Source organism: Apteryx mantelli, chromosome 3 (assembly GCF_036417845.1).
Source record: "Apteryx mantelli isolate bAptMan1 chromosome 3, bAptMan1.hap1, whole genome shotgun sequence".
Lineage (NCBI taxonomy): Eukaryota > Metazoa > Chordata > Aves > Apterygiformes > Apterygidae > Apteryx > Apteryx mantelli.
In genome coordinates, this window is record NC_089980.1 from 14,769,043 (window position 1) to 14,841,131 (window position 72,089).

Below are 72,089 nucleotides of genomic sequence, written 5' to 3' on the forward strand. Positions count from 1 at the left end.
TAAAACACAGTTTTAAAATGATAAATGTTTCTTCAGGTTCTGAAATACTAGGATAAAGTGGTCGTGTGTTTTATTTTGTTTTTCATTCCCTTCCCAGTTCAGGTTTCCGGATAGGATTAGAACTGAATGTGCCAAAAATCCCAGGATAGAAGCTGTTCTCATGGGTGTTTCCATCTGGAATCTAATGTAGAAATGCCAGAAATCCTGTAGGAAAACCTGTTCTCATGTGGTTTCCTGCCCGGTTCAACGTTTTTGATGTGTTGGGAGAGTTTGGATTAGCAGCAGATAAGCAGAGAAACTGGATCTCAATGCCAAACTTTTTTGAAGTTTTTCCATACCCACTGGAAGCATTATGAGGCCCATAGGCATAAGGTATATAGTCTCTCCCCTGCTGGGTAGGTTTTAAAGCTGGCTGAATAGCAATAAACAAATGCATGAATATATTCATGAATGAAAAAGACTTTGCTCTTCAGTTCTTTGCAAGGCTATTTTATCTAGCTCTGCTATTGAGATAACCTTCGGTTATTTGTGCAAATATTTGTATGTCCAAAAAGTTTTATGAATCTTAGCAAGAATGTGCATCTGGAAAGTTATTTTCAAGTGTTGACTTTTCATCATTTCCTATTTATTATTCCCCATTTAAATTTCGTGGTGTGTGTGTGGGTCTGATTAGCTTGCAGAAACAAATGTCAGGTGTCTTAGGTCAGGGCTCGGCACCCTTTCCAAAGAGATATGGCAGATTGTGTTTTCCTTTCCCAATTTCTTGTCCAAGTGTACCAGCAGGTAGTATTTGGAGATACTGATTCTCTCAGAGGCAGGAGGATCTTGGACAACTGGATGGTCGTACCTTGCCTCTGTGTGAGATGGGGCTCCCGGCTCCTGCTGAGGATGAAACCCAGTGGGAACTGGGAACATTTCCTCTGGCTCTCACAGAGCCCCTTTTTTTTTGGTCTGTTATTTCCAATTCTTTTCCAGTCTTCTCCTGGGTGCTACCACTGTGGGTGATTCAAAATCCACTTGTCTGTCCTCCTTGACACTGCTGCCATACCTGGCTGGTCCTATCCGTCCGTGAGCAGGTACACACCACCAATAACTTCACAGCCTGATGGGCATGAAATTATTCATCTCACTTATTTGGAGAGCTTTTGGTTTGGTCTGTGAGTGTTTTGCAGCCAGGAAAAGGCCAGATTTTAGGACAAGTATTGTTTCCTGCAAACGCACTAACCGCCTCTCCTTCTTGTCTTCTTCGGGAGTTCCTGCTCTGCTCCTTGCTGCTGGTGCCTTGCCACCTCTATGCGCCAGAAAATGATGAAATACAGGTGGTAAAGTGAAGTTGCTTCTTCAAGTAGCACCTTCTAGAGAAGTTATATATGAGAATACTCCTGTGAACCAGGTGCCAAGACTTTGCTTTCCTCTACTAGGGGATTATAACTTTAACCAATGAAAATGTCCTCTTTTTCTAGTAATTCAGTTCACTGGTGCTTAAAATACCCGTAAGTGTCTTTAGGTGCCAGACAAACTTCTTTGTCCCAAACTATTCATCGAAAAGACTTCCTGCAACGCTTGCTCCTATTCCTCTGCCAGGAGCCCAACGCCCCGACACCCCAGAGCCAGGCGATGGCCCATGCCGGTCTTGGTTTGTCAGCGGGCCCGTGCCGCCAGCGTTTGCGGCTGCTCGTGGCTCTAAGCTCATGTCGAGGCATGTGTTGAGGTGCTCCTGACCCACCTGGTTGGGAACAGGGCCCGGAAATGTCTGTGCTGGAAGCCCGGTGGGACATGGCCCGACAAGCTCCGTGCCCTGCCCGTGCTGGCTCTTGGCTGCAGTTGCGCTGTCAGTCGGTCTGTGGTCATCCTCCCTTCTGCTCTGCGTGGGATTGAAAAATCCAATTTTTTGTTGCTGCCATTCTCACAAAAAATGATCAATTCAGCTCTTACAATGCCATCTGGGTGAGAACGACTTCTTCTACATAATAGCAGGGGGAGGTGTGTCTTCATTTTCTGTGGCAGCCTAGTGAGTATGTGGCTGAGACCACGTGCGTGAGATCTCTGGTAGCAAAGGAAGAGAGGGATTGTTTTTTTTATTTTATCTTGTGAATCAGGTTTAGCCTCTTTTGTTGCCAGACTGTGGAATCCCATGGATTCTCTGCTTCTGGCGCCTTCGGAAATCGCATTTCTCCTGAACAGAACCCTGCTGCATTCAGTCCCTTGTACAGAGTTCCTTTTATCAGGATAGTCATAAGCGAATACATGCTGGGGGCTTTCTTCTGTTTAATGCATCTCCATGCAGTAGCTAAGTATAAAAGTGGAAATCTTCCCCTCCCTTCCCTTCGCGTGTGTGATATGAAGGCACGCAAGCACTCACGCGCATGCACACCGGAGAGCATAGGTATTATATTTGCATAGGCCAATTTCTCACTTACCTGTGAGCAAGCTGCTTATTTTTGCAGCTTTCTCTCTTCGAGTTGGGTCTGGACTGCTGTCTTCCCCTGCCATGGACATGCATTTAACTCACTGTGTCAGCTGTCGGTAGTGATCTGTGCAGCCGTAACATCTGTATTAAGTTTGCAGAGCTAGTCAAAATGTTTACCAGAACTATTTAATAGGGAGATCAATAGTAAGTGCCTCTCTGTTTGTTTTAACAAAACAAAATTGGTTTCAGAGCAAAACCTTTTTAGGAAAAAGAAAAAAAAAGAAACCCTGGCATTACTCCAGCTCAGTGTAACAATGCTGAGAAAAAGGGCATCCTTAGTACTTGCTCAGATTTATTTTCATTATGTAGTTATTAGGGTAAGGGAGTATTAGATAGCTGTTGTCACCGCGAGACCCTCTCCCTATAAAGCAAGCGTGTTCAGTGGTTCATTTGTTGGTATACTGGGCCTGATTTATGGCTGTCAGCTTCTGCGTGACAGTGTCCTGACAAGTTCTGCAGCGAGCGGTATAAACTTGTTCAAGCTTGAAGTGACACTTCTGTGCTGCAGTTTTTCCTTCCCAAGGGAGGAAACTGTTCTAGATCATCCTCGTCTCAGTGTCACGAAGAATTCCACTTACGTGTGTTTCTTTTCCGGGAGTTCTGACTTGTTACCAAAATCCAATATATTAAATCGCTTCCCTAAAATTCCATATCGGCTCCTCACCAAGGGGCTGAATGCAGGAGGTTTCAGACCACTCGCTGGCCCACGTAATGTCTAATTTGGAAGCGGGTAGCGTCTCCAGTTGGTAGCTGACAAATTCTGTCGGTTTGAGTCTGGCACAAAACATCAATGGAACATGGGGGAAAGGGGAAAATGGATAATTTTCCATTTTCTGGAAGATAGCTGCAAAAGGCTGTTTCATTACATATACATGGGATAGATATTGGCTGCTTCTTTTTTAGCTGAATTGAGAAATTCTGGATTATTGCAATTATGAGTAGCAAAAACCAATAGTTTTACAGAATTACAATTCTGTAATTCCTGATCTTGCTAAAATATATGCACATGCTTAAATTTCAGCACCAAGGTACTTCCTCCCCATGTGTTTAAACACGCCCCTTAATAATTAGAGGACTGGATTTATATCCTAACTTTCCAGACAGCTGGTGGTTTTTTTTCAGTCATCTTCACCTTCTAAAATGTTGTGATGTAGCAAATTAGCCATTTCTCACCATTTATTCTGAAGAACAGAAATAAGTGAAATCTGTCTCTGAAAATTAATGCTGCAGGCATGTGAAATAAATGGTAGTCTACATGGCAGCAACCAAATAAATATGTTTTGCAGCTTTTAGGTGAGAAGAAGGTGGTAAGTAAAATAGAGGGAGGAGCTAAACAGCATGGCAAATCTTATGTGTGAAACACGGGGAAGACTCCAGAAAAAGTTAGACCAAAGGATATAAGGATGGAAAAATAGCAAGCAAGAGAAATAAGTACAGGGCACCCTAGTCCGAAATCTTACCTAATCCCCAGCATAAAGTCTGCATTGAGGACTGCTTCCTCTGTCTTTAGATCTGATTCCAAATGTGGTAGCATGTTAAAACAGAATTACCCAAGTTAGAAATACAGCAGCTAAGACCTATAAAGACATGACATCTACCCTATAAAAAGAGACATCATAAGAAAGGTGCAGCCTTTTAAAAATGGTGAGACTAAATCAGATGCAATTAGTGAGAACGTTGACCTCAGGCTTGCAATCCCGGGTCTGGGCGCTCTGAATCACAACAGGGGTGCTCTGAACTCCGGGAATGGAGGAACTGGGAAGCCCCTGCCGCTGCCGGCTGTCTCCAGCAACCACCCTGCCGGCCCAGTCTGGGGCTCTGGCTTATGAGGGATGGCACCCTGGAGCAAGGACTTCCATGCAGGAGTTAGGAAATATGGATCATAGACTGGAGGAAGAGATGGGGACGTTTTGATAGTCTTTTCTGGCTTCCAACCCTCCCCACTGCTACCCAGAAGCCACAAAGGATTTGGGTGGATTTATCCCATTTCAAGTGCCTCATCTCTTTTAGAAATACAAACCAGGCATAGTTTTGGGATTTCCCATGCTGGATAACGCACGACAGCCCCTTTGGCAAATAGCTGTAACAATGAATTACCTTCTCTGCTAAATTTGCGCTTTCTCTGACTTCAACTTTCAGCATTGAATCTTCTGACAACTTTGTCTCCTAGAGGGAAGTGCCCTGCTATACTTATATTTTTGTGGCCAGTGTCACTGTAAACTGTGTTCGAGACCCTCCTTGATCTTTCCTTTGATAAACTAAACGGACAGAGCTCTGTGAATTGTTCATGCTAAGGCACATTTCCTAATGCTTTCACCATTCATGTGCCAATTCTATGAACCTTTACCAGTTCCCAATTTCCTGCTTAACTGTTGCCACTGGGACTGTCTGCATATCCCAAAAGCCTGTTTTCCAAAGGCACAGGCAGGACAACCTCCCTCTTCCTCCTTGAAACTCTTATTCGTTTTTCCGAGATTGGCACTAGGCTTTGTGGCTATCCTGTTGCACCAAGAGTTTATGATCAGCTGGTAATAACCATCATTTTAGCGTTTCCCAGGGTGGAGGTAGTCTTCTTACGGTGTTGCTTGTGCTCTTCATTCCTGGGTGCATGACCACGCTTAGCTGAAATGCATCTTGTTTGTTTTACAGTTTGCCAAGCAGTTCACAACGCTTTGTATGCTCTTTGATGTAGCCCTCCTGCAGACTCCCTGTCACCTGCAGACTTTATTAATAATGATTTTATTCTATTTTTTTAAACATTGGTTTAAAACGTTAAATAGTATGGGACTAAGAATTGATGCTGCTGGCCCAGTTAAAACCATTTCTACTCAATTTTTGGATTTCTATTCACAATTATGTTTTTAAACCTAAGGCACCAGTTTTAATCTATTTTAATTTGCGCCTTGTTTATTTTATATCATTCTACCTACCTAGTCAAAACAGTATGTAGAACCTAATCACACACCTTGCAAAGATGTAAGTGCAATATACCAACATTATCACCCTCATCGACCTGATCTGCGACATCAGTAAAAAAAACTTTGATGAAATCTATTTCCTGTAAACCCACATTGCTGGAAGCAATTTGTATTTGCTCCTTTTATATTATAATACATAATTCCTGGATTAACTGTTCCATTATCTTACTCAAGATCAGACTGACAGTCTTCTCAGTACCTGGAGGACCTCATCTGCTTGTTTTAAGTTTTGGAGAAATGTTTCTTTCCTTTAGTCCTCTGCAATTTCCCCAATAGTCTAAGTCTCATCAAGCACCAGTGGGGTGGGGAGCTTCCCAGCAAATTCTTTTAAAACTCGTGATACACATTTTCCAACTGGCTGACTTGAAAATGTCTGTCTTTCTAGCTGCTGTTTAAAACCCCTTTGAGTCATTGCTGAGACTGAAAGTGATTCATTATTTTTAGACAATACGTATATACGTATTCCCAAATATGGAAGAAAGGTATTCATTGAAGCCTTATGTGTTTTCCTTAGTATTATTAAATTTCTACTGTTTTCATCCAGTAACAGATGACAACATTTTTGTTCTCAGTATGCTTTTAAAAATCCCAGATATCCTTTCCTCATTGATTTCTCTTTTTTCCTTTCTGTATTCCTTTGTCAGTTTTATACAGTTGTTAGCTTTTGGTTTATAACTGCTATTTTCAGTTTTCCTTTATATTGTTTGTTCTTTGTGTTAAGATAAATGTGTTTTCCTTCTATGTCCACTTTTACCCTAAAAATAATTTTAAAATAATGTCAGTTTATTTCTTGGTTGTGGAATTGTGGCCTTTGAAATCTAGGAATGTATTTTTGAGGATTTCCTCATTATCATGAAAAGGTTTCTCCTTCCATTTCTCTGTAGCTGATATTGCTCATAATTATTTCAGCATTGTGAAAATGAATTTTTTAAACAGCAGTTATATTTGTGAATGTACATACTGGAACTCGCAGAAACACACACATTACTTTGGACTTGATTCTATATGTTGACAACAAATATAATCAAGTCATGATCACTGGCATCTGAGTAACCATTAATTTTTACATCTGGGAGCAGTTTATCTGTCAATAGGCAGTCTACCTCAAGCTGGGCTGAGTTGGGAAATTGGCTGCCTGTAATTTTTGAAATTCTGAGGACTTTTTAGTACTGGTAGCCTGAGAACACCAGCATATGCCATTCAGATTGAAGTCCCATATGTTAACACAGCTTTTTTTACCAACACATGATAAATAAGTCTTTAAAGAAGCTGGTCATCCTGTTTTTTTATGGCATTTTTGGTGGTGTGTCGCAGGCACCAAATAGCTCACTGCCTTCTATTTTATTTGTAAGAACATTGATCTACCAGTAGTCGAAATCTTTTGCTTCTGACGTGTACTGACCTGCAGAGGTCATGCAATTTTGACAAAGTGTACCACTCGCTTTCTTTTTTGCCCACTTGAGCCCTCTTAGTTGGGTTGTAACCATTCATTTTTACATTCTGATCATGTGAGTTTCCCAGTAATATCAACCAAGTCAAATTTATGCTCATAAATCAGCAATTCTAATTCCTCTCATTTATTATCCGACTTCCAGCAGAAGTGTATAGGCAATTAAATCATTTCATCCCTTTGTGTATGTGGATGCTTTTGTAGTTTTGTTCTCAACAACATGATCTTGAACTACAACCAAAACCCTCACACCATTTACCTAGTCAGTGATTACATATGCAGAATTTTCTGACTTTTTCTGTTCGTAGGACAGGAAGAGTTCCATAAGATCATTTGGCTATTCTTCTCTTTAAACTCTCTTCCGAGTCCCCTCAAGTATACTGCAGTTTGTGATGTACCTTTTAAAGCCATGTTGCAAGATCTACTGCCACCAGAGCTTCCTATGTAGACTTGAAGGACTTCTTGTTGCACCTGTGGCTACTTGCCTGTCTCTTTCCATTTTACTTTGTCTTCATTGGAAATTTCTTTGTAGGCATGCTTGATTTCCATAGCTGGTGGGCTGAGCAGCTGTGACACAGGAATATTATGCACCCTTTTCTGCTCTGTTTGACTGGCTACTTCTGCAGAGAGATTTTCCATGACTTCCCTGACGAGGACGCAGAGACAGTGTGGAATTTCTCTGGACCTCTCCTCTTGAATGGCTGCAGCCTGACCCTCTGCTGGGGATCGCTGTCTGTCCGTACGCCCTTCTCTTGGCCCTTCGCATAAACTTCCAAATCAATCTGTCATGAACTGTTAAGTATCTTTCCTATTTTCTGCCCTCTCTAGTTCTGGCATGACCATTTTCTTTTTTTCTCAGTGGGAGGAGCTATGCTTTCTGATGAAGATTGTTCAAAAACGTTATAGTTTTTTCCATGTTTGCACCTGTGACTGTACGTCCAAACCACAGTTTTGTTTCTTTTAGCTTCGTTACCACTTGCACAGTATTCTGAAGAAATCTCTTCAGAAGAAAAGAAAATAGAGCACACCCATTGCAGCTCTCAGCCACACTTGTGCTGCCAGCCAGCCACGGTATTGATGTCCTGTGAAAAAGGAAGTTTTTCAGATGCCTTCTTCAAACTTCCTCTGAAATTCTTCCGTTTGCTGTTTCTCTTTGCCTGCTCTGGAGTTTTCCTGGCAACCAACTAATACGTTAAGGAGAGCTGCTTAGTGCCAGCCTGTCACCGACAAGGATGGGTAAATCACTTCAGACACTGGCTCTGATCAAAAAGATCCAAGGTTTTGAGCCATGAGCCCTTCACATGAGAAATCAACAAATGGGCATTTCTTACCTGGTCTGTGTGAGCGTCCCCAAACCTTGTCACATGGCCAAACCGGGGACAAAGATAATCATGCAGGATCAAGCATATGACTCTCCAAGATTTTTCATCTAGAAGTGCTGGAGCCTGCACTGTATCCTCTGAAATACAGTTCCTGAGGCGGCAGGAGACATTGAGCTTGTAATGTCAGGCTGAAGTGGTCCTTACAAAGTTGTTCACTGAATGAATATTGAGAAAAAATGATTTTGAATCTGTCCCTGTGAAATATCATTCTCCCACAGTTAGCCCAGCAAGATGACTTCCCAAGAGCTCTCTTCAAGTGGTAAATAGAGCTGTCGTCAGCTACAACAACATAAAGAGGGATGAGACTAGTGACAAATATATTACAAAGGGCCAAGTTAGCTCTAATTGTGTTTTGTTTAATGTGATCATTAAAGCAGCTAACTCTCTGCTAAGTGGCTGTTTGTGTGGATACCACTGGTCAAAAATGACCCCGGTGTTATCTGAGGGACTATAGCAGCCCCTTTACACCAGAGATGGGCTCAGCCTTGCATCTTTCTAAAGCTGAACTCTTCCTTTTCTAACAGGCTTGTTACAAGCTGTGAAATGGTATGAATCAGACAAGCCTTAGCAATGCTCTTCTCCTAACCTGGCTTCAAGGTGTTTACACGCTTTTTGGGCTGACGTTGTCTGACAGGCACATGGGAGCTGCAGAGTTTGGGGTTTACATGCTGGCATGGTATGCAGTCTCCTTTAAATGCTAGCATAATAATAAGGACATATTATAAAAGAGATAAAAAGAGAGCTGCCTGGCATCATCTTATTCCCTAAGATGATTCCTTTCTGCGTTTCCTGCCTTTCCAGAGGGCGCTTGCCAGCGTGACATGAAAACAGCTGACCTTCAGCTGGGTAGTCAGGTGCCCCCACCGGCCTCCTGAGTGTAGCTGGCCCTGGGGAAGCATGGCCACTCACCAGGTGTCCTACCTTTGAACTACTTCTCTTTCTTCTGTGTATTCACTTCTCTCTCTCTCTTTTTTTTTCTTTTTGTCTCTCCCACACTTTTTTTTGGTCCCTACCTATCTATTTTTTCATGCTTGTCTGCCTCAGTGATGCCTGCAGGCAAAGCCTCCAGGGTTAGACTCAGCAGAAACAGGTGTGACCAATAATCCCTTTGCTAAGGGAGCCTTCTACGGTGGGGGGGGAGCACACCGGGAGTGAAGGAGTCCTGTGGCTGTGGTTTTATTTGGAGTGCTGCCTATGGATGCTGTGAAGCCAGGTACACACCTCTCTTCCTTTTGCAGACGGGCTGTTTTCTCTTTCAAAATGTTGCTTGTGTTTGGGCACGTGTTGCTGCGGCTGAGAGCGGTATTTCAGTATAAAAATATCCAGCCCTTTGAAATGCCAGACAGGATCGTGTTTCTTTCAAACCATACCTAAGTGAACTTGTGAAAATCTGAAATACTTGGGCAAATTGGATTTAAGTGAAGCAAGGAAAAATATAATCATTTGGGGAATATTAATGTGAAGGTTCAGTGTAGTTATTCTTGGGCTAAATGGAGTTTGGAGAATGGGGTCTAGCTCATGTTCAGAGGTCCCCCTTTCCCCACAGACAGTCAGAGAAAAGGGGCAGGAGGATATTGCTTGAGTTTGTTCACAAGGCAAACCGCCGTTGATAGGGCCAACTTGAGACCGATCTGTCTTGGCAAGTTTCCCTTCAATTCTTTCTTCTGTGTAGTTTTAGAAATCTTTGAGCAGCCAGAAGCAGTAAAGGTAGAAAGTTAACCAGATTCCATGTGGCTGTGAAGTGGTCCCTGACGAGGGAGGAGAGGAGCTCCTGCCGCTAGGGTGCGGTGGCACAGGAGGCTTAGCACTAGTCTGAAAAATTGGGAATCTTGTTATGGGCTAGGAAGATCTGGTTGATGGAGGCATGCAATGTTTATAGCAAGTCTTTGGTTTGATTAGCTGAATGTCTTTATGAGGTTTGTTATCATTTTCAGATGTGTAATTTTTAAGTGAGTTTATTCCAAGAAGTTGCTTTACAACTCTTGCTGGGAACTGGGGAAATGTTTTGCCTCTATTTGGGCTTATGAAACTATTGCTGGGGGTGGAGGGGGGGGAGAAAAATCCTCTCTTTAGCACACCAAAGAAAATATGTCTTTTTCCACTACCCTGCTCCCTTAAAAGAAGGTGAGGTTCTGTTTTTGCTCTCCAGACCTGTACAGATAATTAGCAGCAATGATTTGTCCTTAAGAAGCAGCTTTGGCCCTGCATTCAGAGAGAAATGTGGTTATTTTAGACTTAGCAAGTGTGCTTTAGGTTTTGATCCGTAGCTTTGGTTTTCTTGTTATTCATATTGATTGTTCCAATTTGTATGCTCTTTTGCTCTGTGAGTTGTTGATCTGTTTTGTTTCTGTTCTGTTTTTCAGTGGCTATAGGTTTCTAATTTTCTGTTTTCTTCTCAGGCTTTCACGTTTTAATTCAGTGTGTGTTTTCCGGGATATTTCTCACTTGCTTTGGCACCACTGTCATTTGGTTGTGTTGCTTGCCTCTTCCTTCCTAGCACAAGGTTAAGGGGTGCTCCAGGAGGGGAAAGGAGGCGATGCCCTGGGTGCCCCCGGGCATTGCTCCTGCAAGCCAAGGGGCCAGTGATTCTGCTCTGTTTTCCAAAACAGACTGTGTATGGTGGGGGGAGGCAAGAAACCCAGTTCCCTGAAGTTTATATGAAACACTGCACTTGAAAAACCACTATCTACTGCTTGTTCCCTTGTCTGAGGAATTTTCTTTGTTAGAAGGGCCAAATCCTACTGCTGATGGAAGTTGCAAGCTTAATGCTTCTTGGGAATATATTCCAAAATATATTCTTTACTAAGGGTTTGCAATTTGCAGGGCTACAATGTAGCAAAAAACATTGGGATTTGAAAGAGGGTTTGAAAGAAGAGGAAAATGTCTCTGAGCAAGGGGCTGTGGGCTCATGCTCTGCACGATCCCATTCCTGCTGACTGTTCTCAACTGCTTTGAGAGTCTACAAACCCCTGGAGACTCATTCACCAGTGCAAAGCAGATGATATTGTCCCTGGTGTCTGTACAGTTTGGAGCCCAGTTAAACCAGTCTTTGGTCAAAGATGACTGCCACTAAGTTTGGTTCTTTTAAAGCCTGTATGCCGAACGCCGTCAGAAAAGTAGGATCTGTGCAACCTGCCTACTCCATCAGCATTTGCACTCTCTGGTCATGAATTTAAGAAAGAGTTGCCAATATTGACATTATTCTACTCTAATGAAACCAAGGGGGCTTGATAATACTTTCTTGAAAAACTAATTGATGAAAATCTGCAGGCTTTAGTTTTTTAAGCTAATGCCTGTTGGCCAGAGGCACTGCGTGCGTGTGTGTGTATGTGTGCGCGTGCATGGATGGGCTCTCTTCTTTTTTAAAACCTTTGGAGTGAGTTTTTTGGATACTTCAAACGTCCCTTTTTCTCACCCTCAGATTGTTCACCGCCTCCCCAGCAGAGTGACATATTGTTTGCAGAGGAATTTGACAGGCTCAGATGGCACTAGCTGCTGCAAGATTTTTTAGTTCTTGTTGGTGCTACGACAGGTCTCAACAAATTCCCTCGCCCACTCGCCCGTGGTGCATAAGAAACTTTCTCTAGTGAGAGGGGAGCTTGCCCATCAGTTTTGTCAAAATCTCAACTTTCTTTTAAGCATAATCCAGAAATTCGAGCTTCCTGAATGTGACACAGATCTGTTCTAAGGCAGTGTTGTTTGCAGATTCAGGCAGACAGACAAAGGCAACTGAAGCGTGAGGTCCCCAATAACCATATTTTGGCTTCATTATGGAACTGAACTACCTGGGATATGTGCTGGGAAGATCCTCTGGATTTCTGATGAGGAAGTCCTTGCCCCATCCTGCATGTTGTTTTCCATGCCCCAGGGTAAGGGAGTCCTCTCTCTTTTTGTATCTTTGCTACATAAGCAGACTGTGACAGATCTGCAAATCCACTGGTCCTATCCCAAATACCCACCAGGTAGTAGCATATGAGGAGACATCAGTGTCTACAGCATGAACTGGTGAGCTGGTTACCGACTTCTGTGCTGCAATTCATCCTGCCTGCTTTAGGCATCTACTCTAGGATAAGCTGAAACTCAACATATAGAGCATACTCTACATATAGTAGGACATGCCAACCAAGCCATATGTATTTTATGTTTGATTTAGTTTGGGACCTATTTCTGCCATTCAGCCTATTATAGTTTTTTGATTCTTCATCTGGGCCCATTGGAAAACACTGCTGTACAGGATATGTGTTCTGGGAAACTTGTTCCTCCCTTATTTGCAGACAGCTTTTCCTTGTGTATTCATTTCTCACGCTTTTCATGAGGGCCAGCTCATTAAAAAGTAGAGGTCAGAATGGTGTGGCCTCTCTTTTTATGGTGAAAGTATAACACCCGTCTGAGGAAGACCTTGGCCCAGATTCAGCCTTGCAAGGTTATTTTCAAGCAGTGTAGTCCTGGAGCCATCCCACTTTCAGGCCTTTCCTTGGCATAAATAACATTACCCTGAGGGTGGCTCTCATCTGCGCCAGATGCCCACAGCTACAGCAGCAGGAAATCAATGGGGCGTAGGGATATCCCAGCCACTTCGCTCTGTCACTAATAGCTCTGGTGGTGCAGGAGTCCCTGTGGCATTTCCACATTACCTGGAGATTTCCTGAGGCAGGAGAAATCCTAAGGACAATTAAGCCTGTTTTATTTAGGGCTGAGCTAAGCCATCAGAGTGGCATAAAGCAGCCTAAATGGACCAGAGGATGTGGCACCTTCTGCGAAAGCTAGTCATTTTCTGAGGTAGTTTGATAATTTCCGAGGAGGATGTAAAATAATTCACACCTACATGTAGCTTTTAATGAACAGAAAGGCTTCTCCGCTGCATGTTCTGGAATTGTGCTTTTTTTAAACAATGATGTTTGCACGCAACAAAGCGAGAGGGAGACGGTGGCAGTAGCAGGAGCTCGGGGCAGTGTCTTTGTTGCTGTTTTCATCAGGGTTAAGGACTCAGTGACCGCTCGGAAACCTTTTATGGGCAAACTGGCTAGCAGCCAGTACTGAAAATTTGCACTCCTGACTTTTTGATTAGTCAGTAGTCCATCAGCAGCAGTAGAAATCTGAGAAACATTTGCAGCTAACCACGTGAAAAACAGGTGTAATAAATCAGGTTGTTCAGGTTTAGTCCCAACTGGGAAATGTGGGGTTGGAGGTAGAAGTCATTCCTACTTCTCTCGTGGTATATCAGAGTGCCCACGGTATTGTGTGTTGCCCCGGACCAATCCCTGTTTCCAGCAAGATTTTGATCTATGGCAGAGATTGGATTCACACTGGGAAATCCCAGATCTCCAATGAAGTTTTGCTAAATCCACTGTAAAAGTGGATGTAGCCTATTTGCTTGCCTCCATCCCTGGGGGACATGGACCCCGGACTGCTGCGGTGGTCGGAGGAGATGGAGCTCTGCTCCCAGGTCCCTGCAGCTCCTGTAACCAGCCTTTCCCCGTGAGCTAATCAGCAGAAGCCATGAAAAGGCTGTGGCAGATGTAAGCCTGCTCTCTAATACTTTATGAATACAGAATCTGCTCTTTTTTTTTTTTAGGGGGAGGGGGCTGCCTGTCTGTGTAGTTCCTCATTATTTATCATGAGCGTGGAGTGCAAAACATTCGAAATGTATTATTGTTAATAAAAGTAGCAAAGGTGCATCCTGGGAAGTGTAATCTGGCCAGGGAGCCACCACAAAAGAGGAACAAGAAAGGGAAGTACTGGTCCCATGAAGAAGTGTAGCAGCTCCAGGAGCACATCTTAATGCTATGCCAAACCCAAAGAAAATATTTCGATTTTTATTTTTGCAGCCTCTTGATCTGCAAATGCTGAACCCTTTTGGGTGGGATGCTGAACCGAAATGTTTTAGTGGCTGGAACCAGAATTTTCTAAAAGCTTCACAAGAATTCCCTCTCCCCCAGGTTATGACATTCTAGGATTGAACAAAGTGTCCATGTTTCCCCACAGGATGGACGTGTATTTTTTTTTTTTTTTAGTGGATCTAGAAATGAATTTCATTAAAAATTCAGGGGATATGTCCCCTGATCACGAAAAATGGCAATTTACAGTCTTGTCAGAAGAGCAAGCAGCGAGGATGTGAAGGATTGAATGGGGACAGGTTTCACCGAGTGGACATACTTTCTTGTTTCCTACCGTGAGTCTCTTTGCGTCCAGATTGAACATATTGCCATCTAATAACTTAGTACTACCATTACCTTTGCTGCGGTTGGTCAGTAGTTAAATGGAGACCTTCGGGCTCCAATCCTGGCAATCCAATTGCTTTCATAAGTAGTAAAATAACAAAAGAAAATGAAGCTATTAAAACAGGAAGGTGAAAGCAGAGCCCTTCACCACCCCCATCATCAGGAAAGAGCAGACAGATCTAGTGACAGTTTGCACATTCAGCGCTGCGAGTTGTCAGCAATGGAGATCTGACAAAAACCCCTTTTTATAGCAGTTTTAAGAAAAATTTAGTAACAACTAAGTGAACCACTGAAACCAGCTGAGCTGAACAAGGGAATAACAACAAAACAAAAAGCCCAGTGTGTGTCTGTTGCCTGGGGCAAGCTACAGCTGATGGATAAAGTGACAGACGAATCCTTTCCTCATTTCCATTTTAATCTCTGTCTACTAATTGTCATCAATATCATCAGGGTCACCAGACCACTAGCGCGAGTCTGCAACCCTCCGCGGTGGTTCTACGCCTGCTGGTCCCTCGGGGTTCGCCCCTTTGCTCACCGGGGCTGGGCGGGGGGAAAGGCTCGCCGGGGACCCGAGGAGGAGAGAGCCGAAGCTCTGTGTCAGTCCTCTGCCCCGCGTTGCTCTTGCCCCCGTGTCGGTTGTCATGTTGAAGGCGTGTAAACATGCGTGACGGGTCGCGTGTGTTCCCAGCCGAGCCTTTTCTGGGACCCGCACAGGCGTCACGCGGCCCGTCGCGATTTACTGCCGCCCCGGTGCCCAGGAAGCACGGGCACACGCAGCGTGTTGTAAAGGTAATGTTTAACCCGGAGGCTCCAAGCCAAATCCTGGCCTCTGCGCACAGCTTGAGCACAAATTGTGCCCATGGCAACTACGCGGTGACTCGGCTGGTTGGAAACCTCCCATCCCCAACCTGGAGGCGGCCGGTTCGTCCTCCGCCTCTGCTGCTTAAAAGTAATAGATTTTGTCGTTAACTCTGGACCTTTATCCCACCCCAAATCGTTCTTGCTCTATAGACTGAGGCGTCTGGGGCCTCTCTAGCAAGAGGGATGAGGCCACGCGGTCTCGCTGAGCCAGGGTGCCTGTGCCCCCTGAACCACCCGCATGGCACCAGGAGAAGAGCACGTGGTCTTGGTGAACACCCTCCTGCCTGGGCATCCCACAGGCGCACTGCACTACCCTGTATGTTTGTTCCGGCTTCCTCGGACAAGGAGCCAGCGTTGCTCCATCTGTAACATGCCCTGGTCCTTGCAGCTAGCAGGGTGGGACCCCGGCGCACAGAGGTGTCGACAGCAATGCTAGACGATCAGCTGAGCCTTGCTCCCATCTCAAATGCCTCCTCAGCTCCTGCTGCGTTCCCTCAGGACCTGGATGGTCCAACTGGTACCTCTAATACCTCCTGCCTTAGTGGTATCTCACATTACCCAGACATCCCTCTCCTGCTCTTCTTCCTCCTGCCTTCTCCTTCCTCTCCTCCTGCAGGTCTGTGCCTGAGTATAGGTGTTGTCTTATCACCTTTCTTACAGAGCTGTGGGGAACAGACTGGGGTGATTTGCAGGGTCCTCTCTCGTCTGTCCTGCTGCAAGATGCAGGGGTGAAAGACAGCTTTCCTGACTGACAGCAACCTTCTTACCTCCACAGAAAGAAACTGTGAGATGGAGGAAATGCTTCAAACATGGGCAATGTCAGTGTAGTTTACCAGAAATCCAGAGGTCACAACATATGCTTGCCAAGCAGAGCACCAGAACAAGCTCAAAGCTCACAGGGTGCTGTAAAACTCATGACAATTTTCAACTTTTTTTTTTCCTCTCTCTGCAGAGCCTCCTCCATGTTTTATTAACTTGCTTTGTCTGGTTTCTCTCTCTCTACTTCATTTCATTTATGTTCACCTCCCTGTCTAATGCTCAACGCCCCATCGTTGGCACTGTCGTCTTCTCCCATCCCCCAAATCTTCCTCATCTCTTCTGCATTACGCTCCTCCTCCGTCCCCTCAAACACTTTCTCTACAATCATACCCCTCAGATCACCTCCTTGTTCCGTCTCCCAGCACACAACCATGTCTTGAGCAGGAGATGCAGTGATAAAAATGGACTTTTCTCAGTTTTGCTGTCGATTTGGGATCTTGCTAGTTCAGTAGCACAGGGTGCTGCAGGTGGCCCCTCCATCTAAGCAGCTGTAGCTGGTGGTGTTGACTGTGCAGGTCCTGAAACACAAATATCCCTTGCTTGGGACGTGCGTACTGGTGACCCTGCTGCAGGATGCTGTGACTTTGAGCTCCCACTGCCTGATGCAAGGTGGTGCATCTGCTGGGAGCAGGGGGAGGCGTTTGCTGTCCCACAGAAGGCCAGCCGTTGCCCTGTGGTGGTCCTCGCTGGATTGCTATTCTATTTCTATGTCTAATACTTTTCTGTTTAACTAGCAGATGAGGAAGTGACTGTGGCAACATTATAGCGTTCCCTTTTGAGTGTGGGGGTTTACCTCTTTGGTGTGCTGCAAATTTCTAAGGAGCCTTACTCTGCGCTGAAAGGTTTGGTGCCGTTTTGTTGTTTGTGCTCTTTTGAGTGATTCACTGTCACTGATGCTACTAGGGTAGGGAGTGGCACAGAGGGAACAAAAAATTCTTCTGTGAAGGCATCTGCTGCAAATCTTCAGATTCAGAGACCGTCCTCCTGCTCCAGTGATGCAAATCTTCGGAGTCCCGTGCCTTCCAACTCGCAGTCCCCACTGCTGCAGCTCCAGGTCTTCCGCGCTTATCAGTAACATATTTGCAAAGCTGCCCTGCTGTGATCACTGATCTCTGCCAGCTTAAATTTTGGGAAATGCTTTACACTGCCTTTCCCCTCCCCTCCTTCAACCCCTGCAGATCTATATACAAGAAAAGAAAGATTTAGTGTTTGAACATAAGCACTGGTCAGCCAATCTGCAGCGTATCTTCTTGAAAACCCAAAACAGGTGCTCTTGGGCCATCAAAGTCTTGAAGCAGTTAAACTTCCTTTCACCTCTGTTGCAGTTCCTTTAAAAGAAATAGAGAGATCTTCAAAAGGTGGAAGGGTGGCAGGCCAGAAACGTAAAGCGTGTGCAATCACTCAGATACAAGTGGCACCACTAAAAATTGCCTTCATATATCAGCTTATGGTTTACACACTGTGGCAGAAAGGACGCTAAAAGGTCAGCAGAAAAAAAAATATATATGTCAAGCCTGGAGCTGTGACTCCAAAGGTGTGGAAAGACATGATCTGAGAAGGGTTCTAGAGGGACTGGATAAGTGCTTGATATGGCAGGATTTTTTTATTTTATTTTATTTTATTTTTTTGTAAGGAAGCTGCTTGCAAACGTCAGCACAGAAGCCAAGGTATATACTCGCAGTAACCTCTTGCTACGACCCCTGGTGACAAGACGGATAGTTCCATTCATCTGTGGGTGAACAGCAGAGGCTCTCTGCATTTTTTACTTGAAGCCCTGGATGAATTTGTTTGTGGAGGGGAATGTCACTGTTGCGAATGCTCTGATCGCTCATGTGCCCATAGTGAAGTCAGTGGTCGGGAAAGGGGGAAAAAGGGGGGGGGGCGGAGAGAGGAGGGAAGCGAGCTTCTCTCTGGGGGTTTCCGGGATGCCAGCTTATATCCTGCAAAACATCTCCAACCAAACATTAATGGAGTGTGTGACTTCGAAACGGAGAGATCAGCAAATACGCCGTAAATTAATAATGTGCCCTTTTAGTAGCAATTGCTTTATGAAAATCGGTAGGGTGGGGGTTTTTTTTTTCTTCCTTCCCCCCTCCTTGCAGAAATAGTTCTGAAATAAGTGGGTCTCACCGGAGTTTTGTTTAAGACTGACCCCTTACTTTATTAACCGTGTAACATTTTAAGGTTGTTTTTTCCTCTCTGTCTCCTCCAGCAAGTCTCTATTGATCACTGTTTACAGTTATAATCCCTTTCAAATTTATCATCCATGACTAACACCACATGTATTGATTAGTGCTGACGGATGTCCCTGCATGGTATATACCCACAGTGACTCTGGCCAGTGAAGTACAGTAGATATATTTTTTTTCTCTCCTTCATTTGCTTTTTATAGCTTTCTGCTCCCCCCTTTTGTTCTCAGTGTGGCTAACCTATTTCACACAAACGCTGTGGGATTAACATGTCTAAATTTAGGACAATTTCTTTATTCCTGAGGAGGTCTTTGGAACAGGAAAGAAAAGAAAGGGTACTGGTGGGTTTTGTTTATTGTTGTTGGATTTTTTTTTTTTTCCTCCCAACTGGGAAGCTACTGGAAGCAGACAGGCCCTGTAGGAGATCAGATTTATGAGGGACATCCACACGTCTTAACCTAAAGCCTAAAGTAACAAAGATGTAAGGGCTAGTTTTTTTAGGGACAAATTAGATGTCACTGGTGACTAAGGACAAGGTGTCCGAAATCTGGACTATAAATGGAGTCATTTGTCAACAATGCATTTTTGCTTGCCTACTGCAACATTTCCTCCATCTCTTGTTGGCCAGAAATAGAGTTTAAGGTTAATCTCTTTTCTCAGCCACCTTGATTAAACTTGAATTTACAAACTTTAAAAAAAGAAAAGGAAGAGGAAAAGCAGCCTTAGATGACCTCAAGGATTTTGGTGCAGTAGCAGCATATAATTTCCCTCTTTTAATGTACTGGCTTCATAATGGCTTTAGGTAAGCTCCTAAACTTTCTGCATTTCTCTACATAGATTTTTTTTTTTTTTGTCCCCTTCCTTAATTCTTCAGGAGCCCATATATTTAAAATGTTTATTGAATGCAAATTGATCCTTATCTGTACCACAGCCTAAAAGGATGCGATTTTAAGTATCAAAAACCAGGTGTTCCTTGAAAGAGAGGTGCTCGGAGAAGCACCAACTTATGTACGCTCAGCTGCCATGATGGTTTGGGGAGTCTGGGTAACGCTGACCAAGGCCGGGCTGCAGCGCTGGAGGGCTGGGGCACCCTTAGCAGGGGCACACCGCGGTGACCAGTTTGGAAAGGGACCCTGCTTGCTTTGCTCTCGTTAATGCACAAGTGCAAACTGCCCCTTTCAGAGGCTGCGTTCCTTCCAGATTTTAATGGCCCATTTGTAACTTTTCTTTTTGTACTTTATGCAATAGCTTAAATACAGGTTCTCATACATGCATTTCATTCAAGTGTAATAAGGCAGCAAGTATGAGACAGAGTTGTTAAACCTCAGTAAAAAGATTTTTAATAATCATTTGGCATTTATTTAATATACAACAACTGTCTTATTAAATCTAACTCTTTAGATTTAATAGCATAGTTTATTGTATTATTGCGTTGCAGTAGCGATGCTACAGTTATGGTTGAAGAGGCATTTTCATTATAAACTCTTGTTTGTGGGTGCTTATAAGTACAGTACCATCTCCTTCTCAGAAACAAGGACATTTAGATGTTAAAACAAAGAAAAAGAAAACCAGCAGTTACTGTTGAGAATTAAAATGCACCAAAGTCAAAGAGTTCAGAAAGATGGAGCTTATGAAATGCTGGACCCTGATCAAATTGCTTTACCCATGTCTGTTAAAGCATAAAGTTGGCAATTTGTACAATAATGTGCAGTGTCACTGTTTTGACAGAGAGGCATGTTGGCAAGATGTAATTGTCAGAAGGAGCACTATCGCTGAACTTTTTTGTGGTTTTGATTGATCCTATAAATCGGCACAAACTGTATGGCAGTGCAGGGACTTGGTGGCATTTTCAATTTTTTGCACGGAAGATGTCAAGCGAGTACCATCAGCTGTGCACAGTATGAGACAGGGAATCAGATCTGAGCCCATGGCTTTGGCAGGAGGGATTCACTGTGGACCTTGCAGAGGTTCCTGGCCTGCCCCTGCTCACCATTTTCTGAGGTTTCTTGAAAGAAATAGGATTCTTCCCCAAGGCTCCTCAAAAGGCAGCTGCCCCTTGCTGGTGCCACCCACATCTCTGTGGCAAAAGAGAGTGAGGTCTGGGGTAAGCTAACGTTTTCTTCCCTCTCCCACCACTTACAAGTGACTCTTGGCTTTGGTTTCTTTTTTTGCCGGTAAGAAGTAGGATCCTTTGTAATGGAGGGTAATGAAATACAAATCACAGACTCAGCTAATATTAAGCACATAACGCTGGTGACTAAGTGGAGAGCCTAGCTGCCCCAGGGTACCCTGCTAAACCCAGCTGCAAGCCAGCTTCCACCTCGGAGTGACACCACCAAAGGAGGAATGTGACAGCGGACTGTGCAGTCCTTCACATGGCAGTTCGTTCTTATTCTTCCTTTAATCACCTGTGCAATGAGTAGAAAGACTGATATCTGAATACGATTACAGTTCAAAGAAAATCTGTGAGTGGATGGAAGGGGAGAGCTGACATCCCCTTAGTTTCCAGCGCCAAGGAAGATTCTCTTTATAAACTAGGAACCAAACGCGGTGGAGCATATCTGTGCCATTAGTTTGTCCCCGATTTGTTATGTTCCTTTAGAATGAGACTGGATGGTTCAGGAAAGGCTTACCGGGAGAGACGGGCGGTGCCTCCCGGTTTTGTGGAGCTCTTGAGCGTGGTGGTGGGGGAGAAGGTCCGGACTGGTGGGGAGGGCAGGTGGGTGATGGGAGCTCCAGCGTGGACCTGGGAACGTGCAGCTCCTGCCAAGCAAATGGGGCTAAGGGGGCCCAGCCAGGCCTCTTTCTTGTAAGAAAAGCGTGTCCGTGGGGTAAGGGGTGGATGGACACATGCTCTACGCTCCTCGCAGGAGCTGCCTCCTGCGCCTTTGCCTTGAAGGCGAGCAGGGGTTTCCCTGATGAGGTGTTCCAGGCTGAGCCCCGCACCGCTGTAGTTGCAGGGGACGAACGCTGGGTAATTACCGGCTTTTACGAAGAACGAACAGCAGTTGCCATCAGCAGGGCTGTCTCCAGGGGATGGTGCGATTTTCGGCGGGGTGCCGAAAGGCCGAGCGCGCGCGCGCGCATGCACGCAGCAGTAACGCAACACCCGCGGCAGCCACGCGTGTTTGCTCTGCGCTACTTCGGCTGACCCTTGTGACTTTACGCAGCTTTTCGAAATCTAACGTTTAACTGCTCGCAGGGCTGGGAACCACTTGTAAACAAACCTTAGCCTCACTGGGGACTTTATAGTTAAATAAATAAAAGCTGACAAAGAAGGATGAGAGACTCCCGGAAAGACAGGAGCACAGTACTAAACTGCCCCATAAAACCTGTGTAAGGAGAGAGTGTTTTGCAGTGTTGCAACAGCAGACTTTTTTTGTTTTTCCATGGCCTGAGTTCACACCTGTAATTACTTTCCTTTATTCCGGTTCTAGCCCACATGGGCTGGAAACTGCTGGTGGAGTGGCACTGAGCTGAGTGGTGTGGGTTTTGTTTTTTTTTTTAATTCACTGGAGCGCCAGACTTGGACAAACTTTGTTGAAAATGAAGGTCATCTTTCTGGAAAAACACGTATATTAGGCCTGCTTCTGTGGGACAGGACTTCATTTTCTGAATTTTCTTTTCCCCCAGTTTGTAGCAGTTTTACACCGCTCCAAAAGCTTGTGCAAAGTCCCCCTAACATTTCGAGAGCGCATGTCCTGTAACCTCAGTGGTGACTGTTGCCCCCTTCCAAAAGGGAAGCAAATGTAATTATTTAAAAGTAGCAACCACACACAGAGTCGTTAAACGGAAGACACTCGTAAAGGGAGGCCTGAGCAGCTCTGAATAATTTACATCTCCTGAGTTTCCAGCGAACTTCTAATGCACTACCATTTTTTCAGTGCAGCCCATGCTGTGGTGGGCTCTTTGGCTGTGCAAGTAGATTCACCCCGTCAGCCAGTTTTAATTTTCCTGCTGTTTTTCAACAGCTCTGTGGTCTATACTAGCAACAAATGAGTATTATCAATGGATTGATGAATATTGGGAAGAAATAGAAAGCTAGTATCCACCTTGATTTCTTTGAATATCTTTCAGTTACATCAACGATTTAAAAAATCTTGAAAATGCGAGAGCTGGGAATTTTCTATTTTTATTTTTTTATGAGGATCATTTAAAAATATCCACAGGTTCATTTTTGTGAAATGTCACACAACTTGGCATGCTTTAGATTACAGTTAGTCACTTTTTGGTAGAATTCTCCTATGGAAAAATGTGTGCATGCCATTTAAAATCATATTCAAACATATGGAAAAATCCTTTGTGCTTGCAAAATGTGGAAATCTGGTCAGAAATGGGCTAGCTTTATCTTTAAACCAGCCATTTTTCATTGGAAATGTAACTAGAGCAGATTTTTTTGGGGGGGGGGGAGGGGGGAGAAATTCATGTAGCTTGGTGACATTTACTGTTTATGTGGACCTGTTCAAAAATCTGCAATAAAACATGAAAACAAGGTGAAGCAAACCACCTCTCTTGGATTTGTTGTTCTGACGCCAGGGCACTGCTCTTTTGCGGAGCTGAAAGGCTGCCTCCCAGCCCGCAACTTCACTCTCAGGATTTCTGTTTCAAAAGCTCATTACACTTCTGCAGACAGTTTGCGTACGTTACGTGTGTTACTTTATATTACAAAAAGCTTTAGGTTTGAAGTTCAATGGTGCCCGAGAGCAGTCCTGCTGATGCTTTGCATGGCATCTGGCTCCAAAAATATGGTACGTGATGAAGCACGGCAAGGTGCTGGAGGAGAAGACCTGGAGCGGCAAGGTGGCTCCTGCCCAAGGCAGTTGTGGCAGGAGCAACCTCGGGCACCAGCCACGGTGGGCCTGATGCTCTCTTTCACTATGCTTAGAAATCCCATAGGATTTTGGGACCTTCCCAGCACCGAGGAAGGGTCTGGAAGTACAAGTATTAAATTGCAGATTGGTGTGCGTGGCACAAATGATGCGATGATGTGCGATTTTCAAATGATTTGTACGATTAAACTATAGCATCAGGAAGAAAAATTTGTTTTTTTCTTTATTTAAGAGGGAAAAAAAATCCTGATCCTAATCATCCATATTTTTATTGCTTCTCAAGGCAAAACATTTAGATTTGGTTACCTTCAGGTATCGACCTGGTAAGCTTATTGTTTTTCTATGTGGGCAGAAGAATGTAGTGACCTCTACATTGCTGAGCCTCCAGTGGGCCTTTTTATAAGTCCTTATTTTTTGTTTTGTTGAGAAATGTATTTTCACATATATTTGTCCTGTGTTTCTTGTCTTTTCCTTTCTTTTCACCTCTTTTCTTCCTTTTTCTTTCTTTTTTTTAACCTCAGAGGTAGCAATCCTACTGCTATTAGCAAGATGTCTATTATAGTGTCATTAAAAAAGCTATAGTCAGAGCATGGAATGACTCACATCATGGAGGAGTTAATAATTCACTGTAATAAAAGTATAAAGTTTTATGATAAACCACTCTCAGGGGAGTTAAATATAATCCTTAGCGGGTCACACACTGACTACAAAGCTTACATTTGTAATGGTAATTTGAATTTACTACATCGCCTTTAGTTTTTAAGCGTTTGTATGTCATTAGACCTTATAAATTGATTTATATGTTCAACTCCAGCATAATTCTACATAAAGGTACAATAAATTTTATGGATTATAGATATGGCATCTAAAACATTTTTGGAAAAATAATTTTATTAAATTCACTTAAACGGCGGTGATGAAGGAGAGGCAAGAGTGCCAGGGTTTCTAAACTTGGTGGGAAGGGAGCTGCAGGTGTTGGCAGGCGGAAAGGGAGGGAGTCGACAGATGATGGGCAGCAGAGCAGACGGCCGCGGTTCGCGGGCACCGCTCTGCCCTGGCTGGGCTCGGTCCTGCGCGCGCCCCAGGCGGTGGGAGTCAGCGCGGCATCCTTCTGCGGCGGCCGTGGGAGAGTCTGGTCCCACCATCCGCGGGAGACGCCCAGCTCCCGGCTACCTGGAGTGTAGCGGAAGACGGGAAACCGAGTCTCGGCGGCAGCGCGGGTGGAGGGTGGCCGGGCTGCCGGGCTCGTGGGTGCTCTCGCCCGGCTCGGGGCTCTCGCAGGACCTGCCCGTGGCGGCTGTGTGTTGTGGGACGTCTCTCTGCAGCCCTTTGCCTCCTAAACATTCCTTATCAGCAAAATAAGGGCTGACGGAGATTGTGAAAAATGAGATGTTCCTTTTTTTTTTTTTCCCCCGCAAAGCGTGGATTTGGCAAACATATTTGTAAAAGAAGCCATTAAAAAAGCTGGTCCTAAGCCTTCCTTTTTCGACAAAGCAAGGGGCTGCGTTTCGCTTCCTCGCCCCGATCCCGTGAAGACCTGCGGTGGCGTTTGCAAGCTCCTTCAACAGTCCCTGAAAGCAGTGCAGAACACGGCTCCAAAACACTCGATAAACTTCACCGTCTGTTTTTTCAAGTGGGTTTAAATAATCAACCAGCATTTTAATGCTGCTTTCCTTAAAGCCGGTGTAATTTCAGTGCTGATCTTCAAAACCCTTTTGTCTAATCCGGTATGTAATCTTTCCCATAACAAAACTTAAAAAGATCCTTGTACTCCCTAGTGGGCAGTTATCATTGTATTCCCCACAGCACTCGCACATTAGCAAAGCTTTATCCCATCATCGTTTTGTTTTTGAAAGCCTTGAGGTAAATCTCAGGTGGCATCCTGCACTCAGTGGGTGTGTCGCTTATTAAATGACCCAGCCAGCTGGACAGGTTTATGTACAATTTACTGGAAATGTATTAAATGTGTCTCGGGAAATGATTCTTTAAAACGTTCTCACTGCCAGTGCTGTAAAGATTAAGACCTTGGCATGAAACAGAGAAAAAAATTAAATAATTTTCAGAAGCTTGATGTAAAATAATGATACTAGGTCTAACTTAAAGTCACCAAAGGATGAACATTTAGGCTGAGTTTCTTCTTCTCCCTTGATTAGTTCCTGTAATAATTCAGGGGTCTCTGAAACTTCCAGGCTGAATCCAACCCCTGGCACAAGCACAATGAGTTCTGTTTTATTCGTATCCTGCAGTTTGCTCCGACAAATGCAGGATTACATAGGCAAAACAGCGCTTGCAGGTGGGCAAGCTCTTAGGAAAATAAACAGTGTTATTTTCATATAATTATTTTTGATGTTCCGATTCCTCTTTTTACATTCATTGGAGTAAAATATTGTGAGGGCAGCTTTTGGGCTGCCTCCCGGATTTTAATAGTGCCTGAATTTTGTAAGCCAGTCAAGATAACTTCACCATCTCCTTGCTTAACATATAGCTAGCTTTAAATATCACTGCACGCAGACTTTTTTTTTTCTTTTATTTGTGCCTTTTGTATCCATCCGTATTTCATCACAACCGTCTCATTGGGCTGTGTCGGAGTACAAAGACGCAGTATTGCTCAGGTTTACCTTGGCAAGGAGCGGTAGGTGGAGGAGGCTTGCACGGTGGCAGAGCAAGAGCTGGGGTGATTAGGCATGCCCGGGCTTTGCTTTTGAGGAACGGCCTTTTAAAGCGCCTACATCAAAGCGCGCTAGCTTACACCAGGGCGACCGGGATAAATGTTAAAAGCTGACGTGCAGCCCAGCTGCCCCCGAAGAGCCTGTCTGCAACAGGAGAGCGAGAGCCACGGGTGCCCCAGCGCGGGGCACGCCTGGCGGCGACGGGCCGCTGGCGGACTGCAAGCGTCTCCCTGTGCCGGCGTCTGAAACTGTACCGCAGGAAACTCTCTCCTGCAGTATCCTTGAACGTTTGCTCCGCAGCAAATAAATGCATTAAGTCTTTCCTCTTCTTCCAAATATGCAATTTGGAAATAAAAGGTAATAACTGGTGATATGCAAACACTGAAATTTTCATTCTTCACAGATTAAATGATCCTTGCTGCAGGTCGTGAAAAGAACCATTAGTGAGAGAGAAGGGGGGCACTTTGTACGGCAACAAGCAGTATATTTTGCGCTTTAATAAGAGGGAAGCTTCTAGTGAGCTGAGGGATTTAAACTCCGAGTGGATGCAGGAGGTAGATCCTTGCTGGGGAGGGATGAGGAGGAGTGTGGGAGGATGGACCCAGGAGAAGAGCTGGAAAAGAGAGCACAAATCTGGCAGCAGGCATCATCCTTCCTCTAAGTTTCCAAAGTTTGAAACCATCCGGGTTTTTTGAACAACATTTTAGCTCTAGCCGACAGATTCCCAGTGATCCTCCACGCATGTCTTCAGGCGCATTTTGAAGAAAAGATTTCAGCCAGTGTTTAACGAGTCAATAGTAATTATTGTTTAGTACTGGATTATAGACAGGCTTATGGAATTAAACAGAGTTGTTAGGATGTCTTTACAGCTGGCAAAGAGTTAATGAGTGCAAGCTGAGATGAAATAGTTACTGCCTAGACTGATTTACCATTTTATTTCTGTGGTGTCTGAAAATCTAATAAATCATTTCACTTTTATCTTGATAGTTAATTCTTTCATTAGGAAAATTAGAGGCTTCATTATCATGTTTATCATGAGCGGGAAGTTTAATTTTTTTACATTTTTATTTAGGATTAGACAGTTCACTTTAGCCAAGTTTTCATTTTCTTTATCATTCCTCAGTGATTTCAGCAATAGAGCAATGTGCTGGACTTAGCAGCACGGCAGACTCGGGGCCTCCTTTGGAGATGCCACCCACTCCATTTGCCTTGATTTCCTGGGGAGCTGTAGATGTTGCATATTTGGGGAAATCAGGCCATGAACTCTTTCCTTAGACTCTTAGATGCATAGATTTTGGGACCAGAAGGGACTATAAAGACCTGGTTTGGTGCTAATATTGATTTCCGAGGTGGACGTATGGACCAAAGGAGCTCCTCTCCTGGAGGTGGCAGCTTGGGCAGTGGTGACCCAGGTAGTCCACATCTCCTCCGTGAACGAGGTCAGCCTAAGACCTGTTTTTGCTCCCTGCAGTAAAATCCATTATTATGACTGCGAGGGCAGAGTTTCTCCATACCTAACTGCAAGGCATGTCACAAGGCACTGTCTGGCTTCAGTTTAGTGAGTGGTGATGGACCCATTTCAGTCCCCAGTGTTAATTATGCTTGTTTGAAAATGTTTAATGTGGTTTTACAGGGAGGAAGAAAACAACAAAAAATGATATGTTTGCCTTAAAGATGCTCCTTTACCAAATCAGCATCCATAAGCTTTACAGATTCACCCCTTATGTTGATTACTTCTGCAATTAATGTACTTTGGATCTGTGATTCTGAAATCATCCATGCATTACAAAATGTACAGTATATACTGAAAAGTGTATATAATATATTTTAAAAGGAATTCTTAACTAAGCTCTGACCTTGATACACTATGAAGGTGAAGAGGATCAATTATAGATAAAAGGAGGGGAGCTCTCTGAGGACTTGCATACCTAACAGTTTCTCTAGGTACAATTCTAGATCTGTATTTATTGGTATTTAGCTTTCCAAAGCTCAGACAAGTAGAGATGCCGTAATTGATTTTATTTGAAAGCGGGAGATGGGGCCAAAGGGGAACTTTTTGGTCTTCGGCTTTTACTTTTCAAGCCATATAAAATGAGCATTAATACTAGAGGTGTTTAATGAAATTCACATTATTTTGGACAAATGTGTGAATGGGAGCCTCAGGCAAAGCAAACTCCACCTCTCCTAGCTTCAAACGAGCTGGGAAAGATCCTCGTCCTGCCAACTCATCCTTAATTGGCTGATGCTGTAAGAAGCAATTAAAACTCAAGGCCCAATTCATAAAAAATGTACATTCTGTTTATGCGTCTGTGTGCATAGGGGGTTTTCCTGCACTCCAGTTAAAAGTGCAGGCGGCACATTATGTTTCCAATGCATCTTTTTGTAATTTGCGCTCTCTCTCCTTTTTGAGGCACAAATGACCTCCTCTCCTAGGCGCCGCTGTGAGCGAGTAAATGGTTGTGTGTGTGGTGTAAACCTTACAGACAAAAGGCAAAGTTTAGACAATATGTGAAAATGTCCAAATAAAAGCTAATGGCTTTGTGTCAGCAGTGCTGGTTTCTGTTATCTGATTGATTTTTAGCAAGCCAGTGGCTTGCTAGACAGATTTTAAAAGATCTTTGCCTGCTCTGCTGAGTGTGCAAAGCCTGCAATTCCTTTTCCCTTTTTAGGGGAAGAATGAAAATAAAATAATGTTAAATAGTAAAGGCATAGAAGAAAAGAAAGAGCGGGGAATGGCCGCTCTGGTGCTGAGGTCCGGGCAAAGCTCTGAACTTAAACCCATTTTTCTTCCTTCCAGTGCTTCTGAATTCTTGGTTAATAACCTGATGTCTAATTGTATTGAAGTATATTCATGCAATTCCTATCTTAATTTTCTGTTCTCTCTCTCTTTCATTTTTTAACTCAGTGAAGAATTTTGGGATATAATTTAAGTGGCTGACTGTATGGTATGAAACTGAATTATGCTCCATCTGTTGTGAAATACCCGTGACTTGCAGAATGATCTCTGTTCCAGGTGCTGCAGGATAGGGTTTTGCTGGAGGTGGCTTGATCCACTTTGGTTAGGATCATAGGTGGTCTCCAAACTGGTTGTTTAAAAATACCCCAAGAAGGCCCCGTCTGTAGTTGTTGCCATGGTCTGCTTTGGGAGCCAGGCTGCCATGCTTTTTTTTTTTTTTTTTTTTTTTGGGGGGGGGGTGTGTTTCTGGAGGTTTGTTTGTTTGTTTGTTTCCCCTCCTCTTTCTCCCATTGGTATCGTGCTGGCTTGGAAAGAGAAGTCGTCTATTCTGCCTGAGAAGGGAATCCCCAACGCTGTGATTTCTCCGTCTTCTGGTTCCGTTTTCATCACTTTTTCCCGATCAGGCCCATATTCCTTTGACAGGCTGTGCCTCCTAACTCATCTTTCATAGACAAGCAATTTCTTTGTCATTCCTACCAAGTTCCCTTATGCAGAATTTTCTTAAAATATAATTAAAAGGGCATAACTAAATTGCAAAGGTTCTATCTTAATTTCCTGTTGAGAAATCTACCCAGGGCTGTTGCCTTTTTTGGATAGTCCTTGTGCATGGATCCTGCCTAACTTCCCCACCCTCAGTGGTGGTGAGCAAGGCCAGAGCCTTCAGAGGTGCTCAGCACCGTCAGGGAGGTCTCCAGCTGGGCAACTAAAGCAAGGGACTGCATTTTGACGGAGTACATCATCAGCCTGGCTCTAGCAAGATGGTATCTTCCACAGAGGTAAAAATTACGCTCTGGGGGAAGGAAATGTGGCCTACAGTCCACCTTCAGGATCCGAATCTGATAAACAGTTTCAAATGTCAGTGGCCCATTGCTGGTAATTAAATTGTAATGATAGACGAGTGCTGATACTATCAAGGTGCTTTTGTCCTGGGAACCCTGCATTAAGGGAAGCCACAATAGCAGTTGTACTTGTTATATCTTCCTACTATTACAGTTAAATAGCTCACGGACATCAGAATCCATGTGCAGAAATGTGTACTGTTGTCTGCATGGGTTTCATGCAAAATTACCAGGAATGCAAATGTATCTATGTATTTGGATGTCCAAATGCTTATTAGCCCATGCATTCCTTGTAACTGGCCCTGTAGGCACAGATTTGTTTTTATTTTTTACATGCAGACCTGGAGCCTTTAAAATATATCCATTAACTTTTGGAGAGAAAAAGGAAATGCCTATAGAAAGGCTAAAATGCAAAATGAACGCGCTTGGTCATAGAAATATCAATATGCAGCTGTCAAGAGAACTTACATTCTAAGTCACAAAATTAATTTTTTTTTTTTTTTGGCTTAACTTGTTCCGCTATAAATGATTAAAACCACATGATTGGCCATGGAGATAATAGCAGCAGTCGCCTTCTTAAAAAACAACAACAATTGCTTTATTCCCATATTGGTGTTTGTGCCCCGAAAAGAAAAGAAGTGAAATGAGAGTGTTTTGAATATTTTGGTGAGTGAATGCCTTCAAAGAAGTTTTGGAGCCCTTTTCCATCCTGTTCTGTAGAGGTCAGCAAGTTTGAGGAATTACAGGCACTAAGTGAAAATGAAAACATCAAGAGGCTTGCTGTCTATCACAAGTATCACTAAATCTTTTTGAACAACCCTGGGCAGTGAATTATGGAAGCATGGAATTGACTTACAGTTTATTTCTAGTAACAGTCAGTTACTATGTCAAATCTAAAACCATTCAGAGAAGCCTATAAAAATATATGACAAACTAACCAGCAACCCCTAGATCTTTTTACATGTGTATGATTTTAAAGAACATCTAGCTGGCGTTTGTGGAAGTGAACAGACAGGACATTTTCGAGAGGCTATTGGTGGTGCCTGGGGTCGGGGAAAGCCTCTGGAATAGCTCTTGCTGGAGGACGGCGATGTGACGTGCGGGCAGGGGAACGGCGCAGCCCTGGACCCCGGCTCTGCCGGTGATGCTCGGTGTCCCCGCAAGAGAAGCGAGTCGGGGGCGCGCGGGCACCGGGCAGGGGTCAGGTGGCTGGAGGCGCGAGGTCTGCTTCTGGCTGCTCAGAACGAAAGGCGACGGGCGGTTTCCAAGCCCGCGCGCGGCGTTTCCGACAGGCGGCTGGTCGGGTCGGATGGTGCTGACCGCGGGGCAGCCTGGGGGCCCGCCGCGCAGCAGGTATGTCGAAACGGGCCCGTTGCTCACCCCTGCGGTTTCTGCCGCGGCTGCTTGCTTCCCCAGAAAGAGCTCCTGGGAAGTGGCACTTCCCTAAATACACGGCCAGATCTGAAATGTTGGTCGGCCGATGTTGTGTCATGTCAGAAGAGACCGGTTTCTTTGGAGGTGGTAACTCCAGAAGCAGCCCCTTTAGCCCAGCTCCTAGGTCTTAGGGCTCGCTTCTGTTCACTCGTTTGGCGAGACCGTTTGGACCTAATTTTTTTCCCTCTCAGTGATGTAGGTAGCTCCACACAAAAATGAACAAAGATAAGTTAATTTAAAAACGTGCCGCAGCTCCAGGCATTAGATATGCCATTGCCTGGGTGCTCTCGTGGCAGGCAGACTGGCAACTCCTAGGATGGGCGTTTGGCTAATTGCTTGTGAGGACTGCCCTGAAGAGATCAAACGCAGAGCAGATATTTCAGAGCTAGCTTTTTGTTTTCTTTCTGCATTAGTGGCAGACAGCATTAAATGCTTAAGCACTTGCCGTAGCAAGAACGAATGCAAAATGTCACGACTCAGGATAGCCATTTTGCTTTCGTTGTGGCGCTGTACTGGGAAAGCATCCAAAAGCAAGTTTGTCTTGTAAGAAATGATTTCAACATCGGTCCCATGGCAATTGTATTTTAAAACTAACACAGCCTAATAAACTTTCACTCATGAAACCATCAAAGTTCTGTTTACTAGCAGAACACTTGGGTCAATAAAATACTCTACACGCTAGGATTTGGGATTTTATTATTTTGCATTTATTGAGAAACAAATTGCAGAATAAAGTGGGGCCACGAATAAAATGCTCCTATACACTCAGAACATAATACAAAATGTAATTAGGCAGCACATTGTTAAAAGTCAGTACCGAAATCTAACAATACAGTGTCACCAATTGTAAGCATGTAACTGTATAATACATAATTGTCAACTGTTGAGAAAAGATCTAATTTTGATAATGCATATTGAGATTGGTAGTCTGTTTGTTAATGAGTGGTCTGGAAAATACTTATGGTTCCAGAATGCTTGACAACTCTAAATGGAGCTTGACGTGGAACAGTCAAAGAACACAGAGTTAAAAGGAATACAAACAAAAAATAAGCCCTTTCTAGGAGTGAAGAAACAGGAATGTTTACATTTACAGAAGGTATTCAAATCACAGTTATCCCGCCCAAATATTAGTCCCTCGTAATCAGTAGATCGATTCACTGTGATTCATTACTTCTATTTTGTATTTTATATGTACAATTTGGCTTTAAAGCCATTTTTCCAAGTCCTTGCTGATGGTCTCAGCTCCCTGTCTGCGCCAAGGACTAAGAGGATGGGAGCGGTCTGCTCCACCTCAGCGTGAGCCTCAGCACGCATCATTGCCGGAGCAGTCCACCAGCAGCTCTTCTTGCCCACTTTTGCAGATTCTCAGCATGAAGAGATATGGCTTCAACTATTATGTCTCTAGAATCTTCCTCCTCCAGTGGCACAAACGTAGCTCTGTTTGTGCAAAGCAAAATCATAGACGTTTAGGATCACAACCAGTCTCATTTCCGGCCATCGCTCGCTTCTGCATACTGCATCTTCTACCCGTAGCCCTCGAACCCATCGGCCACTTTATGCAACTGCGATAGAAATGTTAGGTACACCAAGCATTTCATTGCTCTCTCTTCCCGAACTTTATGTGCTTGCTGGAGTTGTGCAAAAAACAGCATCCAACACAAAAGAGCAAAGCTATATAAGTTGCACCAATCACTAGTAGCTTGCACACCTTTTATTTCTGATCTGTGCTGCTTTTATTTTCTTGGTGAGAGATTAAGATGACGTTGTTAAGGTTATTCTGGATGCCACAAAAACTCCGGGTAGCATTTTGCAGTGAATTTTGAAATTTTTGAGCAGCACTGGGCTGGCAAGCTCAGCTCTGAACTCCCATGGCATATATTCTGTTCCCTCATTATCTCGTGTGTTCGGGAGGCTCGGTACAACCCATTGCAACTTCTGTTCTCAGAGGGAGTGATTACGTGTGGCGTGGCTTGTTTTTTTTTTTTCCTGTGTGTGACAGCCATATAAAAGCTGGTCTCTGTTATTTTTCAGAGTATTTGCAGCAGCTGCAGGGAATATTTCTGTGCTGCTCCATGCTTGGGAAATGAGGCTGGGAGTCTCTTTACGCCCCGTGAGACACTGCTGGAAGTAGTGACGTGTTCGGGTGGCTCCTTGGGGTGACTGTGCTTGCTACTGCCCGAAGCAGGGGGCAGCGGATAAGTTTTCCTCCCCTTGCTTCTTGCCCCAAACCCAGAGCGAATATTGTCCAGTTTGGGCCTTGAAGAAGGGAAAGCGAGCTCCAGGCTGTGCCTCGCTGTACGCTTCCTGAGCCCAGGAAGCAAACTGCCAACTCCCCTTGCCCGTGAACGCACCACGGTCGCGAGCCTTTTCCCTGCTGGGACGGGGGCTGCGGTGAGGTCAGCCAGTGCTCGGCGCGTGCCATGCTGCGAGGCGCCCTCGGGAAGTGGCGGCGCGCTCCGGCACGCCGCTGCTTGCAAACCGTCCCCATCCCCGCTGGCGGCTGTGCTGGCTCGGAGGAGCTGTGCGCAGCTCCCTCCTCCTCCTCCTCCTCCTCCTCCTCGCCCCCAGCTCGGGGCCGGTGTCGCCTCCGGGCGCTGCTCTGCCGCGGCCGCGGGACAGTCGGGCGCTTTGTGCAAAGTTGTCAGCAATAATTCCGCTCGCCCCTTTCTGTGCTGTCGGAGGGGAAGATGTTAAACTCCCGGTGAAAGCTGGCTGTGAACTGGGATGGGCAGTGGTCTTCGGACCATTACAGCCTACTTCCTCTAATTTTTAAAATTTATATACTATGTAATGCATTATTAATTTTCTTGTGAGTGATATGACTTTCAAGGCTATCAAGGGACTAATCTATTTTTTACATGGAGTAGAAAAGGATTCTAGGTTTGTACAAATAAAATACTCCCTGGAAGCAATACAACTGAAATGATATCTGCAAACATCACAGCTTTACCTCTCTTCTGAGCAAACATCAGAGTCTCTATAGAAAGTTAACACTTTAATTAGAAAGAATGCCAAATGCTTGTGTATGTCTGCTATTAAGCTGAAGCATTTGTATCCTTTTTCATAAAGATCATCTTCTTTGTACAGGACTGAGCTGGGTATATTCTGGAAGAGGTATCCAAATCCTTAGTGTTAGATAAATTTGGGACACACATCATCAAACAACCACTGGAATTAGCTGAAATCCAAAAATTGGGTTGCTATGGGTATAGTATATTTGTTTAATTCTAGCTGTTTGTCCTTGTCTACAAGGAAAATTATATGTGGTTGCAAAGGTTTAAATATGCTTTTTTTTTCAGTGAAACTACAGGTATAATGGTTTCATAGATCTAAGTGTGGAGATAATTTTGGTTTTTGGTTGGTAAACAACAGTGGATATGTGCACAGTTATTTAATATAAAATCTTGTAAAATCCAGCAAATGTTTATTTGGAAGTTGGGTTTGACCTCTAGAAACACATTAACGGAAGCTTTGATGTACTGAATTAGACCTTTTTTTAATGTTTGAAAAAATACCATGGGTGCAGTAAAGCGGTCTTGCTGAAGAGTCAAGTGGAGATGAGAAATGTGATGTGATTAAAACATGTGCCATTGCACGAATAGTGAATATTTTTTAATGATTTACATTTCGTGGATATCCAGTTCACAATTTATCTGCTTTTTCTTTTCCTTGGGTGCTATTAGCTACAAAGCCCAATACCAGCCTGTCTGCTCTGGAGGGAAAATAATGCCCATTTGTTAGTTCCACTGTCTTTTTTCCTCCTCCACGCTGCGTGAAATTCCTCCTGTGCCTACTGACTGCAGGTAGCCGTGTGGGAAGGCAAATCCTGGCTGGTGCAAGTTGCGGTGGGAGTATCGGGATCTACCAGGGTGTGCACTTGGCATTCAGAAGGCGGTTCAAAGGCAGCAAGGTATCAAATCAATTCTCGTTTGAATGAAGATATTTGCTAAGGTCCCCACTTTTGCTGGCTGCAGAGTTCGAGCCTCTCCCTGTTAAAGCTATGAGCACGGGTGCCTGAACTGAGGAGGTAGCTCAGCTACCTGGTCTCTGCAGTTGCAAAGGGCAGAGCAAAGCTGCTCCTGATGTGGAAGCTTCTCCCCCCATCTGGGGCCTGCCATCATCTGAACTTTGCATGTGTTAGCCAGCCAGCTGAGAATCATCATCCTCTTGGTATGTCCATGAACGGACGTCAGAGGGAGTGCACTGGAGACCGGCAGGGCAATCACGTTTCTTAGGGTTTTCCTCTTGCAACCTGAAGAGGCGTCCGAGAAGAGGTGGCAGCTTCCAGTAGAGCGATGCATTAGACCTGTTTGCGCTGTGCTTCAAAGTGGGACTGCCGTTTGCGGCAGGAGCCTGTCCGGAGCAGTGTGTGGCCAGGTGCCCTTCCTGCGCTTCCTTCCTTCCACCCACACCAGGGAGGAGAGGCTGTGCATTGCCAGGCGGCTCTTAAGGCTGTTTTCCAGTGGTAGGACTTGACCTGCCATGATATTTGCAGACTTCCCTTAGCCAGAACTTGGTTACGTAACATTTGGGTGGGTATTTTCATATTCATAGCAGCAAAACATTATGTGCTTAAACTGTAAGTTTCTGTTTGTAGGTGGCTTTGCGATGCCAGAGGAAGGCTGCTATTCCAGACCACCACGTCCCAGGGTAGCTGAACAATTTCTTTTTATGCTTCACGGTCTAGCCTAGATCTTCAATTGCATCGGGGTGGTTTGCCAAGCACTCTCCTGACACAAAATAATCCAGCACAGCTGATTACAGAAGGGTGCCTGCGGAGTGGGGGAATCCCTGAGTGATAACATCCAAAGTGATGCTCTTTTCCTCTGGGAGTTGGCATTTGATAATGGTCAACTACAAAAATGGCTTCTTGGAGGCATTGTAGTGTAATCACTGCAACCTTGAGCAGGCCTGCATAAAAAATATTCTCTAGGGATCAAGAAAACACAAAGGCATCTCTAAGCCACCAGTGTGTACTGGGCACTTTTCACCCTTTGATTCCTATTCATGGCCATATGGGAACCTTCAATCTGCTTTACTGTTTTTGCAGTAGAGTTAGCTCTATGCAGGGCACACACATTGCTCAAAAATGTAAAAAACCAAAAGGTTTTTTGTTCTCTCCTGATAGGTCACATTGTAAATGGCTGAGTGGGTCCCTTGGCTAGGTCTGTGTGCAGTGCATTTCTTACAGCCGTTATACGGTTGCATGTTACATGCTGAGATGGAGTAGCAAGGCCATCTGAAGAGCCTTAATTCTACTATAGTTTGGAGGAGAGTACTGCAGGGGAAAAGCTGCACGCATGTCGGGACATGAAAAAGCTAGCTCTGGAACACAACCCCCCCCCAAAGTCTTTGTAATTATTAGCATCCTGTGAATGAGTTACACAAAGTTTGCTTGGAGCAGTAGCACGCTGCTCAGAGCCAGGAGCGCCCACGTTTTACACCCCGCTCCGAGACAGACTTTCCCTGTGGCCTTGGGTGAGTCACTTATCTCCCCATTGTTTATTGAACTGCAAAGGGGAGGTAATGATTCTTGCCTACCACAAGGTAGCTAGTGGTAGGATAAATTAGCTGTTGGCTTTTAAAGCACTTTAAAGATGTACTGCAAAGCATTAAGAGCACTTGTTTTTATGAAGACAGTAATGGTTAAATGATAATTCTGTGCTCTCACTGAATTTGTTAGTTTTAAAGTGTGAGTGTTATGCTTCTCCAATATGCTATTAATCCAAACAAATTACTAAGCTTTTGTGCGGTATATGAGAAAGCCTATGAAATTACCTTTCTATAGCTATAAATGCAATAGAAAGGATTTGAACTTCCCTTCTCACCTCAAAGCCTCTGGCAAACTGGTCACTGACATAATAAATATTCAGCATTTAATAATGCTTTGCTTTTCCTCTTTAAACCATTAGTTGTTTCCTGCTTGACTAAGAACTTCAAATTCAATTCATTAACATTTCTTTAAATAGCCCTCTTAACAATGCAGGTTTGGTTTCCTTGTTATGTTCTGTCACTAATAATGGTTTTAACATCTAACCTGTTATTAATTAGAAATAAAAACTGTATCTCTTAATTTCCGAATTAGCTTTAGTGCCTCTTTCCTCAGATTGCAAAGAGGGCCTTTTTTCAGTACAGCTTGTAGCGTTACACGGTTGTCAGCGGGGTAAATAATTCAGCCGGCTGGCGAAAGTGCACTTCTCGGGGTCTCGGGCGGCAGGCAGCGAGGTGCGCTGAGAGCAAGGCGGAGAGGGGCAGCGCCGCGCGCGCGGCTTTCGCCTGGGCTGCAGGCAGCGCCCGTGGGGCAGGCGCGGGAATCCTTCGCCATGGAGGGCGTAGGAACGGGCACGGGTCGTCTCGGCCACCCTAATCTTTCCTCTCCCTGCTTCAAAGCCTTCTGTGTTGCGCCGCAGCCTGTGATTACCCGTGAGGTGTTTCAGACTCGAAGCGACACCAGGAAAATTGCACTGCCCGATAATGGGAGTCCGCAGTTGTGTTTAATCAATTATGTAGTCGGTCACGAGACTGGCTTTTTAGCTACAAGCATTTTAAGGCCAACCCCTTACGCCCTGGCTGAGGGGAATGGCAATATAGATTTAAAGAAACACTATCCGTTTGATGTAGTTTAATCTAGGCTTTACCTGCTTAATTAAAAGCATGCTGCCGATACCCACTTACCCCTCCACGCACTGAACAGTTGCGTGCATGCCATGCTGCAGTTTCCTAAGCAAAACTGCTTAAGTTAGGTGGAGCTGCAACACTAATTTTTACGGATATAAACAGATCGGCACAGCAGCAACATCTCCAGATCTCTTGGAGTCGGCGGCAGCGCTGCAGTGCGGGGCTCGCGGGTTTGCAAACGCTGGCGAGGGAGCACGAGGCGAGCTGGGGACTGCAAGCGCACCACCTCACTAACTCGCTTGCAGAGATGCGTGACAGGCAAAAGCTTTGCTCCCCGGCAGCGACAGAGCTGGGCAGCGCATGCGCACACGCGCCGGGGTTGAGCGAGCTCCACTGGGACAAATGCAGCTCGACACGATGATGCTCGGTCGCCAGATGCTTCCAGATGTGCGAGAGCTGGCAGCGGGAAGGTCTTGCCTTGGGAAGCCGGTAATGGTGTTTCGGGCTGGCCAGCCAAGGCTAAGCGACCGCGTACACCCCTCCTGCAGGTCCAGCATCATGGGTTGCAGTAATAAATGGCAGCTTTGTCGTGCTGGGAAGGAGGGAGGCTTTCAGAGAGAGGGACCTTGTCAACGCAGCTGATAAAAGCGGTCATGTTTCATACGTTCAGCACACACAAGTTATGTGACTCAGCTGGCTCTGCCAGCGTGCGGTGAGAGGTGCTCCTGCCTGCCCCCTGGCTCTGTGGCCTTGCTCCCTCCTGCTGGGGAGGAAAGGGCTTCTTCCACCTGTCCGTCCTTCCTTCCGTCCTTCCTTGCCTGCGGGTGCCTGTTTGCTGGCTGGAAGGAGGAAGGCCATGGAGGGGGCAGGAGGACCAGGCCACTGCCCGTGGTGGCAAGGAGCAGACTTAGCGCTCTTGGAGGTTTGCAGTGAGGTTGGGCCATTTCTGGTGTCCCCGAGGCCCTGGGAAATCTCCATAAGGCAGAGGACGCTGCCGGGTGGTTGCCCTCGGACTGGGCGCATCCATACCTTTTCTTGTCGTGGGCTGAGTCTAGACTGGGATGATCAGTGGGTTTCTCTCAGAATAGCACCCGGACTGCAGAATCGAGTAAAGCCTTCACACGTCCTTCCTTCTCCACCTTACCGCCACCTTTCAGACACAGTACATCCTTGTCTATTCAATTTCTTCTGCCTACCCCAATCTCCAGCTGCTTTTCAGCAGTGCTTAACAAGCCACCAAATACACTCTGCCTCTTTCTCCTCTTCAGAAGGTGCCCTGAAATCTCAGTCCTTGATGGCTTTCTTTGTGGGGGAAGGGTCTCATTGAACATGAGGCACAATTTTGATGCTATTCCAGATCTGCTTGACTTGGAGGAGAGGGGAACTTTTTAGATTCAAAACCTCTTATAAATTCATACATTACTTTGGTTACCTCTGTGCCTGCCAGCTCTTTGCCTGTGATGCCAGTTTGTTAGCAGAAATATTATTGTCTCTGAACTTAAGATGTTCAGGAGAGCTGATGATACATGGGGAGGCATCGATTGATGTATAAATTTATACCACTTTTACAAATTCTTCTTTCTCAGACAGTGTTATAGATAACAGTATCCCAGGAGAAGGCAGCTTTGAATATGGAACGTACTTACATGGTTACAAGGAGGCTGTCTGTAGGAAGAATGGAGGGTAGGTTATTCCTTAGGCTAGCTTTTTCTCTCCTTCTCTAATTTTAGACTAGTAGCAATATGCAGAAGGAGTTGTTGTTGCTAGTCATACAAAACCAGTGGGCCGTCTTGATGGGAATCATTCATTGCCCTAACCCAGTTTCAGTTATTCTATTAATATACCATTAGAGTCTGACTGGTGTACAAAGTCCTCTCTTGACAGGCCAATAGCAATGTCTCTTTCCTGGAGCAATTATAGTAGAAGTTTTACAAAGGTAACAGTTCGAATAAAGGCAGCTGGAGGGGCACGGCAGAGAGAAGGAGAACTGGTGGGGTAAAGCTGGCTTGGAGTTCAAAGTTGGCAAACTGCAACTGCATCCATGGAGGTAATGGGGCCTCAGCGTAGGAGGCAATTATGGTATGAAAAAATGTACCTCACAAGTATGGCCCCAGACTCAATCTTGAAAAAGAAATAGCCCTTATGGTAGCAAAACTGAACTTCTGAGTCTCCTATTCCAATGTCGTTCTTGTCTGCGCTGGCTAATAAGGGGGGCAACACGTGTGGGCACTGGTGAGCCCCCTCTTGTGTAAAGCTTTGATGCCAGAACTAATACAGCTGCAATTAGTTCCTCACTGAGCAGGGAGCTCACTGCTGAAATAATGCTGTCACTCCAACAGCATAGTTAGCCAGGATGAGCAGGTTAGTTTTAACCCGGATCAGTTCCCTGATCTTGTTCACCAGCCCATTGCACGCATGCTTATGCTGTCTTAATGCACTTGTGGCACGACGGTGTGTTGCTTCGTTCCCAATCAGGCAGATGGGCTGAGAAGAAACCAGTCCCCGGAGCCCTGCTTCCGTACCAGGAGTTCAGCTGTGTAACTCTCTGTACCTGAGCTTATTGAGGATGGCAGCCTGGGCTGTCCTGTGGAATTCGAGTTGTGTTATTTTTGTTCCGAGGACATTTTTAAAGGATTTTAATTATGTGCATGGTTAATAAATGTCATGCACACACATGCAATGTGCTTCTCGGGTACCCACCGGCCCATAGTGAGGACAATGAGCGACCATGTTTGTGGCATTTAATTGCTAGGCTTGCTTTTGGGGCAAGCTCAGGAAGGGATTGTTCCCCTCCCGCCCCCACAATACTCCCTGTATGGCAGACCAACGTGCAGAGTATGCAATTCTTTAATGTTTCTGCAGCTGAGAATAGAAGCAGCTGCTGCCTCCCTGCAAAATTAGTTTTTCTCCCCCTCTTATTTCCTCATACCAAGTGGTGCTGAAGATGGTTGCTGTAGAAAATCTAGGGAGTTATGAGGGTAGGTGTTAAACCTGAAAGAGGAGGGAACAAGGGTCATTCTGTTTTCCTGGGTTCTGCAAGGCCGTTTATTGATCAAGCCATTTCCCAGTTATCCCAAATCTTGCCCAAGGTGTGGCTGTGGCTCCTGAGGAGATTCAGTGTGTTGGGGTGGGAGCATACCTTCCTAGCGGTTCTGATCAAGTATGTTCAGATTGCCATGAAAATTGTCAGCTGCAGCAGCGTGGGTGAACCAGCAAGTCACAAAACTGTAGCTGCTTACTTTTGGGGTGATAATTCTTCCTCTAGTTAGGAAAAACCTTTCCCCTGCAGCCTAAGGAAACACCTTGGAGAGTTCTCAGATTTGGTTTCAGGTGGAAACAGCAAAATCTGAACACAGTGGGGAATCAGTCCAAAACTTCCTGGGCAAGCACACAAGAACTGTGTGGTAATAAATGTTTTTTCCCCAAAATTTGTATTTCTCTTTCTGCCTCTTCTCTTTTATTTTTTTCATTGACCACCGGCTATGACCATATGGCTTCTCTGCTGTTTTCCTCTGTGTCTTCTCCCCCCTGCTCTGAACATATTATAATGTTCACAAGACATTTTAATATCAGTTCTGGTCTTGCCTAGCAGCATAAAACATCTTGTGTATTTGCATTTTTTAGTTTAATCATTATCTTAATATTTTTGGGCAGTAGCCACAGAATCTTTTTCTCTCTGTCTCTTGGATCATCTTTAAAGCAACAGTTCGTACTTCTTCCTACTGTTCCCTCTTCCACACCACCCCCCATGTTACACTCACTTTAAACCCTGAGATAAGCTGTGATTTTGAAAGAGGAGGCAAGAGTAAACCTGCCTGTAAGACACACTGAGGAAGCTGGAACCGTGCGTGGTGCTGCCACCCACCCTCGCTGGGCAGTTGTGCAGTGGGACGGGACGCTCGGGCAGCCCTTGCCAGCTCTACCCTTTGGGAGCCCCAAGGATGTTGGCTCAGGACCTCATGGGAGGTGCAGAGCTCTGGCTCTTGAGGTGATCAACTCCCAGCAGTGCTCCCAAACCAAAACCTTCTCCAAAGCCCCGTGAAGTAAGGCAGAGAGTCCTGTTACTTTGGTGATCTCTGTAACAGACCTTCTACATCGACATTTATTAGTCAGAAAGATGAATCAGACTCTACTTATGAAGTAAGGACACCCAGAAGTGTAACTCTAATGGAAGGCTGATCTGGTATTAAAAAAGTTCTGAAGATTAAAACAGTCCTGGGAAGCCCTGAATTAGCAGGAAGGCCCTCCATCTTTTGCTACAGCTGACTCATTACTTCTTTTAAAATCTGTTATAACTTGGACAATATAGTCCACAGAGGAAGCATCCCCATAACCAGAAACCCTTTCTTTAAGTCCATCTTGACTTTTCTGGTCTTAGGGCCAAATTCAGTCCTGATGCAACTCCCGTTAGTTCAGGTGTAGTTATGTCAGTTGTGCCAGGGCTAGATTTGGTCCTGAATGTCATACTCACTATTAACATCTTGGGATTACCTCATGATCTCCTTTGTAATCCTTTTACAAACATATTTTCTTTTCAGCTCATGACAAACCTAGTTAGTGGTGTTTTCAGTAAATACGAATACCCATACTGAAAGTCCTTTGTCAAATACAGATTTGCCATGACCTAGCATTACTCTGACCTTCCATAACATCTCCCAGGCGAGAATCTGAGAGTATTTTCCTCACATTGATAAATTTTACTTCTCAGCATTTATTATGTAGGTAAAAATTTGTTATCCCCAGTTTAGAGACCAGAGGATGAGGGTTAGAGAGAAAAAATTTCAAAGAAAATCTCTGGAAGACCTGGAAGTAATGCTGAACTGTCCTGGCCTCTAGACCTCTGCCATATCCTCAAGGCGTCTGCCTTGGCACAAGTACTATCTACATTTTTTTTTTTTTTTTAACCAATACTCCTGTTTATTCCCCATAGTCTTTCCTTTGTGTGTTTTCCCTTAATCGGCAGCCTTAAATACTCCAAACCATTTGCCTTTACTGTCCTGCCAACATCTGAGAAAGGAAGAAAGTCGAAGACCCTTTCCCAACTGGCTCCTCAGCTGTCGCTAAAGCATGAGGGCAATGTGGAGGAGAGCTAAAGGCACAGCGAGGGCTTCTGCACACCAGAGCCTTTTTATTCAAGGAAGGAAAGACTCAGTAGGTCTAACATGGCCAAAATAGATATTTGTTCAGAGTGTTTCTGAGGTGAGCTAGTCCCTCTCCAGCAAAGGAAGTGCCTACCTCCACCTAGTCTGCTCAGGCTAAATTTTATATGCCTTTTCTTTGGAAACATCTTTAAGAATGCAAGGATAGGACAGAGGAAGGAACCTGAGGCAGCTGCATTTTGGGTGCTTTGCATTAATCTATATTTTTTTACCCCAGTTAAGCCTAAATGTCACCTGTAGAAGAGGGAAGGAAATGCTGGCAGTTGCCTGCACCGCAGTCGCAGGCACGCAGGGCACACAAGTTCACAAAGCACCCACTGCCCCTACACTGTCTGTGCCATGCCAGGGGCATAAATGTGTCTCTTCCTGCCTTGCGGTGCTGCGATACTGCTCTGAGAGAGCACTGTATAACGCTGAGGTTCTCATCACCAGTACCAAATCCGAAGCCTCTTATCCTTTATTACTACCTCACACCAAAATCTGTTGCAATAGCCACGAAATGCAATGCCTCTCTGCCTCGATAGAAGTTACTAACTGTTCTTCAGTAGTAAGCTCTTTGTGGAGAGAGATCTGGTTTCAGTTATTTAGATAGAAAATGCTGGGTAGAATTACATACCAGACAGGCTGAGCTGACTTGTCACAATCTTTTAGGATTTTTTTTTTTGAGGAATCTTAATTTTTTTCCCCTTAGAGAAAATGATTCATAATCATAAATAGCACTCAGAAAATGTCACCTCAAGGTACTACAGATGAGGCCTCCCAGGCTTATAAGTCTGTAGAGGAGTTAGCTAATGTGACATTTTTTTCTTTGTTCATTTGTTTTCTCTTTGTGGCACAAGGGCTCCCACTTCACTCTTCTCTCAAAATGAGAAGAACATTTTAACTAGCTATGTGGAGAAAGCAGTTACTGCTCAGTTTTGCTTAGATATTCCATCTCTGGGTTATGTACATATTCCAGGATAATCTACAATTAAGAGAAAATTATACTGTTCCTCTTTTATGTATTTGAAAGTTTTTTTTCACATCCATCCTCTTCTTTAGGCTGAACAAGCCTACTGTTCAGATCATTCAGTATTTCTTCATGGATTAGGTAAGAACTCTTCCTTTCTGTAGTGTCATTCTGACTCCTTAGCACGCTCTCCCTTCACCAGAAACTCTTTTTTTGTACCTTCAGTGAAATATACTGAATTAAGAATAGATTTTTCTCTTCATTTGTCTTTATTTGTATATGCTGACAGTAATTGTTTTCTAAGGGTTTGATTCAAAGGGCATATTAACCAATGGAATTCAGATTACAAATCATAGAAAACAGAACTGGAAGGGATATTTAGAGATCATCTGCCCCAAACAAGATATACTGTACCTATTTTGTTCCTGACAGATGCTTGTCTGATCTGCTCTTAAAGATCTCCAGTGACTATTTGTACTCCTAGAAAGTATTTTGTAGCATCCAACTGATTTTCCCTTTCTTCTCCATTATTTCTTATCCTACCCACTATGGACACAGAAAGCAAAGCAGTTCCCTTCCTCTTTGAGGAAGCCTTTTATTTATATATATATATATATATATATATATATATATATATATATATATATATATATATATATATTTGAAGACTCTTTTCCTGTCCTCCCTCAGCTTCCCTTCCTGAGGATTTCACTCCTGTTTGTTTGGGCTCCCCACATGGGTCATGCTGCTCTCACATGGATCCTAGCTGTTGGACATCGTTCCCAACTCCCAACACCAAAACTGGATGCAGAAGTCCAACTGGCACCTAACAGTGCTGACTGTAGAGGAAGGTCTTGGTGTTGGGACTCTGTGAGAAGCCATGTGTGCTGTAAAAACAAAAGGGTCAGAAGTCTTGGGTAAGACCTAGCCAACTCATATGCAGCAAATGGCCAGTATGGCATAGGTAGGTTGGGGCTTTTCTTCTTGGTCTGCTCATAGCTGCCACTTCAGATAAAGGCTTCTCTAAATTATGCCAGAGTGAATCAGTCATATGAAAATATTCCAGAAGCCAAAATCTGCCTGCACGGGGAAAAATTTAGCAACATCAATACACTGTTGGCCAAGGGAGATGGTATAGGACTTTCTGACATCTGGGAAATATTCTGCTGATTAGATCTTTCACAGGTGGAGCATAAAATACTCCTGGCTCCTCGAAATGCATTTTCTATAATTTGGTTGTTGATAACTTGCAAATATCTTAGTGCTAATCTTTGAGCACTTCTGCGGGAATGATCATCACCTGTTTTTCTTCAAATGACTTCATAATGACTAAAGGGGAGCTAACATGACTAATCATAGGGTAAAACACATTTGAAGAATGCCTTCTTACTTCTAATAAATGTTGAAGCTGTGTGTTTAAGAAAAAAAAAGCGGGAACAAGCCTCAAAAATCTTTAGGAGCTCTTTGAAGGAGTCCCCAGGCAACTGAACAAAGAGATCTGGGTGATATGGTCCTCAAGGAATTCACAAAAGCATTTAAAAAAGTATTTCACCAAGGGTTTTACAGGAAGCAAGTTTCCATAAGCCTCTCACATGGATAAATAATTGTTTAAAAGATGGGAAACAATGGACAGCAATAGAGAGGTCATCTCCACTGTGGAATCCTGCAGGGCTCTGTACTACAGCCTATACTATTCAGTATTTTCATAAATGTTCTAAAAACAGGCTGAATAATAAGATGGCAAAGTTTGCAGATGATGCCATCTTATTCAAGATAATAAAGACAAGGGCTAATGGCAAAGAACTGAAGAAATACATTTTCATACCAAATATGTGAGCAATAAAGTGACAGATGAATTTCAGTGTGGATATATTTGCATGTGGTGGGGTTAAAGTCCCAACATTACATGGACGATGGATGATGAGTGTGAAATAGAATATTACCACTCAGGAAAAAAAGATGTGATTATAAGATTGTCCTATGAAAGCATCAACTCAGGGCTTAGTATTTGTTAAAAAAGTTGATTTACTGTGAGGAGTTATTAATAAAATAGTACAAAACACTTCTGGCATTTTATATATCCATACTTTGCACACAGCAGGATATTTAGTTCTGTTCCAGCCCTTCAGACATAGCAGAACTGGAAAAGGCCTGGAAAAGGATGATGAGTGATTAGAGGTATGGAACTGCTTTGTATGACAAATCACAAAACAGTCGGGGATGCTTTAGCCTGGAAAAGAGATGAAGGGATATGACAGGGGATTGTAAAATGATGACTAGCATGGAGAAGGTGAACAGGGCATGATGGTTCATTGTCTCTTCCCATGCAAGAATTAAGGAACATCAAATAAAACTATCAAGTGGGGGTTCAAAGCAAACAGAGTTACTTCTTCATGGTGCACGTAGGTAACACATGGAACTCCTTCCTGCAGGATGCTGTGGATGCCAAAAATTTTCGAATGTTGATAAAGTGGCTGGTCAGATTTATGTAAGAAAAATCTATCAAGGGCTGTTAGATGCAAGGACACTACTGCTGGCTCAGAAAATTCCCACACTGCAAATTGCTAGAGGCTAGGAGAGTGTTTGAGAGAAGTATTATTGTATTGGCTGGTTCTGTTTTCCTCCTCTTCCTTAGGTATCTGCTATTCGTGACTGTCAGAGGCAAGTCACTAGATCTGCCTTTGGTCCGATACGATGCAGCTGATGTTATTTTCACTCTGTCTTTCTTACAGATGTTCAGCCCTTGTGGCTCAAGCTAGTTTTAGTGGATTATTTTTGGTGGTCGAAGCAAATTGTCCAGTTACTCTCAAAGAAATCCAGTCAGATAATGGAATCTGACATTTCAGGACTCAAGCAATACAGCCTGGAAGTGAAAGAATAAAATAATGCTGAAAAAGACTCAGTCCCCTTTAAAGGAGTGGTAGGAGGAAAAAAATGCACCTAAGCAGTCATATATCAGAGCGGCATGTAAAACGTCCAGCTGAGGAGTGTTATTAATGAAGTGGTGAACTTTAAGTCCATGCATAACATGCCTCCAGTAGGAAGGTTCTTATTTCCAGTGCCTGGGGTAATCTAGCAAAATCCGAGGCATATCTTTAATAAACAAGGTAGACTATCAATCAGCAAAGGAGATGACACAAGCATTTCATACAAAAACAAAAACTGAAACAACCCCCCCAAAATCAAGGCCACTGCAATGCCTCCCAAGGCTGCCCGTCCTCGTCAGGCAGGCAAGGAGTCGTGAATCTGCATGTGACTGTTAAAGGTAGAGCTGCTACTGAGTAGGTGATAGTTATTTTTAGCAACTAGTTTAAATTGTTCCGATATTGAATCTGCACCGTGCAGGGGTAACATCTTTAAAATGCAATTCTATGGTAGGTGGCAACAATCAAGCTGAATTACTGACATTGTAAGGAAATGAAAAGTCAAACTGCTGACCATGTGTATTTTATGGTATTTAATTAAAAGTAGATAACATAGTGTGAATGAACCACAAATCAGATAAAAATGGCAGTATATTCTCATATTTAACACATATTTGACTTGTGGTTGCTTGACAATTTACCAGAACAGGTCTATGACGGTCTCCAAATATAAAATCAGGAGTGTAATTAAAAATACTGCAGGGAAGAAGCAATATTCAGTTCAACCCTGAACTACGTTAATCACAGCCACAGCTGTATCACTTCCATTCCCTTTAACAAGAGCTTCATTTAATTCTTTTTTTTTTTTAATAAAAGAGGAAAAAAAAAGACCGTGCTTTTGCTAAATCAGAATGTCAGGTTTAAATAGTTTTATGTGCTGTACGTGGGGCAAAAAAGAAGAAAGGGGTGGCAGAGCCAGGGCTCGGGATAGTCTGTTTTTTAAGAGCGCCTGTCCCATTGTGTCAGCCTTGGTGCTCTCTCCGGCCCTGCCGCGGCTGGCTTGGGTGCAGCTGTGCGCCGGGAGGGATGGCCGTGTGGGCAGCCAGGGCTGCGGGTCCGCTTTCACGTTTTGGCACAGACGTGCGCTGTGACCTTGAGAGATTCATTTATCGCAGTCCGTGCCACAGCTCATTCCCCTGCAAAGCAGAGCTAGTCATCCTTCCTTTCGCTGCTTTGGCACCTTGTCCTCTTTCTGCGTTTAATTAATAACTAGGACAGCGGAGCCTTGATCTTCGTTGGGCACTTCTGCAACAACCTTACTGTTTCTGGGGCGTTTAGCCTGGCTCTTCTCCCACACTGCACTCTGCACGTGGTGCTGTCTGCTTGTTGCTGCTGTGCACTGGGAATGCTCTGCAGCAAGCAAGAAGCACACAAGTCGGACTTCTGCTCCCACCAGCTTTTCACTTCTTAGTTCTCACGTTAAAGTATCACAACCCAAATTTGCTGAGGCTTTGCTGACCCACATAGAGGTGTCACTGGTATTCTGTCCTGTGAGGAAGCCTATCGTGCAGACAGACAAAGAAGAGGTGGCACCCTGTAGATTTTTACTAGAATTTAGGAAAAAAACCTTCACATTCCTCTTGTGAACCCCAGCTGAAGACACAGCTCTTAGAGAATGAGTGTTTAATTTAGTTCTGTTTGAGGTCTGTCAGCACAGATTTCAGCCAAAATAAATAAAGTTAGGCTCTTCACTCAAAGGAAAAAAGGACTGAGTTCAGACTTCCTTACTCACCTTCAGGATCCTCACAGCTAGTTCCTGCCAGTTTCTCGTCTCCCAGTCTCTGTCCCCATGCCTACAAAAAGCCATTCTCTTCTATTTGAAGCTGTAGTTGTTTTTTCCCACCTATCTATCTTGCCTTCTTGTCTTGCCAGAATATCTGGATGTGTTGCAGTGTGGCAGTCCGGTGACAAAGGAAAGCCTCCTTTGTAAGTAGATGTGAGGGGTCTTTTCACGTGGCTCTCTTCTCCTGGGAATCCCTGGGAATCAGAGGGTAAAAAGCAGGCAAATGGAGTTCATCCACTTCCAATTTGGAAAATATTATGTTGTCCAACTTTTTTTCAGGCAGACAGTTAAGTTCTGCATGTTTTTAATGTATCATTGTGTTACTGGGAATCCCTGTAGAATCCAGGGATTTGTGCACGAAGGAGCCACATTTGGGGCAAGGACCAAACAATCTCCTCTCTTTTGGTGGGAGAATTCATCAAAGAATTTCCATGTTGTAATTCCCATTTTTAAGGTTGGTTCCCAATCCTTGGTGGGTTACAGCTTACTAGGAGAGAGTAGGATTTAGGTTCTGTTAGCAGAATCCTGTCGTCTAAATCTCACTGCTATTATTTTTTACTGTGGGAAGCATTAGTTGACATGCAATTGCAGTAATACCCACTAGTCTCTACAGACATTATTTATTCATTTGGAAGAGATGTTGTCTCCTTCAGTTTTTGTGGCGTTTCAGATTTTCAAAGGTTCTTCTGGTGAGATTTTCTTGTATTGTATATAGTATAATAAAATATTACTTGTCTCTCTGTTGTAAAACTAATTGTAGCCCCATTTGTTAACTCAGGAATTGGGCTATTTCTTATCTCTTTTTAAAATCTGACTTTTTAGCTTATTCTTGAGTGCACTGTCTTGTAGCCTGAGTGAGTGTAATGCAACACAATGGACTTGCAGGTAATCAATAAAAGCTTTGGAGGTCAGAGATGGCATTTGACAAACTTACACTCATGATTAAATATTCTCCTGAAGGAAATACTGCGAGGTTTTTTAAAAGTTAAACTCAAAGTTGCTCTGATGACCCTGAGGTTAGTATTTTGTGCTACCATGTAAAGGACCTGGGTCTAGAGTCTCTCTTTGGGTCAACAGAGGCAGTGCATGCTCCACAGACATTGCCTGTAGCTTGCTCCCATTGCAGTCAATGAGAAGCTCCTTTTGACTTTGGTGGGACTGAGATCTCACCAATTTTAGGGATGTAACCAAGCCTAGGTTTTAGGGATGTAACCTAGCCTTGACACCCTAGATCCCTTATCTACTCAGTGGAGAGAAATTATTAAGGAAAATCTGTAGGAGTATGTGTTCACTGGCCAATAGCTGTGTGCAAGTAGGAGTGTATCAGTGGATTACAACAGCTTGTTCTGTTACAGCTACATGTACATGATGTGGAGGATTAGCTTCAGACTAGACCTAGTGGACAGAATGCTCCCACCAAGCACTAGGAGTTAGGGCAATTTGATGTGTATCTGGAGCAGAACTACTGGTTCTGGTTTTCTGAAAGGAAATGTGCACCAAAAGTACCTTGTGCCATCAGTGAGGACAGCTGGGGATTTTCTTCAAAGCTGCATGACTGCTCTGAAGCCAAACACTAACACGGATGCAGCCAGTGGCCTTTCTGTCACTGAAGGGGCCCAGCATGGTCTCATGAGGCTGAGGCTTCCAAGCGTTGGGCATGGTGCTACCCCTGCTCTAGGTACTACTGTTTGAATGTGTTCTGCCGCTTGGTGGGAACCAGGGAAGGTGGGAGGCACCTTTGCATGTTGATAACTTAACCGAGAAGCTGTAAATTAAATTTGAGTTTTAATTCAGCGAATTAATAGTGCAACCAGGAGAATACAAGGACCTGCTTACTAGAAGAGCAAGAGGTAACTCTAATAAATGAAGATGTCAGAGCAGTATCCAAAGGTAACAGGCACCTCCAGGAGTGATCTTCATCATTGCGCTGTCACTGTTGTCTAGCTAAGGACAACTCATGGCTAGGAATGATGATGGTCTGTCAATGGGAATTTCTCTCACAGTGAGACTCCCACAGTGAAAGTCATTTTCACAGCAGTCAGACCTACATGGAATCCTTCTTCCCCAACAGTTTGAAGCTACTTGTGTGATAGCACATAGTGTATCCCTTACACTCAGGATAAAGATAGGGAGGTATGGCCTGCAACAGCACCTAGCTCCAGTAGCAAACCAGTGCACAGAAGCTGGGGAGTTGTGGACAAAAAGAAGAACTAGAAATAGGAAGATTGTCTCCAGACACACAGCAGTGATTGATACCCCAGAGGGTTGTTGATACACCAGAGGGTTGTGTTGCCCTTCAGTGGTACCTCAACAGACTGGAGAAATGGGCAGAGGAGCCTCATGAAGTTCAGTAAAGGGAAGTGCAAAGTCCTGCACTGGGGACCCACAGGCTGGGGGCTGACCAGCTGGAGAGCAGCTTTGTAGAGAAGGACCTGAGGGTCCTGATGGACAAGGTGACCATGAACCCTCAATGTGCCCTTGGGGCAAAGAAGGCCAGTGGTATCCTGGGCTGCATTAGGAAGGATATTGCCAGCAGATCGAGGGAAGTGATCCTGCCCCTCTATCCAGCACTGATGAGGCCACATCCGAAGTGCTGGGTCCAGGTCTGGGTTCTCCAGTACAAGAGACACATGGAGCTACTGGAGTGAAACCAGTGAAGGGCTACTAAGATGATGAAGGGACTGGAGCATCTGCCAGACAAGGAGAGGCTGAGAGAGCTGGGACTATTTAGCCTCGAGAAGAGAAGTCTCAGGGAGATCTTATCAATGTGTTTAAATATCTGAAGGGAGGGTGTAAAGAAGACAGCGCCAGACTCTTCTCAGTGGTGCCCAGTGACAAGACAAGAGGCAACAAGCAGAAACTGAAATACAGGAAGTTCTGTATGAATATAAGAACAAGCTTTTTTTACTTTGAGGGTGACTGAGCACTGAAACAGGTTGCCCAGAAAGGTTGTGGCGTTTCCATCCTTGGAGGCAGTCAAAAGCTGTCTGGACATGGTCCTGGGAAACCTGCTCTAGCTGACCCTGCTTGAGCAGATGGGTTGGACTAGGTGGTCTCCAGAGGTCCCTGCCATCCTCAACCATTCTGTGATTCTGTGACTGTGGCAGAATGAGATTGTTCAAGCTGGAGACTGACATGGAAGCAATATTAGTAATGTAGCATGGCATTGTAACAACTGTATGAAATAGCAGCAGGAGATGAAACATGCAGAACTTTCCCATTCTATGAATTAATTCTATGAATTCTCTGAAGTCAGTTTTAAGTGCTTTTGGGAAGTGATATTTGGGTGACAGCAGAATAAATATATTTGTGGTGTGGCATCCTAGTATGCCACTGAGCAGCTTGTTTCTGTGGAAGTAAAATGTGAGAGAGGTACATCATTTTGCACTGAAAACATTTCAAAAGGACACAAGCCAACAGAGTCATAAAACTTCTCTCTCCAGATGTTCTCCCCAGAGCCATGAAGATAGGTGGTCCTACTATTTATTTTTTGATCTTCAGTATGCTACCTTCCTAAAAGCCAATAACAAAACAAGTAATTAAATATGAGCAGGGAGAAGGCATCTTTCTGGAGTGGTGGGGAGAGGGGGCATACTGACACGTCACTCAGTTTGCCACTCCATTTCCCTCCAACAAAACTAGCAGGCTACCTGACTTCCCTTGCTTACAATCTCCATGCAGTAGAGGGCTTCAAAGATCTTAAGGAAATGCATTTTAAATCTTCTTCCTCTTATAAAGCATGCAGCAAGCACAGTCATCCAACCATGGCAGAGAAATCTATAAAAATGAAGATAGACTGGTGTAAATCAAAAAAGTGAGGGTTGACTCCTTAGAGTTTTGCAACTGCAAGAAGTGTCACATACAATGCAACATACGATGACTATATACAGTACTATTGCAAGAGCATGGCAAATGGCTTCACAAGCATAACACAGGCTTTATTTATACTGTTTCCTTTCTGAGGCAGGATGGTAACTCCATACTGTCTCCAATTTTTTGTTTCACCAATGAACCTCCCCCGTTGAGAGGAGAGACAGTTGAGTGTGTTGTACTTGCATTCTCTCAGGTATAATACACAAGATCCATAATAATTCAATAATGTGAGAGCTCAGCTCTAGTGTTTGTTGGCAAGGATTTACTTTGCTTCCTTTGGGATAATTATGGCCGATTATAATAAGCGCAGATATAAACTCTTGGTCTTTGCTCTGCTTTCAGAGCTGCAGATTGTAGGTTATATGCAAGTTGAGGACAACTGCAACTTAGTTCAAAGTCTGGAGATTTCAGAAGGGGTGTGGAGGGATGACTCCATTTTGTAATTCATATTTGACACTTTTTTTCTTTATTGCTCATAGTTGCTCTGAAAGTTTTACTTTCACAGGCTGTTTCTGGATTCCAGGGCATGGCAAGTGCATTTTGCAGCATGCCTTGTGAATCCCGTCTCCAGCTACCCTAGCAAAGGTCCTGAAGAGAGCTCACCACACCTTCCTACCGGACAGAACAGTGCACGGGTAAATAGCTAAAATAGGTGAACATGCGCCAAGTTTCTGGACCATGAAGGGCCTTGTGCACGTGCTAGGTACCAGCTGGTCAATAGCCACGATGCGAAATAAGAGGCAATAGGAAAGAAAATTTTCTGGCAAAAATGGGAGGTCCCCATAGATAAGACAGCAGTTGAGTAGAAACCTCAGTGAGCACAATGCTGGGGTTAGGCACCAAAAGAGGGAATTAGCTGGGATTCAGGCATCTAGATTCTTTAATGGCAGAAGCCTGTTAGGACTTTTTCTGAACTGTATAACAGTATATCAGCTGCAGCTCCTGGAGGACAAGAGTCTATTTCCAGCGTTGTGTTTTACCCACTAAGTGCCACACTGTCTTCTCAACTGTTTCTGCTCCCTGAAACGGTACGGTAGTGTTCAGTTTTTGAGAACAACGATGCTTAGAAATCCTGCTATCTATGATTGCCTTTTGGCAGCCTCTTGCTTCCCTGGATCGGCTGGGATATTGTATCCTCTGTTTTCCCTGACACTGCAAACAGGTTGAAATGATAGATGAAAGGGGAGCGGGGCTGAGCTGTGAGTTAGTGCACTAGCCTTTCACTGCTGGAGTCCAGGGTTCAGATCCTTCCTTTGAGCAAATGTGAAAATGGGTTTAATAGTTTCTTTCTAAATCCTTAGTGGACATTTGGCAATATCATAAAACTACTGCACAATTTGGAAAAGAAAAGCCCAAGACTGGAATAGCAAATATATAGCTGAATAGAACTGAAGTAAAAGGCAGAGAGGCGTGGAGAAACATGCACAACATCTTCATCTAGGTATTTCTAATAAGCCCACGCTTATTATATACCAAATGCACCCACTAATTAAGGAATAATAATAAAAAAAAGAGTTGAAAAGCCTGACTAGGTTTTCTCTGGGAAATGCATTAGACAATTGGAAAGTACACATCATCCTATTATTCAAGTTAATTTACACTCACTCTCCTCATCCACCACAAGAATTTATGAACCTGGAAGAGCTGTAAGTCCCTTAACAAAATAAACAAACTGTAACTCAGTCTTGCATCCTTTCAGAGACCCACCACCTAAGGGTTTGGGGTTTGGGGTTTGTTTATTTTTTTAACTAAAGGTGAAAAGATGATTCAGTATATAGTGGTATGTCTCTTTTCTCAGGGGCAAACAACTCGCATTACTGGAATTAGACTATTAGAATAGACTTCAAATGCACAGTGAACCTCAGCAAATAAAATCCACCAGCCTTCAGCTATGACTTGTCTTTGCACGTATGAGGAGTCTCAGCAGAAAAGGCAGCGCCGGGCTGGTGTGCTCTTCACAGTGGCTCAGCCCTTTTGCGAGTGGCAGCCTTGCTCCCCTCCCCCAGGCCTGACAAATTCAGAGCAACAACAGCCAGAAGATTAAGCAAGTGTAACTAAAACTATTCCTATGTCAGGCCCTTATTTTAATCTCGTCCAAACGATCTGAAGCGCGCTCCTTAGTCCGTGCACCACATCTTCTCTTTCTGAACGTGTGAGGCACTTAAAGAAAGAAAGTTTTCGCGCTGTATACCAGACGACCTTGATGTGATAGACTGCAGGGTTTTGTGACACTGCACACTCAGTGCTATTCAACACTTTGCCTGAAAGGGAGGAAGGAATGGATTTATTGACTTGTGACTTTGACTCAGGCCTGTGTATCAGGACTGTTATTATGTGGAATGATTAGGCTGCAGTGTCAGGGACAAGTTAAACTAGAACAACAAAGGACCTCCTTAACCTTTACCTGGACACAAGGCCATTCATAATGACTTGCATGGTTTAGAAAACTAAGTATATCTTGCAGCACTCAATACTTCTGCAGCTACAGCAAATGAACAGAAATGGAAAAGATGGATTGCTGAAGGAGATGAAATGTAATTCAATTCTGCATAGTCCTGTTTAGAATTCTGAGTTCAGGTTCATGTCAAAAAGTGGCAAAGGCATCATCATTTTCTTCAGAGTGAAGCAGGAATTTTAAAACTGGATGCAATACATACTCACTTAGGAAACTTCTATTCTTTAGATGGTATGACAAATAATGCTGCCTCTGGAGAAGCTTTCCTCGTTTGAAGTGTACATGAAACCATTATTAATGCTAATAATAGCTGGGTGCAAAACAGGAAGAGACGATTCTCAAGCTGCAGGAGGAGTTACTCCCACAAATCCCTACAATACCAGGTGACGATACTCATGTATCTATGCCAGTGCATGCAAGGAACCAAGTATGTCCTTTGCAGTTAGTGTTGCATGGGATTCTTGGTATAGCAGCCCACCTGTGGTTTTATATTGGATTCAAAATATTACTCTCCCTTTCTTAATAGTTGTTATCAAACCACATTATGAATGAGTCAGTGGATTTTGTATGGCTGAAATCTCACTCCTGTTGAAGTTGATAACAATTTTGCCCCTGATTTTAGTAAGTGCTGAATTAGGGCTCTGTGTTTTGCAAGCCTGAGCACTTGTCTCTGTGCATTGCCTGGTCTCTGCTGCTCTTTTTGAGAGTGCTTGCACATCTCAGGCTCTGGTCCTTCCTGATGGTTTTTGTTGCTGATATCCAATTGTAGGAGCCCTGGGAACTTTCCATGTGTGAAGAAAGGCAAGAGCCCTTCTCCCAGGGAGCTGTCATACAAGCAATTGTTAAAATGACCGCAGAAAGAAGAAATTAAAATAATCAGTATGTGATATGAGAGTTGATGAAGTGATATGGCATAAGTGTCTTACATGGGGATATGAACAGGCATGTTGCATGGGAAAAGAGAAGCTAATTCCTGATGAGATGCATTTGCTCTCCCTAGTACTGTATTAACTTCTTGAACTCAGTGCATTCAAAAGTTGTAGAACTAGGCGAAACCACAACTAGCATCTTGTCTTTGCTCCTGTCTAGCAGAAGCCAAAAAAAAAAAAACCTACCAGGATAAAGACAATTCATCTTTTCTGCCTTGATGTAGATGATGAGTGGAAATTCGTGTTTCAAGCTAAGTGTACATGCTAAGTTTGAAAATAGCTGGAATATTGCAGCTGACATCTTTTTTGAAGTGCACAGTAAAGCCCACCATTTCCATGTGGGTGCAAACTGCTTTGCTGGCTTATATGTTTATAGTGAGGTTTGCATTTGGCTCAGTGCCCTGAAAAACACTGTCATCCGTATTGTTCCTTGCCCCTTTACTCTCCGGTTTCCCTCGGAGCAGGCAGAACCCAAATGCCTCCTAAAATCTCTGGCGAAGCCCGTGCAGCGCTGGTGGCCTTCCAGGGTCCAGCCGCCCCATCTGGGGGCCATGTCTGCTCACCAGGTCATCTCTCCAGATTTCAGCTGCTTCCTCAAGGGTCCTGGTTAGACCATTTTCTGAAATGGATCTCTTTTAGCTGTTCATTTGTCAACCAAAAAAAAAAAAAACCAACATAATGAGCCTGGTACTTTTTCTCTGTGCTAGGCAAATGTCTCTTTCACAGAAACAACGTGTGGTGATCCTATGGCAATTCTTTAACCTTAGAGGTTTTTCTTTCTAATGGATTCAGCCCAAAGGAATTGCAGCACATCTGCTGTTAAAAAGTGTTTGTTACATTTCATGGGTGCAAGCTAATTTAACAATAACTGCAATTCCCTGATATTATTAAAAAAAACAATGCTGGTTACTGTGGTGGTTGCATCAAGGAGACAGTCATAGACAAGAACACCATATACCTGATAGAAATAAATTTAACAATAATAAGCAAAACAATCTCTGGGGGAACTAGATTGAGATTCATTGATAGACAACCCAAAATAGCTGGGGTTTGTTTTGAATTTTCCACTGCTTACCTGAACTCCTCAGGTCTAATAAGCTAAAAGCTTCCAGGAACGGTCATTTTCTACAGACTATGGGATATTCTACTTGTACCTGGTATCTATCTGTAGTTTCTATCATACCCCTTTTTTTTTTTTGACTCTTGCATTCATTTTTGCTACTTTACTGCTCCTTCTTTAACATCCCTAAAATGGTTTGTTGAAAGTGTTACCATCATGTGCTTTATGTCTTTCAAGTTGGTTTTGTGCAGGTTCTCTAACACCAGGGAAATACAAGGGTTTACTGTATAAGCCTTTATTAACTGCTCACTCCCTTGTTTAGCCTGTGAAAGACAGTGAATTTTTCTTTGTCATTCACATGCTGCTTTCATTTTGTCATATCAATATTGCAGCAAATTAATTAACTCCTGTTCTTTTTTTTTGTTCATTTAAATCAGAGGGCAGGCTGTCTAGAATTTCTGTAGGAAACGGGAGGGAAAGGCACTCTTGCACTCCTCCCAGCTCTAACGCGAACTCAGCGTGCTGATGGGTAAAGTCGCCTGGAAGAAATCTTGCCCCCGTCTCCCTAGATGTGGAAGACTTCGGATGTGAAAGCCTCTATTTCTAAGAGGTGGGATTTGAAGGTGCTGTGTAGGATATCTGCAGATGACTGAAGATCCCTACCGCTTGGTGGGTTTTCAGGAGCAGGATCCTTGTTCTTGTTGCAAGATGTCTACAATTCGCCCTGTGTTCAGAAGACGGCAAAGGAAGTTTCATCCTGAGCAATTACAGTCTCCTAAAATTAGAAGCACCTGAAAAGAAGGTAGAACCTACTATCACACACAAAAGTGGGGTCAAAACCAGAGCCAGCACCTTGTTCAAAGAGGACGAGAGAGGTGCAGCATGTCCAAAATAACCCTATAAAAAAGAAGAACCCTAGAAGAAAGTTGCCAAACATTTCTGGGAGGTAATGCTTGGGATGGGTTGTTTTACTCAGAACCATGCAAGTTCTATGGGGAAAAAGGGTTTAACGGTTGCATCAACTATTTTTTTTTCCTTTTTAAGTACTGAAAACTATAGATGAGTAAACCTGACTTAATAGTTTTAGAGGAATAATATTTTTACTGATCTTTCTTAAAGATGAAAAGGTTTCTAGTGCTGTGGTGGCTGTGCAAGGTATTATAGCCAGCAGAGAGGGGAGTTCCTTCATAATTTTGGTACTCTTAGGGTCGGATATCCACTTTCAAAAAGTAGTGGTCTCTGAAGACCCCAAGAGATCAGCAGCCTCCAAACGATTTCAGACAAATCACTGCTTTGTGTCAGAAAAGGCTAGAGGGGATGTTCGGAGCAGCATATTAAAGATAAAGCAGATGAAACATCCAGCGCTCACCAGGGTTTGGCAGATTGCTTTCTCCTGTTTTGTACCCAGTTAAACATAATATATTTGTGGCTTTGACTCAACGTGCACTGGACATACTTTTTGCTTAAAACAGATTATGAAAAGAAGCCAAGGGGAAGAAGGAAAGGGACAATGTAATCAAAGGAACTGCTGAGAGAAGCTGAAGGGAGCAGGAAAAGTCAAAAACATAGGCAGAAAGATATTAAAAAGAGCAAACATTTTTCACCAAAAGAGATGCACAGGGCACAGCTATTGAATTGGGCACAGGTGCCTGGAGCAGCTTGGGTGGGAAAAGTGATTCCTAAGGGATCTGCCAGCCTTTGGAGGCCCCTGGCAGACAAGCTACCGCATGCAGCTTAAACCTGCCTTAGATTGTGGTGGCTGCTAGCACTGCCAATTTCTGACATCTAACGATTACCAGAGTACAAGTTTGGGAGGAAGCATATAGAATCAGTTACATGAGTGTTATGCAACCAATGCCATTATCTGCTTATTTAAGACATCAGCATAGCTTCTTCCAAGCTGCTCAAAGAATAATTAAGGTGGTCAGGGTCTGGCTTACCACAGTGAGCCATATGCGGCGGACCACATGCACTGGGTACGGTAGCAGCAGAAGTTATTTTATCTTTTGAGCATCTACTCTTCCTAACACCTAACATAGGATCACAGAGATGGAAGGGACCTTGAGGAAGGTCATCTGGTGTATCCCTCTACCCCAAGGCAAGATCTACTATACCTCTAACAACAGAAACTCCACATTGCTCTAATTAATCTGTTCCAGAGCTTCACTCTTCTTGCTATTGAAAGGACTTTTCCTAATATGTGACTTGAATCTTCTTTGCTGCCAGCTTTTTCGTGTCCTTTTGGTCATGGGCATGGAAAACAGATTGTTCCCTTCCTCTTTGCTGCAGCCTTTTATACACTGGAAGACTGTTATCATGTCTCCCCTCAGTCTCCTCTTTAGAGCAAACAACCCCACTGTGTTCAATCTTTCCTCACAAGTCATGGTTTTGAGACCTCTGATTGTTCTCCTCGCTTTCCTCTGAACTCTCTCCAATTGGGCCATGCCTTTCGTGAAGTGCGATGCCTGCAAGAGAGCACAATGCACCAGGTGAGGCCTCCCTGGCACTCAGCAAAGTGCAAGGATTGCTTTATGAGTCTTGCAGACTCCACTTCTGTTTAAACATCGCAGTATGGCATTTGCCTTTTTCTCAGCTGCATACTATTGTTGATGTATGTTCAGCCTGCGATCCACAGCGCCCGGTCCGCCTGATTCTTTTCTGCGGAGCTGCTATCTGCCGATTGTTCCCTCTTTCTATTTGTGTAGGTTAATGCATGGGGTAGATGGAGCAAACACCTACACCATCTCCCGGTGCCCCCCAAACCACTTAATGTCAATTTTACGCTTTTTGTATTTAATACAGAATCCACACATTGAGGGAGTGTTGAATATCAAATGGATGTGAACAGATCTTTACTAAAATAGCAAAGATATAATAACATAGCAGGTATACAGCAACAGGCGGTAGTACACAGGCTTGGCTTCAGATAGTAAAACGCTGGACTTTGCTTTCATTAATGTTTCTTCCTTTGAAAAAGGAGAAAAAGAACAACTGTCTTAAGGCTTTGACACAAACAGTTTCTAGCAGTCCAGGCAGGTCATTTCCTAGCTTCTTCTTAGTACTTTTAACAAAATAGGTTATTTGTCACAAAGTCATCTGTGATTGTTATGGAATATGCTTGGAAGTAGGAGATATATATATATATATTTATATGTCTGTATTTTACCATCAGTGGAGGGACATACCTAGAGGTGAGTTTCTAGTGTGTGGCTCTCCAGCCAGAGAACGTGAAGGTTTAGCTTCAAGGTGCCTGACTGAGGCAATGGTTCTTACTAGGGGAGTCAGCACATCAAAATGCTGCATTCTCTGGCAGAATAATGGAGATCTGGTACAGCACCTTCTAATTTTTCAAACAGCACAAAGTGCAATTCCAAATTAACCAGCACACCTCCACCTTAATTTTTCATTTTACTTAACCTCTCTGTGTCTGTTTCCCCATCTGTAAAACTGAGATAATACTTACCTACCTCACAGGGATGTTATGAGGATTAATTAATTGATGTTTGTACAGCGCTTTGAATATGCAAAGCGCTATATGTGCTAAGTATTATTATTTGGTTTAAATGCAGCTGAACAGTTTCTGAATGCTAGGAGAGAGCTCTGTCACTGACACCAATCTATCACAATGTGGCTAATGACACAGCTTTGGGAACCAGGCAGACAGTTTTCTTATTCTGTGCCATAATTAACCAATATCAATAACCAAAAAAATCTCTGCAAGAATTGCAGGGATTGACCACTGCAGGATCACTGCAGAAATCCCAATCCAAATACCTCACAGTGGGCTCAATCAGTAACAAATGGATCACCCAGAAAAATCATCGAGCTTGAATGTAAATTAATAGTATCTATAGGGCTGAACAAGGACTGCAGTGCTTTATGGAAAAAGTAGAGCATTGTCTGTCTTCGAAGCATAAATATGCACCATATACTTGGGTACGGGGGGAGGGTTGTTCTGTTCAGAGTAGCATCCTGCCCAGCTTCTGCAGACAGTGCTAAGAGCAGAAGCTGCCCCCCTGCATGGACTCAAGGGATCTTAAGACCAGTTTTTGCCGTGGTGTGTTGATAAGTGGTGATAGCCTCAGCAGCAAAAGGAACTATCTAGCTGGAAATAGAAAAGGTTGGTTAAGGACTGGGTAATATGGGGTGTGTGTATGTGCTCTGGGGGGAGAGGAACTTCTTCCAAGAAATACAAGGAGGTACTCTATAATTTTTCTCTTGGCCACGGATTTATTTCAGTTTTAGTAGTTCTTATTCAAATTCATCAGGGGTAATTAATGAAAGATATAGGAAGGCCAGCACACACCTAGGATTCTCTGTTTGTAGCTTGAATTATGTTGAGCTGTTTGGTCTATTGGTTCACTACCTCAAGCCTAGTGCAGTATTGTCATCCTTTGCTTTACAACACAGTCATTATATCCCTAAACCACATTGTGATACACTGTGGCTTCTGTTTACGACTCCCGAAACTCCCACTCCATATATCACCTGCCATAAAACCCATCAAACTGCTGCTAGTAAAATGGTGCACAGTGGTCTAAGTAGGAGCCAGGCAAATTGTGTGATACCCTACTGTGGTTAATGAGAGTGAAAATGTGGTTAGGATTTTATTCAGGCGATGTTCATTTGCAGGGCCATTGTAGTGAGGTGGCAAAGAAAAGAGTCTTTTGTTAACCTGAATGACAATATATTTTCTATTGTACAAAGTAGCTGAATGCAGAGTTTGCCAAGTTATACATCAGTTGTAAATAAGTCAAACTGTGACCTTGAATGGCTACATTTTTATTGCTTGGGGGTCTTGAAAACTAATTAATATACTGAGATGTTATAGTGAGCATATGAAACCTGTTACCAGAATTTAAACCGTTGCAGAGCAATTCAGACCAGTTGTTGACAACTACAGAAATATAAAATGTAATCTGGATGCGTGTGTCAGGAGGACTTCCCGTATTTGCTCGGTTAGAGGGTTGTCTGGATGGATGCGTCGTTTAATTGTCAGGAGCTGTACGGGAAGTAGAAATTCTGGCAGAGGTGTGGTCCTTGCCACAGATCCAGAGAGGTGACATTGAGCCTCGCTCCAGCCTTGCACTGAAGGCTACTCCTGGTTTAACCCACAGCAACGTCTTCAAGCTCCTGAGCCCAGGGAGCAGCATCCCAGCGCTGTTTTGGGGTGAAATGGGGGTACAAACTTATCCCTCTCTTGCCTTCCCTTCCCACCCTGGCTTACGCAGGGAGAATATCTGTGCTTGTGGGACCGATTGCTCTGACCGGGTCCTGGGTCGGGGCGAGCAGGGGATGGGGATGCCCCTGTAGCTCGTGCCACGTAGTTTAGATGTGGCCAGCTGGGCTACCTGCACTGCATGGAAAGCTGGTGCTCCCAGCAGCAGACTTGGGGCCCTCTCTGAGCAAACAGACACAAGCGTAATTTGACAGACCAAAATTTGAGAGACCATAATCCCACAAGATGCTGAAGCACTTAGGTAGTCTTAAAGACATAAAAAATACCACTGAAGCCAACGGAACTTTTCACACGCTTAAAATGAAGCATGTGATGAAGAAGAAACCCTCGTTAAATTGTTAGTGGTGTAAAAATTGTAAAAGCAATTGTCAGTTGATTAGTTTCCACCGTCTTCATCATGTTTCTGCTTGTAGTTGTCTCATTCATTAAAATGCAATATAGTTTTTTGTTTGTAGTTTTTTTTGCATTCTATTTTTAATTACAAGACCACATCTTCAGTGATGTATAGTTTGAAGACAGGGGAGCTGAGTTTTACTTTAGATTGAAATTTTACATACATTTTGCCTTAGGTAAAAAGTTGATTTCCCCTCCCCAGCCAACAGAAAGTAAATTAAGGAAGGCGTGTATAACAAAAACAAAATTTTGTAGTTGTGTTTTGTGTTTTCAGACTGTTTTTGCTGTTGTACAAAAAAATACATTAAATTAAAAAGGCCTATTTATAAAACAAACATTTTGTAGGCAAAAAGGAAATGCAACCATAATAAAATTGTCAGTCTCAGCGGAATGACTGTATTGTACTGGGTTTTCGAAGAAAATCAGGCTGGCTCCTTCAGAGGAAATCTGATTTCAATTTAAGAGTCTTATGGAGGAAAGCAGCACCACAAAAGGGGAAATTAAACCATAAAAAGTGCATTAAGATAATGTTAAGGATCTAACTTACCACCACAAAAGCAAAGCAATCTGAAGTTGAGATAGAAACTTTATCCTTAGTACATCCTCTGGAGTTGAAGTACTGCAGATGTCACCAAAAACTACACTAAGGGACCTGAAGTGTGTGCAAGTTGCAGTGAGCTGTACTGCAGTGTGGTTAAAGTTAAGAAAGGGGCTATGTAAAAATGGCACCTTCTCACTTCACAGATCTGCTCCCTATGTGGATTCTGAGTCATAGCTGCTTAATTCACTGACTGAGAGAAGTTTTTACTACTTTTTTTTCTCCTGCTAGCTTAGTGGAACCAATCTTCTCCCTGTAGAAGAGGGAGCTAGCTTTTTTTCTGGCTCATGCATCACCAAGGGAATTGATAACTTAAGGTCCTGGTCCTACAGTCACTCTCAAGGACACAGAGACACATTGATTTCAAGGAGAAGTAGCTCTATTAGCAGTGGGACTTCCTATCTGTAGGGTTTCCTCTTTCCAGAGGGATTTTTTTTAAGCCATACCAAAATCTTAAAACAAAACAAAACACATGTTAATTTGATACTTTTATGGCGTACAAGTGTCTTCAGAATTGCTAATATAAAAAGACTGTTTGCAAAGCAGGATTTTTCATTTTTATATCTATAATAAAGCCAGAGGAAGTGCTCTTCCCCTGCTGAAGGGGACCAATCCCTTTGGCAGTTACACATCAGGCAGAGAATTAGCGGGTAGAACGCGTGTCCTGTGTTGCATCTCTGGACATATCCCAGAATGGCATGCTGGCGCTTCCTGTGGCCCGGCCACAGAGGGATTTTTAGATAGGTGTGGATATAGGTGAGTTTTGGACAGGCTCGAAGTTGTACATACTCTGTCGAAGTACAGGCCATGGATCAAAAATTAGCTGGGAGCGACCCTATTGACAGTCAGGTCTACAGAGAAGAACAACTTCTTCCCTGCCCTCAGGGAAATGTGTCCATCTGCCCAGGTGGGCATTTGATCTGCAACAGGTTTATCTCTTCCCAGACAAACATGGTGCAAGGGTGCCATCAAGGCTCCTTCTCAGTGCAATTGCTGGGGTGGGAGCGAGTGCTCTGCCTTGGGGGAAAATCCCACCTACCTGGCAGCGCCTTTACGATGGGTTTCTCTAACTGAGGCAGGGCTAGCGCAGCCCGCTCAGTTTCACAGCCTTTTGCGAGAACGCAAAAGGGAAGAACCATGCTGTTCCCGTGCTCGGGTGCAGCCTCACGCTGCCTGCCACCTATGGAAACAGCAGCTGAGAAGTCCCATTGGTTTCCTAATTTTCTTCATGAGCCTGCTCCCCAGAACAGCATCCCATAGCTGGGCACGAGGGAGAGGATCTGCAAAAATGCGTGCTGGTGGGTTAGTGCTGCTCCTACTGATATCTGTTGCTGGTTGCTTTAGGAAATCCTTCCCTAAGCACCTTTTATTCCAGAGGAATGCTGCTTATTGTTGTTAATGTGTTCACTTTTTGAGCCTCTCAGCTGTCTCGCACAGGTTGGAAGTGTTATTTTTGTTTTGCGTTGAGGAAACCAAGGCCTGGGGAGATCGGGTAGTACATGTGACTGACCCTAGGACGTGGGTCCATGATATTCCTTACGCACATGGCCCACCTTACACAGCTAGCTACAAATACTTTGCAAAAGTGTACAAATGCTTGCTACAAATTGCAAACCACAAAACTACCTTCATGAAACAACTGCTGAGAAGAGTTTAGGTGTAATAGTTCCTGCTCTGAAGCAGAGAGGCAGACGTTGACTTCCTAAGGTCTCTTCATACTTTTATGACGCTTTCAATAATACTGTATTTTATCGGTTTTGTACTTCACCCCTCACTGTAGTATCTGGGTGTATCATACTTATTTAATATGGTAAAAGAAAATAGGCATTTGTAAATGGGTAAAAAAGGCAAAATCAAATAAAGCCACCTTTGCTTTGGAGTGCAAGATGATGGGATGGATTTTCAATGGTCTATGTGATGAAGACCCCCTTGGGACAAGGGCTTTGCTAGCAAAGCTGGTCAGTGGCAGGTGGAAGTCCCTGCTGTGATAATCGCAGCTTCTGGCATGTGCTTCCTGCTGTGGGGCAGCTGGCATCCTGTCCCCGTGCACTTGCTTCTGCTAGCATATTTAAAAACATGGAGCTGAAGCCTATAGTCGCTATGGGAGTCAAACTGCCCCGGATGTCAAGGGGAATTCTGGCAGAGTAAGAAATGCAGACTTTGGTAGAACATTTGCACATCTACAAATTACTGAAAGTTTTGAGGGAAGCAGAAACATAAGCAAAAATAAATAAAACATAAATATAAACCCCTAAACTGAAACATATTCATACATTTACAATAATCAAAATCCCAGGTTAGACAGTGTGTTACAAGTCATAGTGATAATAGCCTTGGGACATTGGCTGGTCTATTCTATCATGTAGAACTCTTGCAGCCTTGTAATGGTTCCACAGATTAAGAAGCGCTATGTACCAGCTCTAAATATTTCTTTAAATTAAGACTTTCTGCTTCTAAGTGAAGTCTCCACTGAATATGATGGTATAATAGGGTGCCCTGTTCCATCTGTGTAAATAACACAGAGAGATTTTCTCTTGTTGAAATACCTGTGTTAAAAAAAAAAAAAAAGAGCAATAACTTCAGACTTCAAAGGTCTAACTTCAAAAGATTTCTTGCATTCTGCTTGACGGGACAACATCTTATGCACACATGCTTTTTCACTGCTAAATGCCTTAATAATGAGTTTGGGTTCAGATTTTGTGAATCAGAGCCAAGTAACTCTGTTTTATTATATTTGCTGGGAAATGAACTGCTCTGGGTAATTAGGAAGGCAATTTTATTAGCATCTATTTCATAAAGATTGTTTTTTAATCAGAGTCAGAACTTACTAGAAATGATTCTTTTATTTTTATTGCACAGCTCTCTTGAATGGTACAGGCCTTCATGGGTCTTAACCCATAGCAAAGTCTGCACACTGAAGGCAGTAGTATCACTATTAATCTATAACAATGTTATAAAATAACCTTAGTATGGTAGTCCCGTAAATAGCACTGCAGAAGCTAATAATTACTGTAGTGTCATTTATTGCATGATGCCACCCTAGGGTTAAATTATAACTGTCCATGCATTAGGGTGCTGTAAAGAAGACAGGGCACAAGGAACCTGTTTTCTGGCCGTTTCTGGTATGCCGTAATACAGGGGCCCAGCTGGCAGAGCTCGCCCTGCCGGCGGCGAGGTTGCTGTGGTTATTTCGGCTGTTGGCACTGCTGGAGTTGGGGCCTTTGTTTGCTCTGCTGGGAAGTGGAGGCAAAGCGGCCATCCCATCCCATGTCAGAGGTGGGAGCGTGGTGCCCTGAGCGCCCTGCAGCAGGAGTGGTGAAGGGGGTAACAAACTGGACGGTGACGCTTATTCCAGGAGTGCTTCGTTAGCTAGTCCTTATCACACTCCTCCAAGCAGCTGCATCCCAAGACACGGCATGCAGAAGCAAAGAGGAGCCATCTCAAGGCCGTGGAGAGAGCTGGAGCAAAAGTCAGGAGCAGAGGGTAGCGGTTCAGAGGTGACATAAGGACTTGGGAGAGAAGAATTTGGTTCAGTTCCATACTTGCTTTTAACTTCCCGTAAGAAGGACTTGACACAAGATCAGTGATGATGCTGGGACAAGTGATAATATGAGGAAAGATCAGTAGGGGATCTTTCCTCTTTCTGGAGGTGATTTCATAGAAAAGGGAAATGCCATTGTACACGGCAAAGGGTGAATAACTGATGTTTTTGGTTCACTGGCCAAACTGAAAAAAAAGCAAGTTTAGAATAATCATTATGGGAAAACCCATAATAAAATCTTGTCATTTTCTCAGAGAAACAGGAAGACAGAGAGATTTTTATTTTTAGTTGAATGAAATGTTTTGCTTTCATTTCAAAACCCTCTTTTATTATTTAATGTTGGCAAATTCTAAGCACAAAAGGTTACTTCAAAATGAAAAATCAAAACACTGCATTTTGAAAATGTCAAACAAAACATTTTGAGTTTTCTGATGTTTCAAAGTTGTTTTCAGTCAAAGTTATTTGATAAATTTAACCTGAAGTTGCAATATTTTTGGTTCCCTGAAATTTCATTTTCTTGGTAAATAAAAGAATAATGACTTTAAGACATACTTAGCTACAAACACCTGTTCATCACAGGTAATAAGTGGGCCTTCCAGTGCTTTTGTCCTGGAGCTTTGTTGGCACTGCTGAGTAGAGAGGACTTGGCTGTGACAGATTGCAGAATTTGGAGGCATTCAAATCCAAGACTGTGGTAAAGATAGGTATAATTTAAAAAATGTACACCTGGACCTGTGTTCTCATCTCAGACAAACTCAGAGTTAAAGGCAGCTGAGAGACAAGATTTTGATTCAATGCCCATGTCAATCCCATGTTTCTTGCAAGAATAATTTCACACTAGATTAGTAATAACGAAGACCTGGGTGGTACTGTAATGGAAAGTTTGGGAGGATCTATTATGCAAGAAAAGGAGTGGGCTGAACTTTCAAAATTGCTTGGTGGGGGTACCCACAGAGCATAGCCTGCCTTTTTGCAATAGCAGGCATTTATGCATACAACTCGGACATTTGCAAAAAAGGTGATTACCTGCCTTGCTCCCTCAGCATCATGGCAACTGGAGCAGTCATGAAACTTTTAAATTTGGTCAGGTATAGGGACCCTGGAAGGGAGACAGAAGTTGGGAGGAGAAATGCCACTTTCAGTCTGGGTGTCTCTGCAGAGAGGAGATAAATTTCCCAAATGTCAAGCCTAGACTGTTCAGCCAGATATAGGGAAAAGCACAAGGTACCAAATCTGGAGTTTGACCTGAACTTGCCCAAGGTTCAGAAGCCTTCAGAGGATTTGTTTCAGGCCTAATGCATAAGAGAGCAATGAGAAAGTTTATGTCAATTTTGAATTGCCTGAACAAAGCAAAAAGTTTCAAGACTAAAAAGGGAGAAACATATGTTACACAGGAGAAAAACATCTTATCAGGAAGAACGTGGAGAGAGCAAAGTGACTAACGATGAGGTTTCTGAGACTTTGCCACAAAAATTTTATAAAAGGAGGCTCCTGAAAACCTGTAGAGTGATATCATTCTCCAGGCAGAGAAATAAAATGAGCCAGGGTATATTTTCCAACTTTTTTTCATTTATTCTTCACAAAACCCATTTCATTTGGACAAAATAATTTGAAACCCCCCCCCACAATTAACTAGCTGTCAGAAATGACATCGCAAGAGAGTGATTCAAGTCTAAGGCCTTAGGTATCCATGCCTTCTGTCTTCCTTACAGTACATGGCCCCTTTTGGTGGCCACTGATGGTGCACAGTTGGTGGCTGTCCCTTGTCTCTATGGGGCTGGTGTCCTCTGCAAAGCATCTCTCGCTCCTGAGCCAGGGCTCTGTACCCTACGTAAATCCTTGTGAGCTGTGAGAAAAGACTGCATGTTCTGATTCCCTTTGGAAGGAAAATTGAGCATGTGGCCAGGCCAGGAGCTGCAATGTGATCCAACAGGTTTAGAGGGTCAGAGCTCCGTGATTCCCATGAAACAGATGAAACCAGTGTGGCCCAATAGAAGATTAAGGGCCCATTAGTCCACTTGCTGTCACATTTTGGTCTTTGAAAAAGTATTATAAAAATGAATTAGGTTTTTCTGAATAACAAATAAATCTGAGGAAATCACAGTCTGCTCACAGCTATTCCATGAGAAGGAAAAAGAAAGCCAGATCTTTACCTCCATCCTGTGAGCCCTGGAGGGACACCCTGCAGTTCCCCAAATTCACAGTTCAGCTCCTCCCTCTCCCCTCTCCACCTACAGACACTTGATGGTTGTAAGAGCAGGGTTTTTTGTTTGTTTTTGTTTTTAATGCTGCCCTTAATAGCGGTGAGATGAAAGAAATGCAACCCCTAAGAATCTCAAGACTGCAAACCTATCGGGCAAACGTGAAGGCCAAATGGTTATGAGAGAAAACAAGGAAAAGAAGAAGAAAGTGAAAGAAAGGAAAGAAGCAGATTAAAAGAAGGTTTAAGGAGGGGGCTGGGACTGGCTGAGAAAGGAGAGTGGAACGAGGCTGTAGGAACTGATGGGAAGCAAAAGGGCTGTGAGAGGGCAGGGTCGGAGCAGGGGACCAAGCCTCAGCCCCACTTCCCACAGTGCACACAGCAGGGACAGCTACTGCTGCCAGCTTCTCCTAAAGTATGACTGCTTAACTTTGCATCCTGAATGCTAATGTATTTTGGTTCATATATATACACACATATAAACATACATATATAAAAATACATATGTATATATAGGCACACCCACACACAAAGAAGCACAATCAATTTTATTCCCTCGCTTTGCAGTCATCTGTAAATTTAGTATATTCATGTGAATAGTTTAAAGAACACGTTGTGTGATGTAAGTAAAAGGGAAATATATCCACAAAATGATCCAGTGCATGTAAAAATAAATAGTTTGATTGCTCTTACATGCTCTTCTTTTGTGCAAGCAAAGTGAAATGCAGAAAATTGCCACATTTCATCATGTAGGACAAGGGGGCCTAGGTGGCTCCCTGATCAGGTGTGCATGCATAACCATTCCAGAAATAATCACCATTTTGAATAATTTCACCCCAAATCTTGCAGTTTCAACTTATTCTCTGCAAGTGACTCATAAATCTTTACCATGAATGTGAATCAAGTTTCAGAGCCGCAGGCTCAGGAGCTTGTTGGATTTATTCAACTTTAGTCTTTATTTATAGACATAAAAGTGTATTATTGGTTGTAACATCCAAACAAAGGAAAACAGATTGTAAGCATCCATTAACATTTTCCCAAAAGGGAAATCTGGAGTTTCTCCTGGGTCTTTCAGTCTCTCCCTTGTAATATTAAGATGATGTCATAAACTCATAATTACTTTGTGATGCTCTTATGTACTCTGTAGTTGCTAGTTTCGAGATAGTTATTTCTTGTCTGAACAGAACAAGCTGAACAATACAAACGGTTGGAAAGAGGCAGTTAGGTCTTTGGTGGTTTATGATTTGCAGAACCCCAACATTTTTATTTCACACTCTTGCAATAATCTCTGGTGTGCACAAGCTCGCAGGTGTTTTATGTATTGTTATTAAAAATTGTTTCATTAATATTCATATAGGGGATGCAAGCATTTTATAAACAGTTTATAATGACTGGAGCAAAGAGCAATTTTGGGATCATTCACCTTCAGGTCATAAAGTCTTCACTGCTAAATCATTCCTTAACCTGTCCAGGTTCCTTCTAAGAAAGTGTGTATCTGAATCTGTGGTGGGCTTAAACCAAAGCCTTGGTAGATGGCCAGTTAGTGAAAATGTTCTTTTTTTTTTAAACTCTGAACACAGCAGACTCCCATTTTGCACCTGTGCTTTATCATTGTAATGAGAATCCCTGACTGTATCCCGAAAGTGTGTCTACATGAAGAGGAGAGATGGAGGAGCTGCAGGGTGTCCCTCCAGGACTCACAGGATGGAGGCAAGGCACAGGTGCAGGGGTGAAGGGCAGAAAGAGCAATGCAAGAGGCCTGGTATGCGCCGGGTGCATGGCATGGAGACCTTCCTAAGCATCCGAGTTCTTAGGTGCATTCGTAATTGCTCCTTCTTCAATGGTACTGTAGAAAATTGTTTTAGAATTGTGTTTATCCTGTAACGTTTTTGACTTATACAATAGTCTGATGGAGAGCTGAGTGAATAACTTGAAATGAATAATTGATCTGGCTTTCTTTTTCCTTCTCGTGGAATAGCTGTGAGCAGATTATGATTTCCTCAGATTTATTTGTTATTCAGAAAAACCTAATTCATTTTTATAATATTTTTTCACTCTATCGATACAACTTCCCAGGCGTCTGGGTTTGGTTCAGACAGTCTGGCTTCAGGTTACATGCTGGGGTAGGACTGCAATTCAGAGTGTTTCAAGCGTGGGTTTCTGCTTCCCTGGCAAAGTGCAGGTTGGTCCCTTCCTTCCTGGGACCGGAGAAGGGCTTTCTGTGTGGGTATCAGGTAGATCAGACAAATCTGTCACTGATCAGCCACAGTTTTTTGCAAACTTTCTCCATGACTGGGATTCACTGCCGAGCAGAGCAGAGGTCGGGTCGCAAGAGGAGTAGCTGGCTCTGTAGCAGCCCTGAGTGTTGACTTGGCCGAGAACATCATCTGCTGCACTAGGCTGTAGGTCAGCCCTGAGAAATCCATTACTTGGTATGATCAGTGGGATAAACCATTTTTTGTTGTTTTCTGTCCTTGTCTGGAAAAAGGTACACACACTTCTCATGGAAACAGGTGTAAATCCCTCTCTTTGTGAACACTTATAGGTGGGCTTTGAACAAAATTTTCTGCATTGATTGTTTGCTCAGTGGATGTGCACAGGTGAAAGAAAAACCCTTTCAAAAGCTGGTGAGAATATTCAGAAACATATTTTTGTTCCCAGTATTCAGTCAAAGCCAATTTGATGGAGAAGAGAAAAATTGCTCCCTTCCTTGGAGAGGAGCATAAATATCTATTTCAAACAATTCTTTAAGGCTCTAAGGTTTCTTATTACTCATTGCTAACCATTTTAATTTCTGACCTCTTCTGCTTGACTAGCTACAGACCCATTCAATGACCCTTTAGGATTCCAATGCTGTGATTTATGTCCTAGCCCAAATTTCTGTGAATTACTGGTATACTGAACAACTGACAGAATTTGAAGCTGGCCTTTGTGTTTCCCCTATGTAACTTTCCATTCTTCTCCTTCTTGGTGCTTCATTTAAGCCTGATGGATATAATTTTAACTATTCTCTTTGGCTCTGCAAGCCCCTATATAGACATTTATCATACTGTCTCCTGTGTCTTACAGAGGACTCAGCTACATCATGTTTGTTTCATTTCTCTCAACATTTTCTGCTGAAATTCTGTATTGTCCATTCTTTTTATTTTGTTTTTGTAGTCATTTCTTTTTTAAGTGAGAGCCATTACAGAGCATTTAAGAATTGTTTCTCCATGGTCATTGTGACCTGCTCTGCCCATGCAGAGAATTACCTTTTCCTTGTCTTCGTATG